At 43.9% G+C, this 72,089-nt stretch overlaps 1 protein-coding gene across 2 annotated transcripts; it reads right to left on the bottom strand.

Annotated features, from left to right (window-relative positions):
* Positions 1 to 16,757: 16,757 nt before the first annotated feature.
* Positions 16,758 to 52,013, bottom strand: FTCDNL1 (formiminotransferase cyclodeaminase N-terminal like). 2 transcript variants are annotated; one of them, XM_054723097.1, is made up of 6 exons: positions 51,965 to 52,013; positions 49,890 to 50,015; positions 47,213 to 47,308; positions 45,333 to 45,485; positions 29,890 to 30,075; positions 16,758 to 18,022 (listed from the first exon to the last, which is right to left on the bottom strand). In XM_054723097.1, the coding sequence occupies exons 2-6, from the start codon at positions 50,002 to 50,004 to the stop codon at positions 17,586 to 17,588; spliced, it is 987 nt and encodes a 328-aa protein (XP_054579072.1). In that variant the 5' UTR covers positions 50,005 to 50,015; positions 51,965 to 52,013; the 3' UTR covers positions 16,758 to 17,585. The 2 variants fall into 2 exon arrangements, with proteins under 2 accessions (XP_054579072.1, XP_054579073.1); XM_054723098.1 differs by lacking the exon at positions 16,758 to 18,022 and adding an exon at positions 26,166 to 26,328.
* Positions 52,014 to 72,089: the final 20,076 nt, after the last annotated feature.

Here is a 72,089-nt window from a genome sequence, read left to right as displayed (position 1 = left end):
AAGGTGTCCCTTTCAAACAAATACGTACACATATGTATATACATATACTTATTTTATATACTATGTTATACTATATCTATATATACTATCAGCTTTTATCACTTATGTCAGCTAATTTCAATAGTAGTACTAAAAGAATGAGCTATGACGATAATAATATGTAGATAAAATTGTGGAGTGTTTTCCATTATGAATTTTGCCTTTTTTCTTGATATAATTTTATGTGTAAAAAAAAAATACTTCACTATGAATTTTGTTGAAAAAGAAAAATCTAAAATGGTGGGAGATGGAATTTGGGAAGAGTTATAATTGTCAGACTTGATGATTATTACCAATACTCACAAATATTTGAAACATGCAGTCCCAAAGCAATTGTGCAACAAGGTCTCACAAAGTGGCACATCTTTCAGTAAATTTAGGAATAATTGGTCCTAGGTTTTAAAGTACATTGAAGATGACTTCCCACCAGAGACTTCCTTCTATCCCACTAAACCTGGTGTCCCCTCCGTCTCCAAGTCCCTGCCTTCCTCTTCAACTTTGACCTCCTCCGCCAGGAAGCTTTCCCTGACTTCCTCCAGCAAGGAAGGTTTTGCTCTCGGGTCCTTTACCACCAGTGCTGTAACGGGGTGTGGGGTGGGGGGGGTATATTCTTTTCCCTACTTGGTTATGAGCTCCTGGGGGGCCAAGACCAAGGCCTGGCCCTTTCTGTACCTCAGTGTTGCCCACATACTTGCTTCTCAACAGGCCGCCTAGGTGTTGCTCACCTCCCGCTTCTGCGCTCTGGCTCGTCTGATCTCGTTCTTGACTACCTCACCCTCCTCGGCGCTCTGCTTCTGGCACAGCTCACTGTGCTCCCCTCTGGTAGCTCCCCCCTCTGCAGCCCATCATGCCCGGCATGCACATGGATCTCCCTCTTGTGTCCACGCATTGCTTCCAGTTGCTCTCCAATTGCTCCATATGTGCACACTTCGGATCCAAAGCAAGATCCCCAACACAAACCAGGGGGACTATTTTCTGAATTTTCAAATCTCCTAGCACCAAGTGTGAGTAATGTAATCATCCACTCTGGTTAAATTAAGGAACACGTCTTCTCTCTCTCTCTCCCTGGATTCTCACTGTACTCTCCAATGCTATTACATTGATGATTTTCTGATTTGTATTTAATGGATTGGGCGAGGGAGCACACACACGAAGACAATGAGACAGCCCCGGGTCCTGACGGCCACCCCCGCACACAGGCACTCAACCCCCGCGGCTGCCTGCCCGTGTGCCAATGTCCAAAGCCCCTCAGGAGCCCAACGAGGCTGGGGGGAATGGAGATAACACGTGACGGTGAAAAATAACCACTTAGGTGGGAAATGAATAACGGACAAATAACTCAAGGCATCGCTCTTGACTAGGCTTCCAGAGAAACCCTCAGAGTTAGTGCACGTTGTCTGGGAATAGACGGAGAAGGGGGAGATGTTCTTGAAAAGCAACTGACAGAAACATATATGAATGTTCATCACCAATACAAACACACACACACACACACACACACACACACACACAAAAAAACACAATAAAATTACCACAAACCAGAGAACAGAGGGGATGCAGGGCTCTGAAGTTAGGTCCAGTGCGTTTATCCAGCCATTTGCCCTGGTGAGTCTTCCCCACAAAACTGTACCGGTTCCTCAGAGCTAATCGCGGTTTGATTCAAAAGACGATTAAAACTCTAAGCTAACTTTTCTATAGAGACATTTTCATTTTAAAAATGTAGAGTCCGCTGTTAAAATACATGTGTAGCACCCACGAATGCAGGGAGGGCCTAAGTGACGAACGGGCTGATGTCCCGGCCTGAACATATGGCATTGACATCAGAGCTCACGCGCCCTCGGGCCCAGACCTGCAGCCAGCTGCACTGTGCGTCCGCGAAAGAAGCAGGGGAAGCTCCCGTGTCGCGCTCGACTTCGGTTCCTGCCCAGAGCTAGTGCTTTACCAGATTCTCGTTACACGTGCTCTGCGCTTTGTCATCACTTCTACCTCTGCAAGCCCGGTGCAGGGTGTAGGCCCAAAGCCCTGCGGAGAGGAGCGAGGTAAAGAGCAGCATCTGTTCCTCCAGTTACCCGGCTGGAGATCACTTCTCCATGCGCTGCTCTCCCAACCAAGCAGGGCCCTGGCCCACCCGCCTCCGAGGGACAGCAATCGCTAAGCCTCATCATGGGAAATACAGACGCCCTAAAAAACGTGGAATTCCAGATGAAGGGGAACGGATATTGATCTACTTAGTATTATCTACTTGAGTTCGGACTGATAGGAGAGTTGGGAGCTGGAAAATTATTAATATGTTCCCAAGTCTGTTCACAGGAACTGGGTGAATTTTACTCATAATAGCGGGCCACTGTATTTGCACGACAGAACCAACATTCCTAATAAGGTACATTGAAGTTTGAAAAAAATAAAAATAAAAAAGGAAGCATGTGGCCAAAGCAAATGTTTCTCATTTCAGAGGAGAAAGGAGTGGCAGATTCCACGGATCAGTGGCCCAAAGAGTCCAGCCACACATGACAATAGCCACATGGCTACTTCGCTGCGGCGGAAAACCTTGCTGTCTCTTATGATGCCAGCCACAGGTTGGTACTCACTTGCTGCTATTCTGATTTTTCCCGGTAGACGAGTCAGCCTTTCTCGCTAAATAAGTTAAAAAGCATTAAGATGTGTCACATTCATGTGACCATTTTCCCAGGCATTTTACTCTCTTGAAGGCAACCTGAGGTCACAGGCTACTCCGTCGTTCAAAGCTAGCTGGGCCCGAGACAGGCCTGACCGCTGAATATGAAGTGGCCAGGGAGGAGGGCTTGCCTGGTTTATTGCAGCTGTCCTACGGCCTTGGTTTCTTCCCATCCAGCACGCTCTTGTTCTTTCCGCCCTCTCTCTGCTCAAGATTTACCTTCTTAGGAAACACGTGCCTGCTTTCAAGGCCTCTGAAACCTTCCCCTCACTTCCCTTGACCATTTTACAAAAATGCAAACACGCCCCACGCCCACACCCTCCTTTACCCTACTTTCTAATTCTATGCAGCAGCATCTGACAATTTTTCTACTTGTTTGTGGACTACCACGCTCCCCGAGGGCAGTAGGCCTCAGAAGTAGTGAGTGAATAAATGCTTTCCTGAGGAGAAGAAGCTGCCCCCTGCAGGTAATTGCCTGGAAGCAGCGGGAGACAGCACCCGGTCCCTGCTGGCTCTCCTTCAAGGGGGAGACCTCTGTGCTCACAGTCAGGCTGAAACGACAACACGGAGTCTGAGAAGTGTTTGTCCTCTGATCTGTCAACGGACTGTCTACATCACCTTATCACTCATCCTTCTTTCGCTTGTTTGGGTGTCATCTCTCTTAATTTCACATTTTTAGGAAAAAGCACCATGTCCACACGGTTTTCTACCACTGCTAACCTTCATGTAATGGCTCGTGCTTTGTGGAAAACATCAGCCCTCTTCATTTTGGATTAAAAATAATATTTCACTTTTTTTGTCACTGCCATTTAAAAAAATACTGGGGACACTTGTCATGGTGACAATAAAAACTAGGAATATAACAGGATAACCCTGAAAAAGCAGAATTTTACCTAAATTATTTAGAACAGTTGCTCCAAATTACTACCTTCCTAGGTATCTAGCTATAATAATAAGAATGTAATATGCTAATTAGACCAAACATCCTTCCAGACATCCTTCTAGACGACCTTCCGGAAGAAGCTGGGGCTTCGAGGGAAGCCCAGGTCCTGGGTGCCTGCCGGCGGCCAGAGGGAAGCCTGGGTCCCAGGTGCCAGAGGGAAGCCGGTGCCGGCAGCCAGAGGAAGGAAGGCCTACTCTTGCAGGAATTTCGTGCATCGGGCCTCTAGTTAAACAAAAAACTTTAAAATGTCAAGAGGAATCAAAATACACTCATTCAATGGACTTATCCTCCACAGACGGTCTGTACAGCAAATAGTACCATCACTGGATTTAAAGTAAGTAAACTGAAGTTATAACACTTGCGAACTGTATACTCCTTACCACGGACTTCATTGAACTACAATTAAGAGACTATTGACCTTCTGGATGTTGAGTGCACTTGGTTTTAACTTTAAACAATCCACTCTAGGTCTGTCATTTTCTCCATGTCGATGTCCAGGTTTTAATGGCTAACTGAAGATTTCAGATCACATACTCCTAAGCTGATTAATTATGATCGACACAATCCCTGCTGCTAAAGTCTGAATCAATGGCAAATTTACTCGCATTGCAGAATTTGTTCACACAGCAGTTTCCTTTTGTTAAGTATTGTCCTTTAAAAAAAAAAAAATCAGCTTACACCAACATGCCTTTTCTGGCTCAGAAAACAAGCAGTAAATATTTAATAGCCTTTTAAATGGCTAATCCTTTACAAAGTAAATTGTGTTAAATCGCAAGAGTATGTGCTTTAAGCTCTCACTGACCAGCACCAACGGGCGGGATCTGAATGTTGGCAGGAACACTCTCTCCTTTGCAGCTTCTCATAAAACTGGCCACTAAAAGTTCCAGAAAAAAGTAAACAGGTGAATCCTACATTCCATTTTGTGAAATATCAGAATCATAACCACAACTGTAGCAACAGAGTATTATTGATATGTAGGATGTATCCTCATGGACTACAGCAATCATTTCTAATGAGAAGTATCATACTGAATAGTTATAAAAGACATACTTTTAATTCCATTTTCAATCTATGTTCATTAGCAACAGCAAAGACCAAATCTTATTTAAGCAGCAATGAGTTGCAGTATGCAAAATGAAGGAATCAATAAGACTGCAGGGGAAATTCCACGAGATAGGCACATATTTGCCCGAAATAAGTATGAAGCTACATATTTCACCATCTGAGTAAGAATACCTGAAATTCACATGCCTTTGAGTGCTTTAATCTTTTTTTATTTACAAAAAAAGTCACACACCCAAAATGCTATTTTAAAATCAAAGAAATCTGTTCTGAATCTCATTTCACTACTTAATAGAGCAGCTGAAAAATGACTTAAAGATGTGGCCATATGGCGTGAAACTCCAGAGTCAAGGAAAGAATGAGACACTGTAAACATGTAAGAAGCACTGAAAGGAGGCAGCTCTGAGCTCCGTTACTGAAAGCTGATGATGGAGACTGTCTCTTACTGATGACATTTGAGGACACGAACTCACTGGTGTTTTCCAAAACAGGAATTCTGCATTTCAAGTGTCTGAGAGACTCAGCGAAGTCTCCTTCCCTCAGCCTGGGATCATCTGTACAGAAAGACTCCATAGAATACATTACTGAACTTCCCAGCACAGCTCAATTAACTGAACAAAACGACGAGAGGAAAGCTCCAATCTGGTAGCCACAGAGAGAACCTGGCATCATTTTTCTTGAAGAGTTTACAAGTGGATCTCGGAGCATTTAACAGACAGCCTGAATTTGAGAGTAAAGTCAGTAGGGGAGTTGGTTTGGCTCAGAGGATAGAGCGTCAGCCTGCAGACTGAAGGGTCCTGAGTTCAATTCCAGCCAAGGGCACATGCCTGGGTTGCAGGCTCAAGCCCCAGTAGGGGGCGTGCAGGAGGCAGCCGATCAATCATTTTCTCTCATCACTGATGTTTCTATTTCTCTCTCCCTCTCCCTTCCTCTCTGAAATCAATAAATATATATTTAAAAAAAAAAAAAGACAGTAGGGAGAGGGGTGAGGCTCTCAGACTTTGTCCCCTGCTGACATGACATTGCCATGGGAGTCAGGAGTCAGGTGCTCGCCTTCTGGAGCCATTCTCTCACTGATCTTGAGGAAGAATTGTGGGTCTCAATCCCATGTCCCCAGCCTCACCACAGGCCGAGCCGGAGCTTCTGTTCCCTCGGAGTTCCAAACAGTCCCTTCCTCTAAATCAGTGGTTCTCAACCTTCCTAAGGCCGCGGCCCTTTAACACAGTTCCTCATGTTGTGGTGACCCCCAACCATAAAATTATTTTCGTTGCTACTTCATAACTGTAATTTTGCTACTGTTAATGAATCGTAATGTAAATATCTGTGTTTTCCAATGGTCTTGGGTCGCGACCCACAGGTTGAGAACCGCTAGCAGGGTCGCCTAAGACCATCGGGAAACAGATATTTACATTACGATTCATTAACAATAGCAAAATTACAGTTATGAAGTAGCAACGAAAATAATTTTATGGTTGGGGGTCACCACAACAGGAGGAACTGTATTAAAGGGCCACAGCATTAGAAAGGTTGAGAACCACTGCTCTAAATGCACCTTCTCGATGGAACTCAAGGGCATCGGCACAGCCTCAGGTCCGTTGATAAATGACCATCTGCCTCGTGGTCCTGACCCAACCCCAGGGCTCCGACGTCAGTTATTTGGACATGAACGGATTCAGCAGAGAGTCCCTGACAACAGGCCTCGGGATGACCAAGGTGAGGAAAAGTCTCTGTTCTCCACGAGCTCGCAGTCCAGCGGCGAAAGCACCATTGCCAACGAAACCTACAAATGAGCCAGGTGCCCCGGGCCAGGGCCAGAGCTTCAGACGGGACTGGCGATTGGGCCAGGGCTACAGGTTCTGCTGAGCTACAGTCCACCCAGGGCCAGAGCTTCAGACGGGACTGGCCATTGGGCCAGGGCTGCAGGTTCTGCTGAGCTACAGTCCACCCAGGGCCGCAGAGCAGTTTCCGATGGAGCGTCGCAGGAAACACGTGCCTGCTTTAAAGGCCTCTGAGGCCTTCCCCTCACGCCCTGGAAGGTGAAGGGTGACCCTGGCCACCCGTCCCTTCCCCTGTGGCAGGCGGGGAGAGAGAGCGCGCAGAGGGGGCGGGCGGAGGGTGACTGGCAGAACAAGAACTGGGGCTCTGCTCCTCGGCCCTCCCAATCCGCTTGGTGACAAGGCAGCAGGAGAGGAGAACAATGCTAACAACCCCCGTTTGCTTACACATGGACGCCGGCTGCTGCCCTCAGCCACCCAGGGGCCCACAGTCAAACAAAGCCGGGCGCTGTGGACGTCGGGAAAACCACAACTCCAAGCCCCACACTGTACCCACGGCATCTTCCTCCAAACAGATAACGTCCTCGCCGGCAGCAAGTGCTGAAAACACGAGGAAAGACTGGAAGCTAGCAGGGCCGGGCACGCGAGAAAGGAAGGAGATCGTGGCAACGGCTGAGGAAATCCTGGCACCCCAACCTGACACCCGCCCACCCCCCGCGGGGTCGCCGGGCCCCCGGCCAGCCCAGGGCCCCCCTCCTGCCCAGGGAACCTGGCCTCGTGCCAATGGCACTGCCCTCGTGTGCGACAATGAAAATAAAACAAAGGGTACCATTCATCATATTTTTCAACAACTGGTTTCTTTTCTTCGTTTGGAAGAAAAACTTGGCCATCATAAAGCTAAGTTTTTAAAAAAATATATATATATATTTTCTTCTTAGTGTCAAAATAAACTGAAAAAGAAAAAAAAAATGCCCAATGGTTAAGAAAAGAAAAATACACAAAACCCTTCAAAGCGCGGTGGGCCACACACTGCTGTTCGGCGGACACGGCGCCGTGGAATGCGGGGCTCCCAGGCCTCCCCGCCCGGCCAGCGCCTGCCCTGCTCCCGGGACACGTGGCTCCGCAGGGAAACTCCAATCGGCTCCCAGCGTCAGCCACGCTGCGTGTTTACTTTAATCACGGTGACATTTGCCAGATGGTGTCGTCCAGAAAACCTCATCTGAGATGAGGGGGACGAGAGAGCTCGGTGGTACATTCCAGAGAAAATTGGTCACAGGTGCTCCCCCATTGTAAGATGACTCAGTTTACGAAAATACGCAACTACAAAACACACCTTGATGGCATGAATGGCCACCACCTTCATCCCCTGCGTGGGGGTACCTGGCCCCTACAATAGGTACCAAGCTTCCGTGTGAAGGTATGAATGGACGGTCACGTCGCTCCATCATCAGCTGCACAAACCTAACCCTCTCGGGGTGTTCATTCCGAGCCGGGTTTGCAGTTCCCAGGCCCTCCTCCTGCCTGGGAGGGAGAGAGTTGGTAAAGAGCGTGAGGCCAGCAGCTGCTCTAAGGAGCCTCTGAGAATTAGTAGACCTAAAAGAACGGGCTCAGGGACAATATGTACTGACCCCCCTGCTGTAAATGAAACAGCTTCCTCCCAGGCTGAAGCACAATTACAACACTCACTTCAGCAACTCGGTCGCTGTGCTATGGACTGTGAAAGGAAGGACAGACGTTAGGAAGTATCCAACCGAACCTGGTGGTCTTCGATGGCTTTTCCGAGGAATGGGTGTGCTGCTCCGGAAACCACAGAGCCATGGGTAAGAGCAGCGGTGGGCAAACTCATTAGTCAACAGAGCCAGATATCAACAGGACAACGACTGAAATTTCTTTTGAGAGCCGAAAACCGACTTCTGTGCATGGGCCACGAAGTTTCAATCGCACTGGACGTGCGCGCCCGCACGTGGTATTTTGTGGAAGAGCCACACTCAAGGGGCCAAAGAGCCGCATGTGGCTCGCGAGCCGCAGTTTGCCGACCACTGGGTAAGGGCATGGACTTCAGACAGCACAGACCCAGACGGAAACCTGCACCTGCAACCGACCCGCTGCATGACCTCGAGGAAGGGACTTAGCCTGAGCCCCGGCCTCTGCACCAGGAAAGCTGGAATCACAGCGATCTCAGGTGAGCGCTGGGAGGATTACATAAAATGATGTGCCCGTCGAGTGCTCCCCTGTGTTCGGCACATGCTTCTGTGAGGCCTGAAGCTTCTGAGGATTCCAGTGCCATCTTTAAGAAAAGCAATCATATGGTGACACATGTTAACTCGACTTACTATGGTGATTATTTTGCAACATACACAAACCTTGAATCGTTATGTTGTACACCAGAAACTAATATATTGTTAGGCCCTTTATGCCTCAATTAAAAATAAATAAACATATCTAGAACAATAATTTTCACAAATAAGCTCATAAATGAGTTCAGATTGAGAAAATAAATCACAACACATTTTTTTAAAAGTAGAGAAATACTACCGCTATTGCAAATTCCTGAAAAATAACAAGACATTTTTAATTAATTATCTCTGTAATACTTTTCTACGTGTTTTCCACATTTTTATGGCTGCACAACAATTTGCCATTTTTTTAATAAAGAGAATGCAAAGCTAAATCATTCTTCTTTCTAGAATGGTTGATATACGCTCCTTTGACCCTAAGTTTTGGTGATACTTCCTGGTATTGGGGGTATAAAATAAATGCGCTGCGTGGGCTCAGGGTCCTGTCCCTCCATCAGAGTGGCAGCGTCCCACCCGGCTCCCAGCTTGCTTCTATTTCTGCGTCTTTCTATTTTTCTTTCTTTTATTTTCTCAATCCCTGGCTGCCTCCACTTAGAACTGGTTCGTTCATCTCTCTTTCCGTGCTGGACGCGGAAAAGGGAGATCCCCGCCATATCTGGCCCCCGCCGTTTTCCACAGCCTCCACACCTCCTGCACCTTGATCCTCTCCCTCCCTTGAGTATTTCCGGTGCCGGGCACCAGGGACACATCCATCTGTGATACTCCTCTGGCCCGGCCCTGTGTGGCACACACAGTGGGTGAGAGGAGCATTCCCGGAAGCCCTCCGACCCTGGAGGAACAGGCAATAACCTAACTGCACATGGAAGTGACTAAGAACCACATAAACATGTCCCACTAAATCCTAATTATCCCCAGCTCAATGCCCCCTTCAACTGCGTCCAAAAACGCCCATAGTCGTTCCCAGAACCAGCTACATAATCATCTGTGGGGCCCGATGGAAATGAAAATGGGGATCTGCCTCTTTAAACGCATCCAGCGTTTCGGTGACAGCCGGGCACTGAACCAAGTACAGGCCCTGTGCTACTGCCCAGGTTGTGAGCCCAGGAGGCTGATCCTGGCCACTCCAGTCCCAACGATCATGAAGGGAAGTATAATGAGCAAGTATAAGTGGGAAGAGACAGTAGTTTCAACAAACTGTGGCTAAAATAGCTTACATTTGCAAGTTTTACAAATCCTAGGCCTCACCAGGGTTTCATGCAAGTGAGGGCACCTGCAGCTGAAGTTTCATTAGCATCGTCGCAATCTGTGCCACTGAAATCCAGTAGGTGCTCAATAAATCCTGGGAATAAAGCTCTATCCTGAGGGACTTTACAGTCTTGCCAGCAAGACAAAGGAGAGATGGATAAAACCTTGCCACAACTCAATGTGTGAAGTCCAAGAAGCATAATTGCATAAAATGTGGGGATGTGAACGCAAAATAAAAGAAATAACCCAAGTGACTCTACATGGTCCACCAGCCAGAAGTTCTGGATATTGGCTTGCACAACCCAAGTCTCTCCCTGTCCTGTCTGCAGTTTTGGCACCATCTGGTGGCAATTTCCCCTGCCGACTTCAATACCGATGGGGGCCATTTTGGGTCCTATGGCTGAGTTGGCTCTTTCAAGACAGTGGGAGTGATTCCAGGAATCTCCCAATTAGCTGCAGCAAGTTCTGTGGCTCACCTCAGGAAAATTCATCTGGGAGAAATCTGGGTATGCGGCGATTCACCCTCCACCTCCTCGCTTAATGATGCAGGGTTGTGTCTAACGGGACAGGATACACTGTCCCACAGAGGAGGCACCGATAGTCCAGGGCGGGAAGCTATGACACTGGAAGCTGATGGATATTCCAGGTACATGAACGAATAAATGGGCAAAAACTCAGTAGATGATAACCCGTGTAAAAGACAGACCTGGGAGACGTTTTAAGGGAAGACTGCAGAAGTACTGGAGGGGCCCAAGGTCTGGAAGGAGTTCCAGGATTCTTAGGAATAGAAGAATCCTCCATAGAAGGGGAGGGTCGACCAAGTGGCTGTACAATTTCTAACTGAATCACAAGAAACTGGAGACAAAGACCAATGGGCCTCCGAGGAGAGGCCCGGAGTCCTGAGGATGCGGGTCCAGGGTGCTATTTAGGATTGGGGCAGTGTAGAAACCTACAGGATATGGGATATGATGGTAGGAAGCTCCTGGTTGACCCAGTGACTAACAGAACTTGGGAAATTTTATTACTTTACAGTCATCTACTCCAGAGGGTTGTTGTGAAAATCATTAACTAGTACCTAACACTAGGTTGGAATTCAATAAGAAATAGCTAAAATAAATGATGCTAAAAGGATTCAAGGAAAACTTTTCTTCTCTCTTGCTATATTTTATCTTTCTTTTATCCTTGTAAAATATTGGAATAGGTATCAAGAAGGAAGATAAGACACTTGTGGGAACCCTAATCAGTCAGTGTACGCCGGGTGTTCAAGGCCACTCTGAGTGTGGGAATCCTAATCAGGATGTTCAAGGCCAAGTTGCCATTAGGCAGATACAAGGACACAGCAGTTTCACTGTATGCACTGCACAAGCGTGCCCTCCTATAACCCGTAAAGATTGAGGTCACTATTTGGCAAGAAGCCTCTTTTGTCTAAATGAGTATAAAGTACGTTACTCACCAGCCAGTGAGAAGGCCGCTGCTATGTGAGGCTGTTTTACTAGGGTGTTCTCCTGGGTTTGCTACTATATTAGCAAGAACTGCTTTGCTGGATTGCTTTGTCTAATGGCTCCTTAGTAGCAATGGCTACTTGGACTACAATAAAGATTCTCTTATATACCTACAACTTCTCATGTCTTCTCCGTCGAATACCTGGTGTCCAAGAAGGTCCAGTCCCTGGCAGAGGGGCTCGGACCCCAACAGTTGGCATAGTGGAGCAGGATGAAGGACCTGTGCACCCGACAAACGGTGCAGCGAGCAGGGTTCGAGGAGTAAGTCCTCCCCAACAGCACGGAACATGATTTTGGGGTAGACAGAGAATAATACTTACCGATTGCCAACCATTATTTACACGTACCAGAAACCACAGAGTTGTATTACAAGGAGTCCCTGCTAGACAAAGCAGTTTGGTCTCCACGGAGATACAGGTATCGAAGAAGTTAGGAGACAGTGGCCGGTTGCCGGTGGGGCTTCCTAAGATACAGTGAATAGGATGATACACAAGAGCTCTTGGAAGGAAGGCCGGCAGGCTGGCAGCTGGCCACCAGCTAAGAAGCATCATCTCACTGGCAGGTGGAGATGGTACAAAAGGAAAGACGTGGCACTATGACAAGCCTGAAAAGTCATTCTTTTACTTGTACCATGACACTGGTCTACGTGTTAAAAGGTGAAAGAAACTACCACCTAAAAGCCATTCGCTGGAGAACTCTACCCCATGATTTACTATACTTCGCAACCTTACCTCGAGTGAGCACTTAAGTTCCTTATTGGCTGGAAGAATAGCAAGCCTGTGAGAGGGAACACGGACTAGAACTTGACAGTAAGAAAACAGTGACATTCTGCCGAAACCGGTTTGGCTCAGTGGATAGAGCATTGGTCTGCAGACTGAAAGGTCCCAGGTTCAATTCGGGTCAAGGGCATGTACATTGGCTGCGGGCACATCCCTGGTAGGGGGTGTGCAGGAGGCAGCTGGTCGATGATTCTCTCTCATCGATGTTTCTAGCTCTCTATCCCTCTCCCTCTCCCTTCCTCTGTGTAAAAAAATCAATAAAATATAAAAAAATAAATAAATAAAAAAAAATAAAAAAGTTTTTTTTAAAAAAAAGTGACATTCAGAGAACAAAATGCGAATGCGAAGCAGCGACGCCGCCCACTGAGGAATAGGTTCTGCCTCGTTCCCGCGCCCTCCCCTCGGGTCCGCCGGGGGGGATCCAGGAGGGAGAACAGAAACCACAAAGGATTTCAAAGGAGAGAACATCGGAGAAAGAAACTGGCCCACAGCTGTTGGAGAACTAAAAGGGCGAGAGAGGCCGCCGTGCTGCCCAGAGACACACCCAGGAGGCCCAGCCCCAGGCGGAGGGCACAAGGGGAGGAGGCTGGGTTCTCGGAGCTTCGAGGGGAGCCTGGCAGAGTGGGGCCCAGACCTCAGAGGTGGTGAACCTGCCAAGGCGGGTGCTTCTGAGGGGCACGAGGAGGCTGGTGTCAAAGAAAAAAAAAAAAAAAAGCCCAGCCGGCATGGCTCAGTGGTTGAGCATTGACCTATGAACCAGGAGGTCACGGTTCGATTCCCGGTCAGGGCACAGGCCTGGGTTACAGGCTTGATCCCCAGCGCGGGGCCTGCAGGAGGCAGCCGATCAATGATTCTCTCTCATCACTGATGTTTCTCTCTCTCTCCCCCTCCCTTCCTCTCTGACATCAATAAAAATATCTTAAAAAGAAAAAGAAAAGCTGGAGCCTGGAACCAAGACCCCCCATCACGTTGAGAGCCACGGCTGAGGTGAGGCTGCCAGAAGCAGGCAGCCCACAGGAAGGAGCCAGCCCCCGCCCCCCCCCCCTGCCCTGCAGCCCCCGCCCGGCACCCCGCACGGCAGAGCCCGGTGGGAACCAGCTGGCCCAGAAGGAAGCGTTTGCAGAGTCCCAGGGGCATCAGCAGCGTGGAGCAGGGGGTGCGGGGCTGGGAGGCAGCAGCTGGGCAGCACGCACTGCACATTCACGAAGAGAAGCTCGCCCCGTTTAGGTCTCTGGCTCACGTCTTCATTCACAACTAACCAGACTGCCTCCAAATACTTCCTGTGGGGACAGAGGCAACGGCCGGTCGTCCAACCTCAGGCTGGGCCCCACCGGGGCCACACTCGGCTGGACCTCTCCTTCCAGCTCAGGGCAGCCTTCGAGGGGCTCTCACCCATGACAAATGGGCTCCTCGGGGCCGTGTGCAGGCCCGCTTAAAACAATAAGCCCTCCCGGCCCCCGAGCGTGACATGCTCGGGGAGCGTGGTCTGGATGCTTATCAAACGCGTTCCCGGGCCACGCTCTGAAGTCGCTGGGCAAGTACAAACAACAGAGGCAAGCCAGTGCCTCTTAAAAGCGAGGCTGCGGAGCACGTACCCTGTCAGGGAGATCCTCGGGCCGCCACAGAGTAAACAGTAACATGAGAATATTTACACGAAACAAAACTGTGTCCCAGCCTGCGCGGGCTCAGCCAGGGGGAATGATAAATGCCCCGCAGATCGCGCTCTCACAGAGCGGTCCTTTGTGGGCCGCGGACGCCACCTCTGAGACGGTGCAAACCAGTCACCGAGCAAGGCTTTCCATTGTGTCGAGGAAGGAAAATCCTGCCCCTCCCCCCGCCCCGTTTTGTTTCATTTTGCAGTTTTATCTTACGCAGCCCGCCCCACTCCCTCAGGTCGAAGTTGTTGTGATGGATGGTCGAGTCAAGCCCAGATTCTGGTTGGAAGTAAATGCTACCCCTCCCCGCCTCCCCAGGAAAAGCAAGAAAAGCTCCAGCATCCCCAGGTCCTAGCTTTTTGCTTTCCTTGTCCCTCTTCTAAGAGACCAAAGGCTGAAGTTTAAAGTGGGGGAGAGCAGAAACACTGAGAAGTTGATGATAAGATGTCAACTCTATTTGCCCACATCCAGTCTGCCCTCCTCACAACCCGCCCAAGTCCCGGGCAGCCATCTGGCAGGAGACGAGGGGCAACGAGCTATGAAGCCACGTTCCACACAGTGTCCGCTCTGTAGTCCCAAAGAACAAAATGCTGCGGAAACCTCTGCCCAGACCCGTGGCTGGCAAACTGCGGCTCGCGAGCCACATGCAGCTCTTTGGCCCCTTGAGTGTGGCTCTTCCACAAAATACCACGGCCTGGGCGAGTCTATTTTGAAGAAGTGGCGTTAGAAGAAGGTTAAGTTTAAAAAATTTGGCTCTCAAAAGAAATGTCAATCGTTGTGCTGTTGATGTTTGGCTCTGTTGACTCATGAGTTTGCCGACCACTGGCCCAGACAGTCAGCTTGCTTCTGAGAGGCCAGTATGAGAAACGGTTGATAGGAGTCAGGATATTTGTCAGCGCACTTTGCCAGATGTTCTCAACCCAATATGATAATCCTTCGATGTCACAGACCTATCCCAGCTACTTCTGCCAGCGAAGGCTTAGAAAACGCTGATGATACGGTAGCTGTCTGCTGGCTAAATCTATGGCAACTTACTGCTGGTTCGGATTTTCTAGAGAACCACGGTGGAGCAAGGGAGGAGGGGAGGAGAGAAAGACAATAGGAAAGAACAGGGAAATTAGAATATGAACAAGAAGTAAGATGTGATTGTACTGGATTTGAAAATTCTTTATAAAAAATCGCAAGACAGCTAAGATTTGGAAACAGCCTAAGTGCCCATCAGTAGATGAGTGGATTAAAAAGCTGTGGTACATCTACACAATGGAATACTACGCTGCGGTAAAAAAGAAGGAATTCTTACCGTTTGCAACAGCATGGATGGTCATGGAGAGCATTATGCTAAGCAAAATAAGCCAGTCAGATAAAGATAAATATCACATGATCTCACTCATTTGTGGAATATACTGAACAACATAAACTGATGAGCAAAAATAGAACCAGAGTCACAGAAGCATCAAACAGACTGTCCAACCTATGAGGGAAGGCAGGGGGTGAGGAGGTAAGAGATCAACCAAAGGACTTGTATGCATGCATATGAGCATAACCAATGGACACACAGTAGAGGGGGTGAGGGCATGTGCTGGGGGGTGGGGGCAGCCAGGAAGAGGTCAACGGGGGAAAAAGGAGACTTCCATAATACTTTAAACAATAAAGAATTTTTTAAAATCATAAATTGTTTTTTGATCAAAGGCTAAATTTAATCAACTTTATTTTAAACCATTAACTAACCCTCATATGTAGTGCCAAAGTCCATCATAACTTTATTTAGTAAGTATGGGCTTAGTGAAATTATCTTATTCAGATGTCTGGTGTTTTTTTTTAACTTTTGTGGAATCAATATATACTTTTTAATAATTAATTGTGGATATATATATATATATATATATATAATTTACCATTTTAACTGCTTTTAAGTATATAGGTCAATGGCATTAAGTATTCACATTGCTGTGCAACCATCATCACCATCCATCTCCAGAATATTTTTTATCTTCCAAAACGGATGTCTGGTTTGAGACAGGCCTTGCACAAAGCCAGCAGCCTGGGATGCAGCGGCAGGCACCGGAGAGGTTCACTCAGGGGCTGGCAAATGAAGCAAATCCTCCTACAGCCCCAGGTAACTCAGTGGCACCAGGTGCTCTTACCCTCTCCCCTGCTCACTACTGATGCCCATGACTGCAGCAAAGCTCTAGACCCGGTCTGGTAAGAGTATGAGAAGTCCGTGTCACTTTTGCATTTCAGCTTACAAAATTCCAGCTAGTTCCCCAGCACACAGCCCTTGGTCAAGATGAGAACTCTTCTCCCTCTTTTACAGGTGATGGAACTCCGGCTCCATGGGAGGTAAGACCACGCCCTCTAACCCGCTGCCCAGGGCTCGGTCACCAGGCTGCATGGCCTCTGCCAGGCAACAGGAGGACTAGGCGCTACTGCTCAGCTCTCACTGTCGGAGAAACAGACCCATCGGGTCTAACCGGACGGCATCGGCTCTCTTCACCACAGCAACCAAATGTCCTTTGTGCCTGAAAACCAAATCGAGCCCATCATTTTTCCATCTTTTGGGCATTTATATTGACAGCAAAACTACCCAAAGAAGCATAATTCTGGAACAAAATTAACACAACCAGATTCAAGAGTCAAATGTCAGAAGGAAAAAAAAAAAGGTTGAACTCAATCTCTTTTTTATTTTTAACTCCATAAAATAAATTCACAATATGTGCTCTTATTTGGAAAGGCCATAATCTTTCTTGTTAAACAAAATCAACAAAAAAATACATTTCTTTGTGCTTTATGGATAGAAAGGACCCTGTGCTAAAGCAATATAAATACTAAAGATTTACATAAAATTGCCAGAATCAACAAGTGGCTTCTTTGAGTTCACAAAATGACTACATATTTTGATTTCTTTCAAATAAATTCCTCCCACTGATACTCTTCTCTGTGCTCAAAAGCAATATATTCCCTAAATCTTCAGACTTCCCATTTAAATTCCAAAAAGGATAAACACAATTCCTTGAAGTCATGCCCAACACCACCATTCCATCTCCCTACATAAACATTAAAAAATTAGGCAAATCGGGTTTTTGGACTTATCTCTGGAATAAACAACAGGTTATCCTAAAAGTGGGAAGGCAAAAAAGAACAACCAGGCTTTGAAAGAGTAATTTTATTTTATCATTCTCCCCACTTTTTAGTCACTTGGTACTTGATTTTTTAATATACACATTTAAAAAAAATGATCATTTGAAAAATGAAAATTGAATACAGACCTTGGAAATAATGAGTTAGGGAAAATCAGGGAAATCAAATCCATCTTTGGTTTGGTTCTCAACAATTAAAGGTGGTTTGGCAGCCATGGCCATGCCACTCAGCTGACTCAGGGGGTCTTCGAACGCACAAGGTGCATAAACTTGGTGCAGAGAGGCTCTCGTGACGTTTCAATGAGGACTAGAACTATCACCGGGCAATTATGAACAATCCATAAAGACTGGCCGTTGAACAAAGAATCCTTCCAATTTTCCAAGCTCTTTGTATCTTCCCCTCACCTTCATTGGCCAAACAAAACTTTATAATGACTGATATTTTTCCTTAAAATTTCCACGAATTCTTACACTGGATCACATGAAAATGCCTCCCCGTTTCTTCCAGAATTCCCCGATATTTTCCTTTATAGCATATTCAGCACAGTTCTTGCACTCTTGGGGTGTAAATCCAATTAATGCTCTCCCTACGGTACCAATTCCCCGATCACCCGCCAACTTTTTAACTTGAGCTTCTATGTAATGAGGAGATACGTAAGAAAAATGGTCCCCAAGGACACTATAAGCCATGTATCGGGACTCTTCTGAGGTTTCTGTAGCTTCTTGGCCTCCAAAACTCTCGACGTTGCAAGCTATCTCAATTTTCCCTTCATGGGGAAAAGCCATCGCCTGGACGCCCTTCAGTCCATTTGCATTTGAGCCCCGAATGGCACCAGCAATCTCTTTTCCCAAGGCCAAGTCTTGAGAGTCTATGGTAACGTTGCAGTTCATCACATACGGGCTGGCGCCGATGCCTAAGTCATTGGAAAAGCATGTTAATCAAGAAAAGCAAAACCCTCCTTCTGAATGTTCTATTCTTTAGCCAGTTTTAATCTAAGGAGCTACCTTTACATGACTGTACTTTAAAATAATACAAATCTCTCTCATTATCAACTCCAGAATTTTGTAAAAAAAATAAAAATATATTATATATACACACACACAGAGAGAGAGAGAGAGAGAGAGAGAGAGAGAGAGAGAGAGGAGCTATTTAAGCTGAAAGCAGAAATTTTATCTACTCTGAAAGTATCTGAAGATTGTTTTTTCTAGAATAGCTAAGAGTCCAGAATTTCCCAAATATCAACAGAAAAAGGGCAGCACACTTTAGTATTAAATATCAACAGCAGCAAAAAGTCTTGGCTTTCCCTTCATTCATTTCCAAGGACATCTCCACAAGGGTTGGGCCTAAGGGTCTGGGAGACCAGAATAAGTCACGCTCTGTACCCATCCCTTCCTCCCCAAACACACCCCTGTTACCAACAAGTTAGGTTAACACCCAATTCAAGTGAACTTCAACAACAGTCCTGGTTCGGGAAGAGGTCACTAAAAAGTGACAAAAAGCCTTGGAACTGGGAAGAGAAAAAACACGTGTGTCCCATGAGAATGTGGGTTTGGCAGGGTTTGGAGCACTATGTATACCTACTGAGGTACAACCTGTTGGAGGCACCTGTCCCACCCGCAGCATCCCCGGGACCGGGGACAGCCAAGGGCTCTCTGAGCCCTGGTACTTTAGAGTCGGGGGCAAATGCCCCTTTTCTTCTTGCCTCTGGAATGGCGCAGCTCGTGTTACATAAATAACCCTGCTCTAATTACAGTTTACATTCTAAGATGGACAACTTGGTTGAATTAGCATTGGCATAAAAAGCTTAGGTTTGCAGTTTCTTCACTTTGGGGGAACCTTATGTTTCTGAAAGCAAGGTTGATTAGGGATTGACGGGGGATAAAAGGCTGACCTCATCTTCAGCAGATGACAATTCCTTAGCTACTATTTCAACATTATCTTACTGTCAGAGCTCTTTCTTGCTCCTTTCAAACGTATTGCTCGGGATCTCAGTATCCACCAGAGATAACCTCTGGGCTCACTGTCCTTGGACGGCCATGGATTGGGGGCTTTGCTGCCTTAGCCTGGGCACGCTCGTACTAATAGACGCTTCACAGAAAATCAGCACACGGAAACCACATTTCGTCTTTTTCCCACATGTGTACACATAATAAAACATTTCAACTCCTGAGGTTGGGCCTCTTCCTCCTGGGAATTCTGCAGCAATGAATCAGATTACAGTATTTCTCTATAATGCTGATTTCACAGAAATTAAATTTCCTAACAGTCAATACATCTTTCTCTCTCATAATCTCATACACCAATCACTTACTCTAAATATCTTGGAGAAGTATATCAGTTTCAATATTTCACAGAGCACATTGGAATTTTTTTTTTGGGGGGGGGTCAATGCTAATGCCATTCATTAATAGAAAACATCCAAGCATGGCTTTTCTCTCTCCTCCACCCAACAGGTAATGATTTCCTCCAATCTGATAGACATTCCCTATTCTGACTCAAGAACTGGTCTCATCTTCACCATCACTCCAACGACCTCACTCATTCTTTGCTGAAGAGTATATTTATATATACACTCTGCTACAGTAAGCACAACTATTTAAAATACATATTGGGCCTATTGTGCTTGGCTATTTCAAAACTTTGGTGTGTCCAATCAGCATTCAGATATCCACATGCAATTTGTCAGCTTGAGGGAGTCCTTGATATGGACCCAGGGCCCTGGTGCCCACACTGCGGTGGCATGGGCCAGTCCCTCCTACAGCCACAGGATCCAGAAGATTCCAACGCACCTTTTACCACCACATGCCCAAGAACTACATGCCCTTTCTAGTAGCATTTCCAAAGGTGATCATTCTTGTTAATAAATTAATTCATTGCCTAAGGTAAGTTATTGAAGATAGAAAACATTTAGATCTTAAGCCCAGAGCACAAGAATTTGATAAAGAATATACTTGTCCCAACATTGATTTACTTAATTTTTAAAAACCCACTATTTTAAAAATGCCTTTAAAAGCATACGTAAAAGGAAGGCATATGTAAAAGTTAATTATTTCTTAGAAAAATAAAACTAAACATCAGAAGTAACTTTTATATTCTCTTTTAAATAAAATAAGAGGTAACCACTTAGCACAGAATGGTCATTTTTCATGTATTCCATTGTTATGTGTTATTTTAAATTCTTCTATTAAACTTTAATTACACAATAGTTTAATTTGTTTTATCACTACAGCTTCAGCAGTGAATAAACAAAGACAATTCAATGAATCCTGAGAAGTTTCTGACCTCATCGGGTAGGGGTTCCCTTTCTGTGGGGTTAGGAGGCCATGACCCATTTCTCCCTTGGAACCGGGGGCGGGGGGGGGGGGGGGGGGAGGAGGAGGTGGGCAGTGCAGGGAGAGGAAGGGGGAGAGAGGAAGAGGAAAAGAAAACCACTTTCTGCCCAAATGCATGCTTTCCCAACTTCCTCCATTTAGTCCTTTCCAAGTCCAACCCTAACACGGTGCACTAATTCTAATGAATCCAGCAGTCCCCGTGGCTTTATTCAAATGCTGAATTTGACTCTTTATGCTCATTAAACTTAGCAAGAATTTTTAAATAAGGAAAATAATCCCAGCAACTTGTATTTCTAGTGACACGTCATATAATTAAAGTGATTCCACTTTTTGCTCTAAAATTAGAAAGCTGATGTGAGTTTGTTTGTTTGCGGTTCGCCCCGCCCCTGCCTCCACAGATTGGCAGGCTGCTCTGCGAATCTCCCCACTGGAAGCTCAAATCCCAGTTCTATTCCAACACAACTGTCACAACGCCCCCACGAAGGCTAACAACAAGGATAAATCGCTGCTATGATTTCACTTTCCATGTGTTCCGTTCTTTAATAAAAAATTTGTCATTCTAAATATTGGTGTTCACTCCTAGTTAAATACTTTTTTTTTTATCAAAAAGAAAAAGAAACTGAGATTCAGTTGCTATTATTTCCCAAGGAAATATAACAGGCCTGATGTTTTCCTGACAATCCTGCTATTTTCTTGTGTGGAAACACTGTATTTATCATATACTGCACGGCTGGTGATTTAGATATTGTAGGGACCTTATGGTGAACTGATAGAGATGTAAACTCTTTCTGCCAGATTGTTTAAGCAGAAGAAAAAAAACACCCCAAATGCACTTAATTAACATCTGATGTGTAGCTTTTGCAAACACAAATGCGATATTTGTGTTTGAGCACTGGCAGTAATGACTGTGAACTATGCTATTAATGTCTGGTTTAAAGATGCTTGTGGTAGGACCACGTCTGGAATAACACAAATAAAAACCTGCATTCAGACAAAACAATGGTGAAGAGCCCATTAGGACAATGAAAAGGCAGCGCTCAGAGGAAACACGCGTCCTGCTTTCCCCCTTAGATCAAAATTATCCTCAAAAATAGTTCTCAGTGGCATCGTCGTCAATCAATTTAAAGGTAAAAAGATTCTCTGCATTTTCCTCCCCAGGAAGAGTTTCATTTCAGCGGCTCAGAAGTTGCTTAGGGGTGTCTTAGACGTCCTACTCATCATACTGAGCTCCTCCTCGGCAGCTAGCATTCACACATGTGAGAGGAGAGAGCTGGGGGGTGTCCTGGGATACTTGGCATTTCCATATCTGAAGAGAGAACGTGACCTTTGTGGATTCCTGTACAATGTGAATAAACAGGGATTCTCATGGACCAACGTGCAACTCCCTCAGTATGTTTTACTGAAAACCTGCTGAGTGTCAGGAACCTGGAGTCGCTGGGTATAAAAACAAGAAGAAGGTGAAAATAAGATAAAACCCAGCCTAGAGGTGGTCTTTGCTTCACAGTAACAAAGAGAGCAGGCACCCGACCTGGAACTCGGGTTCCACAAGACGAACAGTCATCACACCGAGCGAATAGGCACCGTTACATGTGGGACTTGGACGTTTTTAGAACAGGTACTGAAGAGAAGCCACAGCTGAGACAAGACATTTGGTGACTAAAGCCATAAAACTCACACATAATTGCTCAGTCCCATGCTCCCATGGCAGGAAGCATGCAGGGCTCTGATGCGTGTGGCCAGATCTATAGAAAAGAAAGCTAAGTGAGAACCACGTGGACAGAGCTGGGAGTGGCACCCCAGCGATCTGGACTCAAGTGCCACCTCCTCAGGACACGGCCTTTGCTCTGCTGTTTTTCTGCAAAATGCTTACCATATTTCCCCGCTCTGCGAGGAATTGTGAACCTCAATTTCTCAGCTTTGAATCCTTCACAATAGCGAAAATTCAGAGAGGAAATTACAGCAGTAGTAATTAACGTCATCATGGAAGGAAGGCAGGCCAGGTGAGGCCAGCTCAGGTGACCTGCTTGTTCCCGCATTTTCCATAGTGGACTGGTGCCCTTCATCCACCCAACACCCAAGTCCTTCATGTGCCCATCGCAGGTTCCACATTCAATTACACACTGAGACTTTCACCTCCCATCATCCAAAGTGGATTTGTAGTCAAACAGAGAATCATGGAAATAGGTTCCTTAAAACTTACCAGGCTCCTTCTAAAACAGGAAAGCGATTTTTCAGAGACTAAGTAAAAGTTTTGATGTGGAGTAAATCGCATTATTCAATGTCAAGAAAAGTGGCTGATGATGCTACGCTTCTGATTTACAGGGAGAGAAGTAGCAGGGGCAGCTCTCAGCAACCCATTTAAATAGCTAAACAGAAGTCCCTGACTCCAAGATGTGCCGATTACCTCCATCCACGATTCCCAAAACAGCGAATGAAACTGGGTAGTTCAAAGAATCGTCCCTGTATTTTTAAACAATGATGCATATAGTATATGCAGGCCATTCATATAACATATCAGCCAGCAGTGTTTAAATGATCCCATAAATGTTTAGGGTTTTTAAACATATATGTATAAAGTATTTATTTATAGATCTGAAAGTATCAACTATTACTGCTTTGCCCTAACTTATGTTCCCCACGAGCTGGCCAACTACAAACTTTTAAAAGGAATTTGGTTAAAAGATTTTGTCTGTTTGGCACTGGCTAGGAGCGCTAGTCATTTCTGAGCTCACTTTTTTTCCTCTCCTGTTTATAATATTCTTAGGGAACTTCAAAACAGAAACCTGCTCCCTCATAGATCTGCTTCCTCTGGGGGACTGCGCAGATTAATTTGTCACTGGAAAGTTAACTGTAAGTGTTCAGTTGATAGCACCAATCATCCTATTTAATTCTTTTTTAGGAAAAGAAATAAACAGCAACAATGTGTTGAGGCTTTTCTGTTTTGATGGGAGAAGTGGAAAGATTTGTTGAGAAACACTGACATAACTAAAGAAAGTTAGAAAAATATATAAAGCCATTAAATTTTAACATAAGGGAAATCACCACCACTGTTGAGAACTACATGCACTGAAAAATTAGATGAGTAGGAAACCAAGATGGCGGCATAAGGTAAACACCTGTACGTGCTGCCTCTCACCACCACATCAAAACTACAACTAAAAGACAAAACGACTAGCACCCAGAACCACGGGAAAGCTGGCTGAGGAGAAGTTCTACAACTAGAAGGAAAGAAAAAAGCGCATTGAGACCGGGTAGGCGGTTCAGAGGCGTGGAAAAGCAGAGGTACGGAGGCGCGCGAATCAGGCTGGCGACTGGGTGCGCTGTTTTTTCCAATTGGAAGGGAGATACAAGCTCCCGACTGCTCTGAACTCCAGTTTCCGGTGAGACTCTGGGGACCCAGAGTCCTACAGGGAGAAACTGGTGGCTTTCTCGCAGAGGTGCTCGCAGGAATCATTGTTTACTGTGCTGGGGCATGGGACGCAGGGACACAGAGACGCGGAGACGCAAAGACGGCTGACTGGCAGCCATCGCTGTTTGCCACGCCCTGGTGATTCCCTGAGACCCCGCCCCACCCAATTTACAAACCCACCCAAACTGTGCACAGCGGCTTTTGCATATGAATGGCCTGCCCTTTCACAGCTTAACCTAACAAATTGCAGCTGGGTCAGACAGCTCCAAAACTTCCAAACCCCAAGCAAAGAGGAGAAATCTGCAGATGTCTCTGTAGCTCCTGCTGGGTGGCCTCAGACAGTAGCTGACTTGCACTCCACTGGAGATGCAGGAGCCAGTGTACCTAGTGGTCAGTGTGAGACGACACTAGATTTCAACTCCTCACATACATAAGTGACACACTCAAGGGGCAGACTCAGTGAGCACCAAAGCCCCACTGAAGCAAGTCTTGTCTCATAAGGGTGTCTCCAGCACAGAAGTTCTCCCAGCATAGACACAGCTGATCCTCACAGCCAATTGGCCTGGAGGTCAATTCCTCCCAGTGATACCAACAACAATGAAGGCTTAACTACAACAAGACTGTGCACCCAGCCCACAAAGGTGTGCACCAAGAGTGTCCACCTCAGGTGATTGGGGAGGCTGAGCCACTGGGCCCTATAGGTCACCTACCACACAAAGCCACTCCATCAACACAGGGAAGCAGCCAAAATGTGGAGACAAAGAAACATATCACGAATGAAAGAAATGGAGGAAAGAAAACTACTGGACATAGAGTTCAAAACCACATTTATAAGGTTATTCAAGAATCTTCTAGAAACCGCCGAGAAACTTAGTGAGACCTCCAAGGAACTTAGTGAGACCTTCAAGGATCTTAATGAGAATGCCAAAAAAAATGGAAAAGGACCAGTCAGAAATTAAGCATACACTGTCTGAAATAAAGAATAATATACAGAAATCCAACAGTAGACTAGAGGACCCCAAGAATCAAACCAAAGATTTGAAATATGAGGAAGCAAAAAATACCCAACCAGAAAAACAAAAAGAAAAAAAAATCCAAAAATATGAAGATAGTGTAAGGAGCCTCTGGGACAACTTCAAGTGTACCAACATCCGAATTATGGGGGTGCCAGAAGAAGAGAGAGAGCAAGACATTGAAAATCTATTTGAAGAAATAATGACAGAAAACTTCCCCTACCTGGTGAAAGAAATAGACTTACAAGTCCAGGAAGCACAGAGAACCCCAAACAAAAGGAATCCAAAGAGGACCACACCAAGACACATCATAATGAAAATGCCAAGGGCAAAAGACAAAGAGAGAATCTTGAAAGCAGCAAGAGAAAAACAGTTAGTTACCTAGAAGGGAGTATACATATGACTGTCAGCTGATTTCTCAACAGAAACTATGCAGGCCAGAAGTGAGTGGCAAGAAATATTCAAAGTGATGAATAGCAAGAACCTACAACCAAGATTACTCTGTCCAGCAAAGCTATCATTTAGAATTGAAGGTCAGATAAAGAGCTTCACAGACAAGAAAAAGCTAAAGGAGTTCATCACCACCAAACCAGGATTATATGAAATGTTGAAGGCTATTCTTTAAGAAGAGGAAGAAGAAGAAAAAGGTAAAGATAAAAATTATGAACAACAAAATGGCAACAAATACGTGTCTATCAATAATTGAATCTAAAAATCAAACAAATAAAAAATCTGATGAACAGAATAAACTGGTGAATATAATAGAATCAGGGGCATAGAAAGGGAGTGGACTGACAATTCTCGGGGGGAAGGGGGCGTGAGGGGTGCGGGAAGAGATTGGACAAAAAACTTACACCTATGGATGAGGACAGTGGCGGGGGGGAGTAAGAGGATGGGGTGGCGGGGGGGAATTCAGGTGGAGGGGAGCTATGGGGGAAAAAAAGAGGAACATCTGTAATAATCTGAACAATAAATATTTATTTTTTAAAAATTAGATGAGTAACATTTATACCCTAATGACCTAAGTATTATAAATTCTACTTCAATATACAGGATTTTTTAAAAAAAAAGAAAGCATTTTTATTCCTTCAGACATAAATGTGTTTTTTTTAAGGGAGAATTTGTGCAAGTAAGGTGCCCTGAGATTTGGGCTGACCATGTATCTTAATATTGAATTCCAATCTGGTCTGCAAATTACTAGAAATGAATTGTTTAGCCACACCCTTATTTACTCTTCCACCTTGAAACATACATGATGTTTTTCTGCCCACACCTGCTTTGAGCCTATTAAATGAAGGGCCTGTCGATGGACAAGGTTGCCTAAGCTTAGCTACTCTTGTAACTTTCATGTTTTTTGCACAAATTGAGGCTTCTGCCACTTGTCAGGAGATATCAGCAAAACAGACATTGGGGGAAAGGTTGTGTCCTCTTTCCTTCTTATCTTGAATCTTCCATCAAACCCCATCTAAATAAACACATTGAAACCCAGCTTTTATAAAAAACTGTCCATTGATAAACCTTAATAATTATCCTTCCTGAAAGATAATGGAAAACAATCACAAGATCCATTTAGAGAGATTATGAAAATAAGTTGGAGCATTATAAATTTTAAAATGTGTAAGATTTGAGATAAATAGCCAAAACCGGTTTGGCTCAGTGGATAGAGCGTCGGCCTGCGGACTGAAAGGTCCCAGGTTCGATTCCGGTCAAGGGCATGTACCTTGGTTGCGGGCACATCCCCAGTAGGGGGTGTGCAGGAGGCAGCTGGTCAATGATTCTCTCTCATCGATGTTTCTAACTCTCTATCCCTCTCTATTCCTCTCTGTAAAAAATCAATAAAATATATTTTTTTAAAAAATATTTGAGATAAATAAGATAGATGTACCTATCTTTCCCAATATTCAGGCCATACTATTTGTACTACTTTATATCCTCTGGCCTTGACCCTGGCCAGTCCCCCAACCTGAGACTCTTGTTCACATCTCCAGTGGCTAACGGCCTCCCCCTGGTCCTTGCTCCAAAGCTGCATCACAGGGAGACTTACTCTGGATTATCCCATTTAAAATCACAAGTCACCCCCATCCCAGAGCTCACGGTTTTTGTTGTTGTTTTTTGGGTGTGTTTTTGTTGTTTGTTTGTTTGTTTGTTTGTTTGTTTTGGCTATAGCACTTATCATTTTCCAATGTGCTATAGAATTCATTATTAATTAAGCTTGTTATTTATTGTCTGTCTTCTCATCCCTACCCCCTGGGACAGAAATTCTTTGAGGGCATATAAATTCTATTTTGCCCACTGATGACAGTGTCTGTTGCATACTAAGTACTTAACAAATTACTTGCTGCATTCATTAACTACAATTTCCCTCTACAATGTATTGCATTTTCTATGTCTCTAAAAATTCTTCCACAACCTCATGCTTAATTGCTTGCATAACAGTCCTTCACTTAGGCATGCCATAGTTTATTTAATTCTCAGATATTGAACATGTATAATGTGTCCAGCACTTGCTATTGTAAGTGATGCTCTGATAAGTATACTTGTACATAAGGACATGCACCTTTTATTTTTTCCTGGGGATTTATCACCAGGAATAGAACTCCTGCCAGGCAGCCATATACACCTTTGAAGCTCTTGATGCGTGTCCTGAACTCACCTCCAAAGCTTTAACCAACTAGTAGCACCTTTACCAATACGGGTGCCTGTGACGACATCTTTACCAGTATCAAAATTGCCTTCAAAATACCATCTTTAAACATTTTTGTGCCAATTTTGAACATTTGGTCTTTAACTCAGATATGCTTTTCAAATCAGGTTAGAGTTCTTCCCAAACACGAACCCATGCATTCTCACAGCACTGCAAAAATGAGAACGGGGTTTTTCATTCGTTAGGTTTGCCTAACCTAACGCTCAAGCCAGCTCTGCTGTATTCCGACACCAGGAGCCGTCTCCAGGGCCGGCCCACTAGCTGTCATCGCACTACCTGGCGCTGGGCGGACTGGTGTGTGGTGCAATCCCTTCAGTCTCCAGTGAGACTCGAATTAGAAACCAGGAACTAGACTTCCGAGAATTCAGTCCCAGAGCTTACACTTCTACACTTGCGAGACAAATCGTGGGAAAATATGTTAGGTTCAAATTGGCAGGGAGCGATCCGTTTCTTCCTTTTTCCATAACTACAGACTGAACCACACTTATAATCACTTTTTTATATACCTCCTCTGCAGGGAAGGGGAAAGAGGCCCTTTAGTATTGCACTTGGTACTTAGCAGACATTATTTCAACTTCACAGTCTTATGAGGGAGGTGCAGGCATTGTGTCCATTTCACAGATATGGGAACTGAGGCTTAAGGAACTCTCAGAGGTCACACGGCCAGTAAACAGCCAGGGCAGGATTCCAGCAGCCTCAAAGCCGTGATTTTTCCGCTGCGTCGACTATAGACACCCTTCGTTTGAGAGCAGAATTCTGCACCAGGGTCCGTAAGCAGAGGCCTCTGTGTGACTGGGCAGAGCTGTGTCATGAGGAAATGTGTTTCTTATGCCTGCCCACCTCTTGGGTAGCCAATATTTTTGTAATGGCTAAGGTATTAACTGACTACCAAAATGTTACCTAACATGATTGAATTTGTGACCCCTTCAGAAGATATCCTATCTAATAAAAGAGTGATATGCAAATTGACCATCACTCCAACACACAAGATGGCTGCCCCCATGTGGTCAAAGATAGCTGCCCCCAAGTGGACACAAGATGGCTACCACAAGATGGCTAGCAGGGGAGGGCAGTTAAGAGGGACCAGGCCTGCAAGGGGGGGCAGTTGGGAGCGATCAAGCCTGCAGGGGAGGGCAGTTAGGGGTTACCAGGCCAGCATAGGAGCGAAGTTGGGGTGACTGGGCCTGCAGGGAAGGACAGTTGGGGGGAACCAGGCCTGCAGGAGAGAGAAGTTGGGGGGACCAGGCCTGTAGGGGAGGGCAGTTGGGGTGGACCAGGCCTATAGGGGATGGCAGTTAGGGGTGACCAGGCCTGCAGGAGAGGGCAGTTGGGGTGACCAGGCCTGCAGGGGAGGGCAGTTAGGGGCAATCAGGCTGGCAGGGGAGCAGTTAGGCATAAATCAGGCTGGCAGGGGAGTGGTTAGGGGGTGATCAGGCTGGCAGGCAGAAGTGGTTAGGGACAATCAGGAAGGCAGGCAGGCGAGCAGTTGGGAACCAGCAGTCCTGGATTGTGAGCGGGATGTCCGACTGCCCATTTAGGCCCGATCCTACCTAAACAGGCAGTCGGACATCCCTCAAGGGGTCCCAGATTGGAGAGGGTGCAGGCTGGGCTGAGGGACACACACCCCCCATGCACAAATTTAGTGCACCGGGCCTCTAGTTTGAGAATAAAAGAATTAAGACTCAAGTAAATGGCAGCAGGATGGTGAAGTGCAGGGAACAGGGATGGAATTGGGGGGGGGGGGGGAGGGGCTTTCCTTTTTCTAGATAAGCCCTGCGCATGGGGCAGGGCTGGAGCAGCAGACAGGCGAGAACCGTGAGACCCTGGGGCAGGGAGAACGCCATGCCTGTCTCTGGTGCTGCTCACTCTGTTCCAGAGCCTGGTGTCTAGAGAAGGCTCCCCAGCTGCCCAGGACTGATTTCCAGCTGCACGCATCAGCTTGGCCACTACCAGCTGCAAGTAACCTGGACCAGGTCTCTTCCCCCCCCATGTCCCCATCACCCCCGGGCCAGCAGCAGGCCTCCAGGCCCCTACCCCAGAGTCGGGAGAGACACCATTCTCCTTAGCATGGCCAGGCTGCAGGGCTCATCATGTACCTCCGAATAGCCCTCTAAGGGACTTGGATCAAGTATCCGAGGAGGGCTGCTAGCCTCTCTGGTCGGCTTACGAAGAGACAGGTGAGAGCCAGAGCAGAGAGCCCCTGACCCAATCCACTAGGGGCCTCACTGGGACCGACACTACACGGGAGGAACCAAGTCGAGGGCATCTCAGGAGTCAATCGTCAAGTTTAAAAACAGCAGCAAACAAAACCAAACCTCGAACCTGTTAAGCCACATCTTCGGGCAGGTGCAGCTCCCAGGTCAGGTTCAAGGGCACCGAGATCCCTCCTCGCGAACCAGCCCAGCTGCTTCCTTCTCTGGACCAGAGGGCGCTTCTCGGGCAGATCGGCCTCGCCGAAGAGAAACACGCTGCTGCCCGGGACACGCAGGACGAGGGTCTCAGCCAGGCCTGTGGCGGCGGGAGGCGTTAACAAAAGTAAATTAAAATCGGGCCCAACGGAAGAAAATCAAGCATACAATTGTTTTATAGTGGTAACATGCACTTAACACAACATCTACCATTGCGACCATTTCTCAGGGTAAAAATCAGTGGCATTAAGTCCATTCCCATCACTGTGTAACTGTCACCATGAAAGCCTATAATTCATACTCATTTTTAAAATCAAAGCTTGAAGATAATTTATTTTTCCGTAAAGGAGGAGTCTAGTAATAAAAGTTCGTCTTTGTACAAGGAGGCTAGAATTTCTAAGCCATTACAGATATTCATCACTAAGATGAATGAAATTGGTGCCTTCAGTTCTTTAACAATTTTCTGACCGCCTCAAATTGTGTATATTGTGTGGAGAGATAAAAAGATCACCAGGGCCAGATCTGCACTGTCCAATATGGTAACCCCTACCTACGTGTGCTATTACGTTTTAATTTTAATCAATTGAAATAAAATACAATTAGCCTGGCCGGTGAGGCTCAGTGGTTGAGCGTCGACCTATGAACCAGGAGGTCACAGTTCGATTCCCGGTCAGGGCTCGATCCCCAGTGGGAGGCGTGTAGGAGGCAGCCGATCCATGATTCTCTCTCATCAATGATGTGCCTCTCTCTCCCTTCCTCTCTGAAGTCCATAAAAATACATTTTAAAAAATGAAATACAATTAAAAATTGTTTTCCAGCTGCACTAGCCACATGTCAAAGGCTCGATAACCACACACAGCAAGCCGTCTCCTTATTGAACCTCGCAGATATCAAACATTTCCGTCATCACAGGAAGTTCTGTTGGATAGAACCGGGCCAGATGTTCCGTAAAGAAGCCCAATATTTAAGCATAACTTTATGGAGGGGACTCTGAATGACAATATTTTTGCATTCTCTCTGTCTCTTCTTTATACCTAGATCCTGTCTCTGACCTTGCCTTCTCAAGGCAGATTACAGAACTATCCTGTCCATTCTAGAGAACTGCTGCCGAGAGCCTGTTTGCAGGCAACAGCACGTCCGCATGGGGCTAATGACAATCCCAAAGGATAACGAGGGCACGCATTCTTGTCTGGTGCATGAAATTCTTGTCTAGGTATGGAGGGAATTCTGGAGGTGGCCTGGGACAGCAGGAATGTGGGCCCTCTTTCCTGGAGGTGCATCATGGCACATCGGGGGCTAGGACAGGGCCTCCTGCCACATAAGCATAGGAAACCCCTCCAACTGCAATTTTAGGGTCTGTAACTTGTTTGTTTCTAATGCGGACGGCCATGTTGATGGGAGGGGTGAAATGTGGAGGTGACCAACCAAGATTTCATATTTCTGGGTTGTATGAAGTCTTAAGAAATGTTCTTTCTCCGAGTCAGGTCGGGACTCCAGCATCAGGAGCCCGCCATGGTATAGACCAAGAAGCCAAGACAATCTCCCGAGTTCACTAAGGGGTCTCTGCTTCTTTAGACCGCTCTCAGATGCGAAAGGACCTCAGCGCCTGCGCGAGGGAGGGCACAGGTGCCAGGACACATACAGTCAACAGAGGGTTCGGGATTGTAAAAGACGTCTAAGCAGTTAGGTAACTTCTCAAGTCTGGACTGGGGGCGGGGGGGGGAAAGGGGCGCGGGGAGGGGGGCAGAAGAAAGGGGAGAACATTTTGGAAAGTTGTCAGAGGTTAAGATGCCTTCACACCCCAAATCTCCTAGTTGTTCAGATCACTGATATCTGCTCCAACCCTAACTTTGACTCACACTTTGGCTGCTACAGCTTAAAACACAAACTGTGATGCCCAAATGATATGATCTTTGGAACTTGCTTTAGACTACTTCAGTAAAACCAAAGGAAAATAGAGGAAGATAAAAAGAGGGAAAAATAAAGGAAGAAAAAGAAAAAAAGGAAAAGAAACTGCCCCACAGAATAGATGGAGAGCCTGAGATTAGATAAGCCAAGGAGAGCACCCGGCAGGCCTGTGCACATGCTCAGTAAACGCCGGCCTCTCCCCCTGGCAAGCCTGCTCCGCTGGTCTGCATTCTGACAGGTGGGAGCCACCTGCCTGGGCCGGCACGTCCCTGCGACCAGAAATCCCTGTCTTCTCCACAAACTCACAGTGGAAGGAATCAACCTTCATTTCCGTTCTCGAATGAAGAAAATAGAGTATTTCATTCCTCTCATGCAACGAAAAGACAACCAAAACCAAATTGGTATTTAGTAACAGAGACAGTACACTCTCCTCTTCAGGTTCGAGGAGAGAACATTTACGTTTCCAATGACTGCAACCCGGGGGCCTGGCAGGGAGGTGTTTGCAATTTTGCTGAAAGGAAAATGCAGATTGCCTGCATTTCAAAGAAATGTCTCAAATTGAGTCAGAATACTTACTAACAAGCTATTTTATTTGTGATAGGTTCCATATTCGGAAGAGCTTGTTCCAATTTTATCACTTTATTTTCACAATTAATCTATGCAATAATCATTCCATGTAATTGCAAACGCTCACATCAAGCAAACAAATAGGCCTCCTAGAGGAGATGAACATTCTGAACACTCCAAGCTCAAGCCTGTGGGCAACTGAGTCCCGTCAGCCTTCAGGTCAGCGGCGCTGCTGCTGAAAGCCCAGTGCTGCGTGCATCTACTGTGAAGCCATCTCTCCCTCCTCCGGGGAGCCCAGCATCTCCAGAGCAGGGACTTGAAGCGTTTACAAGGATCAGCAAGAAACCAGAACGACTGAACTAATCCCTGCTTCCTGGTCCTGCTCCCCCTCCCTGAAACTCATTTCTCCCCCTGTTGTGCTCCTGCAGTATTCTACAGCTTCTGTTGGCTAGAACATCAGGTCCCATCTACTGGCAGGGCATAGTGAATTGTGGACTTTTGCTTCTACGTCTAGGTTTCGAGCTCCCTGAACAATTAAGGTTTGTTAAGTTGAATAAATGAAATTTGGGTCCTGAGCTCTTTGCAGATGTTGGACACTGCAAACCTGAAATAGCCGTGTCGTTCCCCCACCCCCCATCCCTCTCCGCCCCAACCTACAAATGAGAGGAAGGGGTCAGCTAACAAAATGTGAACCGGGTTTAACACCAGGGCGAGTACAATGAAACCCTGGGATCAATCTTCCATGTCTTAGGAGCTGTCCTCAGAACAGAAGTCCCCTCCGCAGCCGGCAAAGCCACTGTATGGGGGCTCCCTGAACCTGTCAGTACCATCAGACACGACAAGCATCCGAATGAAGAGCCGGATGCCATCAAGCACTCTTCAAGCAGACAAAGCAGAACCCTTCAGCTTCCTAAATGGCTCTTTATTAAGAGAACAATAGTTTTTAGTTTTTCTTCCATTTTTTGACAAGTTTTCCCCACCACCGTTATTAATAGTTCTGATCTTCCCATTTTCACTAGACATATTCCAAAAAGGCTGGTTTGATGACAGTACTTTTTAAAAATATTTTTATTGATTTGAAAGAAGAAGAGAGAAGGAGAAAGAGACAGAAAATCAATGATGGGAGAGAGTCATTGATTGGCTGTCTCCTGCACGCCCCCTAGTGGGCATCAAGCCTGCAACCCGGGCATGTGCCCTGACCAGGAATCGAACCGTGACCTCCTGGTTCACGGTCGACTGAGCCACTCGGCCGGACTGATGATAGTATTTTAAAAATATATTTTAACCTTCATGATTGGCTGACCTTATTTACTCAAAAATGATTTTTAGCCATTTCTAGACAGATATATTTATCATTTTCTGTCTTATCTTTAGAGACTTCTATGAGCTTGGTTATCCCTCTTTGCAACAGGAGGATCAATGCACCGAGACGTTTCTCTATGTGATAAGAAGTTTAAGCTTCATTTCAATTAACAAATGTTTTCTCTGAGTCTATAACAGACATAAGTGTGACCAAGATGTAGGATTTTATTGAGAAGATACAATAGTTAAAGCAGTTTGTGAAGAAGTATTGAAGAACCTGCTAAGTTAAATGCATGTGCCACATACCTCATGTCTACAGTGGTATTTAATACCCTTTTCCCTTCTGCTTTTGTTCTCTCAGGAGCAACGTAGGATCACTGGTATAAATGGAGTTGAAATTTAACTGTTAAACAGAACTGCATTTCAGCAGCTCCAGGAACATAACGGAGAAGCTAACTTTTGTTACATTTTTCCACGGCAGCCAAAATGCACAACTAGGAAAAAACCATCAAATCTGTCATTCCCTTTCCTCTGGAACAGAAAAAATTCCCTTTCCTCATGCCCACACATGATATAGATGTGTGGCTTATTTATTTTAAAGCAGAACTCTAATAATACTCAAAAGAGTATCAAATCCTTTCCTAAGTGCATAGCAATGAAAGGAGTCTTTTCCAACCCGTCACCTCAGACTCAATAACAAGTAGAGGTAAAAAAGCACAGAATCTAAAAATTAACCTGGTGCTAGACTTGGAATCTTTCAAGCATCCTCTAATTTTAGTAGAGCTCTCTTAAATATAGCCAAGTTTTTTTGTTTAGCTGATTTTTTATTTAGTATTTTTTAATGAGAAGGGGGAGAAAAAGATTCTCTCCCAGAAGCCACACAAATCTCTCAGATGGTAAAACAGATAGCCCTAAAAGTTTTTGCCTAAATTCACATGCGCCCCTAAAATAAAACTGGCTTCTTAATCTCGCTACAGCACTGAAAATACAACTCAGCGCTGTGAGGCGGCCCTGCCTCTAATGAAGTGCAGACTGGGGAACATTAGTCTTAGTTCAGTCTATGGAAGGGGGCGGTGGAAATGCCTCCCTTTGCAATTCAAAATTATTTCAGAGGCAGAGCCCTCCTTCCCCAATGTCTTCATTAAACAGAGCCGCTGAGAACTGTCTCCCTACCGTCCCAGGGAGCAAAAACGCTCCCCAGTATTCACCCCATACGCTCGGCTTTGAAGTGTGAAGCTGTGACCATCCCACTAGTCTCCTAAGCCACCATCAAAGCCATCTCAGTACGCCCAGCGCTGCGAGTTAAAGCGCGGGGCCCTAACCGCTCCAACACAAACACTGCATTAGCAAAGCAACCGCAGTATTCCTCCCCCACGTGGCTGCAGCTTGAAGAAATCTTTACCATATGGACACATGCACGAGATACGAAAATGTATTGTGCTAGAACATGGAGAAGGACGTTCAACATGCTGACTAGAACTGGATGTTATTCTAAGGGACTGGGCGGGGGTGGGGGGGGGAGGGATAAATGCAGCTGATCTTTATGATGAAAGAACAGAAACACTGGGCTGAAAAACGAGAACCAGTGCAATTCCTAAATTGCATTTCCACCGACACATTCTGGGGCCTGTTCCTTCTTGAGAGAGCAGAAAACAATTTAAGGGGGTAAACCAAACTCCACCGCCCATCACTGGATGCTACTGTTTACTCGGCCACGTTTCATTTCTAAGGGACAAATAAGCTTACAAATGATGATATGCTGACAACAGCATCTATGATTCAAAATAACAGGACTTGCTAAAGAAAGTAATTTCACTTGTGTCGCTGAATTGTCAATTTATTATCGCCAAAGTGGTGAAAAACAAAACGCCAAGAAAAACAACCTGTTACGTATTATGAAAGCAAGGTCATGAGTAAATGAAGATAAGCACTAGATTAATTTTCATGTAAAATTTAATCTGTAAAAAATAGTTTCAAATACTGGTACCTAATGATCCCATTCCTTTCTTTGGACTCTAGAGAAATTCTTGCAGATGTGCACAAAAAAAGGATATTTTTGTTAATCCTCACCCGAGGTTATTTTTACATTGATTTTTAGGGAGAGTGGAAGAGAGAGAGGGAAAGACAGAGAGAAACATCCATGTGAGAGAAACACATCTATTGGTTGCCTCCTGCACAGGACCCAACCAGGGCCCAGGCCAGGGAGGAGCCTGCAACCGAGGTACGTGCCCTAGACTGGAATCAAACCCGGGACCCTTTGGTCCACAGGCCGACGCTCTATCCACTGAGCCAAACGGGCTAGTAAGGCTTAAGTTCTTAATGTAATGTACTATGTACATTCATGGAAATATAGGAATGCACGAAAATATATGGTAAATCGTAATTTGGGGCACATTATGTGCATTTACTTATTTTGACACTTAACTTACATATGTGTGTATATTTAAAATCTTTTCTAATTTTTCACACACACTCTGGGTCTCCTGAGAAGCTCACCCTGACCATGGAGACCAGGTCGATGGGCTGGTGGGGGATGAGGGTGTGGAGAGACTTGGGTTGATGCACTAAGTCTTACGGACACATCTAGCGTCGCTATGTCCTCTCTTCAGAATTTTCTAACCCTAGTGGCCTTGACACTGGAAGTCACAGCAAGTCCTAGGAAGCAGGGATGAAAAGAAAAGGAATTCATGAAGAGCATGGCCAAGGTCAGGGGCCTGGGCTGGAGAAGTGAACATGGGACCAATCACCTGTCACAAATCCCTTACCAGATCCACGTTCTCTAAAACACCATCAGCAATCACACAAGATCAATTTCTTGGGGCTGCAGATAATGACTCCAAATCAGAAAACCTACAGCCCCTGAGTGCTCGCAGGGCTCCCTTTGCTAGTACGGGGTGAATGTCAATAAATGTCTCCCCCAGTAACCCATGGCTTAATCCCCAAGGATTCTAGAGGCCCTTCCCCCAGGTGAAGTGGCAGTGGGCAGATGGGCCTCCCAGTTTCTAACTCTAAATCTTGTGACTTCTAAACTAGGAAAGAATTACAAGGAGGAGGAAACAGGCAGCAAGACCCATGCACTTCTTATTCATTCCAATTAGAAGATTCTTATAGTGCATTTACTCTTGTCAATATTTTCAATAAACCCTATTCAACATACATCAAGAGTGAAAAGGGGATGGAGGGGAAGCTAACACAAGGGTGTGTTATCAACCTAGTCGTTGCTGTGAGCAACTGGGGCTTGATCTTGCTGGAATGGGCCTTAGAATCACCCACCTCGGGGACAAAAGACGGGAGCGTTTACCTACCAGCTCTGCTTGGACTTCAGGCTGCTGCAGAGCCGACATATAAGAGAAGAGTGTAGCTCCCCAAGGACGGTGGGGTTCAACTGGAACTGCCAGGAGAACAGCAGGTGTGTTCCAGTTCTCCCATTGAGCCTTTCCTTCCTCCAGTAGCTCTGTTTTACTGTGGTTGATGTAACCTGTTCATTTATTAAGCTCCTCTAGCAATATGCACTTATGAACATCCTGGTAACTCTCCTTCGTAGATAAAATGGACTATAAAGTCTCTAGAAATCTATCTTAATATTTTTAAAATATACTTTTATTGATTTCAGAGAGGAAGGGAAAGGAAGAGAGAGATGGAAACATCAATGATGAGAGAGAATCATCGAATGGCTGCCTCCTGCATGACCCACACTGGAGATCGAGCCCGCAACCGGGCATGTGCCCTGACTGGGAATTGACTCATGACCTCCTGGTTCAGAGGTCAGCGCTCAACCACTAAGCCACGCTGGCTGGGCTATCTTAATATTTTAAGTACTCTCCCAGTGCACCATCCCTCGTTTTTTCAGCTTTGTATATGGTGGCAGCATTATAACATTCTCAAACTAAACGCTACATCCTAAAGCTATGTTAACATGTGCTTGCAAAACCAACCATTGCGTTTATGCTCTGGCAGTGAGGGCAGCGCTGAGGGTCAAGACAACTATCTCAGAACCCAGCATCTAAACTGACTAATCTCAACCACACCCAGGCTGTTTTATGAGAAAATCTCCATAGCAACTGGAGAATCAGAGTAGAAAATTCTTCAAGTGAAAAGTTGCTCCTGATTTGCCAAATCAGCCCATATTTTGACAATCTGTAATAAAGTAATCAAAGGGTCTCATGACTACCACACAAGTGTTGACGTTGTGTGAATTTGTCATGGCACATGTCCTCCAAGTCATAAAAATACTCGAGAAAACATCAAACAAGGCTGATAATTCTAATCAAATTCATTAATGCTCTTATATATTTTAAGATAATTTTAAAAAAAAAATCAATCATGCAGGAGCTATTTCTTCATACATGTAACTAACTTAGCTAACACTTTATCTTTCTAAATATTGTCAATTTAAATAGTATTGTAGCCCTAGTCGGTTTGGCTCAGTGGATAGAGTGTTGGCCTGTGGACCAAAAGGTCCTGGGTTCGATTCTGGTCAAGGGCATGTACCTTGGTTGCAGGCTCCTCCCTGGTGTAGGCCCTGGTCAGGGCCTGTACAGGAGGCAACCAATAGATGTGTCTCTCTCACATTGATGTTTCTCTCTGTCTTTCCCTCTCTCTTCCACTCTCCCTAAAAATCAACGGAAAAATATCCTCGGGTGAGGATTAACAAAAATAAGTAAATAAATAGTACTGTACAAACATTATTTCATTTGATGAATGATGTAAAACAAAAAGCAAGTTTCCATATTAGTGACAAAATTCATAGCTATCGTCCAGACTTTTAAAGCTGCATACTATGAACTTCCATGTTAGTTAAGCCCATTTTCACGGGTAAATCACTGGGAGAATTTGTAGGCACCTTCTTCCCTGACCCCCCACTCCATTTTCACTCTATCCTTCTCCTGAAGGTTTGCATGTAAATGGGAAACAGGGTCATGTTCAGAGACACTGGCTCCTGCCCGGGAAAACACTGGTAAGGAAGAAGTGAAGAACATACAGGAAGCACTAGGACCACAGGAATCCTTCAGAAAAGTTGTCGGTAAAAAACTTGTACAAGTCCAGGAAATGAGGCTTAAATACCTTCAATATTGGGTTGGATGTCAGACAAAAGGATAATGTTCCTGTAAATTTACTACTGATACCAAATTAGGTGAATTCGTTGTTCTTGAAGCAGCCAAGATAATTAAAAATCATAAAGAACTAGAGAAGAGGGGACTTCCAAGCAGATGGGAATGTGGATCCCCACATTTACTTTCCTCCTCCCAAGAACCCCAGGAAAAGGATGGTAAAGAGATATTTTTTAAAGCATTGACTCATTCAAATAAACGGAAAAGGAAGAGAAGGTAATAGTATTGGAACGTGAAGAGCAGATAGAGGTGTGGTGGTTACTCAATAGCCTCAAGGCAGCAAGAGAAACAGCAGCAACCTCACTTATGCCACAGGCACCTGAAACTGGCAACCTAGCTTTGGGGGATAAAGGCAAATATCAAAACAGGGACACTAGTGGAAAGTCTGCTTAAATAGCAGTGTAATGACCTTCCCCTGTCTTCTAATTGGAACAGGTCAGAGAGTTCTAGAAGATATTTCTTCAAGAAGATGAAATTAATAGAACACTCAACACATGGGATGCTGTATCTGAATACATGGAGAAATGTTATTAACAGAGTTTGGGGTCATACCAGTCATAAATAAACTTAAAAACTAACTAATCAATCCAAAAGATAATGATCAACTTCAGAAAAAGAGAAAAAAAAAGTTTTGCAGAAAGGCTAAAATAAGAATCTATATATATAAAGCCAAGCGACTGGAATGACCAGTCGCTATGACGCGCACTGCAGCCAGCCAACTGGCCCAATCAGGGGTGGGGCTGGCTGGCCAACCTCCCGCTGCCCCTCCCCGCAACTGGCCCAGATCCCGATCAGCCCCAATTGGGGCGGGCTGGCCGGACCCCACCCATGCACGAATTCGTGCACTGGGCCTCTAGTATTTTAAATAATTCATTGTGAATAATGTTTATATACTCATAATAATGTAACCACTAAGTATTTATCCAAATTTTGATATAACTATATTGAGACAAGGAAAAATTGGAAAGCAAGAGTGTAAGACAGTATGTGTGTGTGTGTGTGTGGGGGGGGGTGGACAGTGAGAGGAAGCTAAATTCTCATCTTCTTCAATAAGAAGTCAATAGACAATGCCTAAAATTGAAAAACTAAGAAGTACCATTGATATTTAGGTATCTGGAGTTGATCTTAATAAAATAAAAGAGTTGAAAGCACTTGGTTCAGGGGAGAAGGAAGCTGAAGTTTGTGTATGGTGAGTGGGGAAGGTGGGTTGTGTAGGTGCTTACAGTTTGGGGGACAAACCCTGTGGAACAGCTAACTTTTAGCTGCATGCATGTATCATTTTGATAACAACAAAAAGAAGGGAAGGAAGGATGAAAGAAGGGAGAGAGGGAGGAAGCTGAAAAAGGAGAGGAAAAATCTAGAGACATAACAGAGATACAAATGAGATGTAGCCTAACTGATCAAATGTGGTTTTTATAGAAAATAAAAATCAGAGAGAAAGGAAGATGTCTGCATAGGTAAATACCAATACTTACTGCTTCACACAACTACATCAAAATTACAACCAAAATACAGAACAACCATCATCCAGAACCCCTGGAAAGCTGGCTGAATGGAAGTACTACAACTAGAGAAGTAAAGAAGGAAGCACATTGAGACTGGTAGGAGGTGCAGAGGTGGAGAATGGGCTGGTCTGGCACTCATATGGGCGGGTTTGTTTTTTTAATCGGGAGGGAGATCCTCTCTGCAGTGGCTGCGGGGAGAAGCAAGGGGTCCCAGCCCCACACTAGACCCCTAGCCCAGGGTCCCAGAGCTGGGAAAAGAAGTCCTTACGGGCAGTAAGAACTACAGGCTGTAAAAACCAGTGTGGATTGGGGCTCAGTGACACAGAGGCTGCTGGAGACCCAGCTGTTTCTCTTAAAAGGCCAGCACCACGAACTGAACTTACAAGGTCCTGCTTCCTCTGAGCTCCATCACCAGGGCGAGGCTCTGGAGAACACGGACAAATGTGAGGAGGAACTGGATTGTCTGTCATCAGGGCAGGAACTCGGGGACAGCTTTCTCCAAGATAGAGGTGCTCGAAGGGATCATTGTTCCTACACTGGGACCTCCCTGGTTGCAGGGCTAAGTGGCAGCCATTTCTGTTTGCTCTGCCCAGGTGATTCTGAGACCTCACCCCATCCAATTTGCAGCCCCATGCAACCTGTGTGCAGAGGCTTTTGCATATTAATGGCCTGTCCTTGCTCAGGCTGAAATCCTCAAACAAGCTGCAGCTGTGTCAGGGAGCCCCAAACCTATCAATAAAAGGTCCAAAACCTGGCAGCAGCACCAGCCTGCCTTGCTTCACATCTGGGCCTCATCTGGGCAATTCCAAACCTGATACAAAGAGGAGGAATCTGCAGATATCTCCGTAGCTCCTGCTGGGTGGCTAACTTTGCACCTCTCCAGAGACCCAAGAGCCAGAGTACCCAGTGGTCAGTGTCAGACCATACCAGATTACAGCTCTACACATCCATAAGCAACACACTCAAGGGGCAGATTCAGTGAGCACCAAAACCCCACTGAAGCAAGCCCTGCTCCATAAGGGTGTCTCCTGCACAGCAGCTCTCCCACTGTAGTCACAGCTGGTCCTCACAGCCAATTGGCCTGGAGGTCAATTCCTCCCAGTGACACCAATAGCAATCAAGTCTCAACTACAACAAGACTGTGCACACAGCCCACAAAGGGATACACCTAGAACTCCCAGCTAAGGTGACTGGGGAGCCTGAGCCATTGGGCCCTATAGAAAACCTACTACACAAGGCCACTCTACCAACCCAAGGAGACATAGCAGCTCTACCCAATACATAGAAACAAACACAGGGAAACAGCCAAAATGCTGAGACAAAGAAACATGTCACAAATGAAAGAAGTGGAAGAAAGCAAACTACTGGACATAGAATTCAAAACCACAGTTATAAGGTTACTCAATAATCTTTAGAAACTTCCAAAAAAAATGGAAAAGGACCAGTCAGAAATTAAGTATACACTGACTGAAATAAAAAATAAAATACAGGGATTCAACAGAGTAGAGATTCTGAGAATCAAATCAACAAGTTGAAATATGAGAAAGCAAAAAACACCCAATCAGATGAGCAAAAAGAAAATAGAATCCAAAAATATGAAGACAGTGTAAGGAGCCTCTGGGACAACTTCAAGCATATCAACATTCGCATTATGCGGGTGCCAGAAGAAGAGAGAGAACAAGATACTGAAAACCTATTTGAAGGAATAATGACAGAAAACTTCTCCTCACCTGGTCAAAGTAATAGACTTACAAGTCCAGGAAGCACAGAGAGTCCCAAACAAGAGGAACCCAAAGAGTACCACACCAAGACACATCATAATTAAAATGCCAAGGGCTAAAGACAAAGAGAGAATCTTAAAAGCAGCAAGAAAAAAGCAATTAGTTACCTACAAGGGAATGCCCATATGACTGTCAGCTGATTTCTCAACAGAAACTATGCAGGCCAGAAGGGAGTGGCAATAAATATTCAAAGTGATGACTAGCAAGGACCTACAACCAAGATTACTCTCCCCAGCAAAGCTATCATTTAGAATTGAAGGTGAGACTTCGCAGACATGAAAAAGCTAAAGGAGTTCATTGCTACCAAACCAGAATTATATGAAATGCTGAAAGGTATTCTTTAAGAAGAGGAAGAAGAAAAAGAAAAAGATCAGAAATATGAACAACAAAATGGCAACAAATACATACTTATCAACAACTGAATCTAAAAATCAAAATAAATGAATAAGAAATCTAATGAACAGAATAAACTGGTGAGTAAAATAGAATCAGAGGCATGGAAATGAAACAGACTGATGATTCTCAGAGGGAAGAGGGGTGGGGGGGGTGGGAAGAGATTAAACAAAGATCTTATATGCATGTATGCATTACCTATGGACACAGACACTAGGATGGTGAAGGCCAGGGTTGAGGGGGGAACTGGGTAGAGGGGGGCTATGGGGGGAAAGAGAGGGACATTTGTAATAATTTCAACAATAAAGATTAAAAATAATAATAATAAGATAAAAATCAAAGTCCAAAACATTTAGAAAAACATGGTAAGCCTTAAATAAATACAGAGTAGGCCTACGTGTCTCCTAGCTGTCAACTCTAGTATATTCAACTGCCACTAGCAGCATGTAAACAACACACTCACGCCCGCTCCCCCAAAACCTCCTTCCTTCCATCATTTGTAAGTGATGGCACTTCCATGCCACCGTTTTGTTCCCCACCCCAACATCCTACGGAGTCTCTCCATCACCTATTCCCTTTGGCCACCGTCTGCTTTCCAAACTGATCCGCCTGCATCCTGCTATTTTCTGCCATGCAGGCAGCGTGATCCTTCCAGAGCTCAAAGCCAATCAGACCACGTTCTTGCTTAAAACTCTTCAGTGGTTCCCACCGCTTTACAATAAAGTTTGAGCTCCTTCACCTGGCACATAATCCTCCATGATCTGACCGCTAAGCATGCCTTGGGTTTCATACCTGAACATTCCCAGGAATGCCTTTCCCATCTCACTCCACCTTTAAGTGCTGGCCACACACCGAAGTCCCTCGCAGTCCCCGGAGCCCAGGCTGCCCGCACCCCTGAGCCTCCGCACTGCTGTGCCCTTCATTCTAAAAGTTCTTAAACTAAAATGATTTGTGAAGTTATGTGTGAGAGTATGTGTCTCTGTATGTATACAAGAAAGCACAGGCATAAAAACCTGCATGTGATTCTGACAGTATTTATAAGTCGCCTCAACACCAATTTCATGCCCCACTTTAAGCCCTTCCCTAAGGTATAAGCCAGCTTATAGCTGATATCAAAAAGTTCTGAAATATATTATTCAATGGGTATTTGCACACAAAGCATATATGAATGATCAATATCAATAACCAATGTCAACTATCTTTTATGAAACTGGACTGTTCTCCATTGCCCTTCTTCCCAAAGAAAGTTAGTTCCATTATTAACTTCACGTTGGTTTCCCTGAGAAGGGTTACCCTAGTGGAAAACATCCCTTCACCGTTTGGAGAACAGCCAGTCCTTAGAATTTGAATACTTTTGCCTTGTAAGAATGTCTGAGCATGTTGTTAAAAAAAAAAAAATTGGATGATATTAGATGAACAGCTGTGCAGAAAGGGGAATGTAAAAATAAAAACTGCATGTTGGAGCATCAAAATAGTAACCATGTACAGTATATGACTGTTTTTAATCAGATGAAGATTGAAGCTATTACATTTCAAATCAAATGTTATAAATTAGTTCAAGAATGCAGCTGAGCTCTCATTTAATTAGAAATGTCCATGTTTAAACCATGAGGTACAGTAGCTGCCAACGAAGCACCAGGGCAGGGGAAGGGAGCGATCGTGTGTCCAGACCCTCCGATTGTTGACTGTCTTCTTTGCGGGACGCACATCTGGGCAGACTCGCCCTGATGTAATGAAGAACTTCGTGTACTAGCTAATTTGAGATTTAATGTAATTGAACGTAATTGTTTTGAAGACAATTAAAATCATTATTCTGCCCTGGACAACCAAGAACTCTTCTTTTTTGTGTGAAACATATTTTCCGCCCCGTGTTAAATTTTTTAACTCTTTCTCGGATAAAAAAGTAAAGCACATTTTGGGCCAAGATTTCCCTGCGAAGCAAACCTTTGACTGTCAGGTCATATTAAAGTGCAGCCCAACAGTGAGTTCTCCTTTACAAACGAGTCTCATTTCCTATGCCTGGTGCCTGATGCAGCTCAGCCAGGGTCCAGATCTACATCCCAAATGTGAGACGATTCACTATTAAAGAAAAAGGAGGGGCTTCTGAGGTCATACAGAGAAGAATGCAATTATCCGAAGGCGGACTTTTCCCCACAGGTTATGAGCCTCTGCGTGCCGTAATTAACCGTGGCGCAGCTAGACAGTCCAGGCAAAGGGTCTTTCTTTTCTCCCAATTTGCCTAATTCCGAAACACCTCAAGTGACATAGCTCAAATTTTCCAAATTAAACTCACCCCTGGGGCTGAAATCAAGCATGTGACAGTTCAGTTCTAAAGAAAATCTTAAGGAGAGTCGTGCACAGGGAGAGAAAAAAGCCAAGAGTGAAAGGGGGTAGGAGTTAACATTTAAGTGGTTTTTCAACCTCATCGTTACCCCCGCTCAAGAAAATAAGACACAGATGGGCAAGCAGAGCACCGTCCTGCCCCAAGGAGTCTAAGGAGCTCGTTAGAAACGACTGTTGTTTCCTCGTGATCCACCCTGAATTCGGGAAGGACAAACGATGGATGTGCTGCAGCCCACGGCAGTCAGTGCTCCCGCGCCCCGGCGTGGACACGGGGAGGATGCCGCGGAGACACAACGGGCCACTGCAACCATGAGAGCTGGCTGTTCACACACGCCCTCAGGCGGCCCTTTCCCGGGAGCTAGGAGCGATTCCATTGTCAGGAGCTGCTCTGACTTGTACAAATGGTTTCCGTGAAGAAATAACACATTGCCCCAAACTTTCTCTTACTTCTGGCCAGAGCTCCACACTCTTCCACGCCCACACCGGCGAGCGGGTAAATGGGGATCAGGTCCACGGCTCCCAAACACGGGTGGATCCCCTCTTGAGCCTCCATGTCGATGGACCGGAAGGCCTCCACACAGGCAGCCAGGACGGCATCGTCTTAAAAGGAAAAATTGTACAAAACCGTCGTTAAACTTTCAAACACGGGTAAAGAAGCAGCTGTATGTTATTTGTCCCGCTAGTTGTTTTTCTTTTGTAATGTGTATAGAAGATGTGTTTCACCCAAAATAAAGTAAAAGATCCAACATTTCCCCTTGCCCTACCTCCCAATCATCATAAAGGTTCACATTTTTTCACAATTATTCCCCAAAATAGAGGAGTTATGCAATGTTTATGATTCTTAAACACCTCTGTGTTTTTGTTTTTGTTTTGTTTTTTAATTGATTTCAGAGAGGGAGAGGGAGAGATAGAAACATCCATGATGAGAGAAAATCATTGATTGGCTGCCTCCTGTACGCCCCCTACTGGGGATAGAGCCCGCAACCCAGGTGTGTGCCCTTGACCACAATCAAACCCGGGAACGTTCAATCCGCAGGCAACGCTCTATCTACTGAGCCAAACCGGCTAGGGCAGTGGTCGGCAAACTCATTAGTCCACAGAGCCAAATATCAACAGTACAACGATTGACATTTCTTTTGAGAGCCAAATTTGTTAAACTTAAACTTCTTCAACGCCACTTCTTCAAAATAGACTCGCCCAGGCCGTGGTATTTTGTGGAAGAGCCACAGTCAAGGGCCCAAAGAGCCTCATGTGGCTCGCGAGCCGCAGTTTGCCGACCACGGGACTAGGGCACCTCTGTTTTTTTTTACAACTGGTTACTTTAAATGTTTTCAACTTTATCAAATTAATCTGATAAAACTTCTTATTTTCAGAATGCTTTATGAATTTATATTAAAATATATGCAAACATAAAGTTTTAAAAGCAGTATTTATTTTCGTTTTCCTCTTCTCCAGTAATTAGATTTTGCATTCAAAAGATTTTGCATTCAAAGATTTAATATCATCTAACTACATACGACAGACACCTAAGAGTTATGTTATTACTGTGAGTTTTCATTAGCAGTACAGTATGACCATTTCAACAAGAACGATAAACAACGAAGAAGCAAATTGTACATCTTATGATTAACATTCAAGATAATTTGTCCTGTTTGCTGGGAACTATCAGCCAAACACTAGTTCTTCAAACATACCTTTTGAAAAAAGACAATCTGAGTTGAAATAAAGTCTATTTAAAAATATTTTGAGCCTTTTTCTAAGCAATATTAAGATAATACAAGTTTTTGTTTAAACAGTTATGATCCTTCAAATTCAACTTGTCCCACTAAAACTTACAACATGAGACATTTCATTTCAATCCATGAACCAACTCAAGATTTCCGGCTCTCAACCCAAAACACAACTGCTTAGCATGTTTCATTCTATGCCAACTTATCACTAAAGTCAAGGCTGACTTCAACACTATGACTCCACAGGTTAAAACTTGAAGATTGCTTTGCTTAACCATAAAGGATATGTGACCATCTTCGGGGGGTGGGGGTTGGGAGGGAGAGAAGGTATTAATTCTTGGACCCAAGGTTCATTGTAATGAAGAGGAAATGGGAAATGTTTGAGATGTGTATGTTCAGAAAAATGATGAAATGCAGTTTTGAGGTAGACTCTCCAGGTAATGGCCTATTCCTATGGCACAGGAAATCAATGAGTAGAGAGCATGCAGGCCTACCTGAAGCTACCCTTCATCACAGACATATATATATACATATACATATACATATACATATACATATACATATACATATATATGAAGAAAGAAACTGCAATCTCACTTAATTCATCCACAGAAGCTGCTATGGTGATGACTGATCTGTTGTAGTCTTGATCAGAAAATATATTGAGCACTGATACTTCAGGACGTTTCTTCCCTGTAAAGGAAAAAATATAAAGGCGAGAATTAGTTTTCTCTGCTGAAGCCTTAATACTTTACTTCTTCTGATACAATTAAATTTGTCCAACAGAGAAATTCTGGGGTGTGACCTTTGAAGTGACACTGGCTAACCACGACATTCCTGGGTAGCGATGCCCCCTCCTTACGGCATCTTCCTACCCAGCCGGACGGCTCAGCTCAGACACTGCGCTTTGGTGTCTCTCCCCTCCAAGATGGCAGCCTCTTCTTTCAATTGCCACGTCGTGTCACTCCAAATCCGGGTCCTTCTCAGTCTCGTCTTTCAGGCCTTATCAATTTTTTCCTTCCTAAACCCAGAAATCAACCTGTCTGGATAAAAATCGGCCCTCTGGAAAAACTAGGATGGGCCAAGTAGTGCCTGAAGCAGAGGTTTCTGGGATGCATGCACCTGTCTGTCGGAGACCTCCGACTCCAACACCTCCTCGGAGGCCACCAACAGCCCTCAGACGTTAATGGCTTCCAGCCCTCCGTGGCCTGTGCCTCGCGTGAACGTGTAACCCGGAGGAGGAAGCTGCCCGGCCCTGCACGGCAGCCACACACAACCCCACAGTTATTTCTGAAGTTTACAAGCCTGGTCCAGGGCCCTTAAAAGTCCCCCTTAAGCCTGCAAAAGCAAATTCAAAGAGAAGGACAAAAGTTTTCAGGCGGTAATTAAATGGTTCGCCATGCCATTATACCTTTATCCCCCCAGTCCCCTGGCAGCTTAACAATTAATCTTTTCAGAAGAGAGGAAAAATAAGTTGCACGCAGGCACTACAGAGCTTACGGCCGCCCTATGCCATTAACTTTAATAACTTTAAAAGATAAACTTACAGTATGTCACTTGCTCTTAGCCAAATGAGCATCTACTCGTATACAGCCCTGCCCTGGTGTAGGTCTAACATTTATAGCTCAGGTTTCTTTACCTTAGACCTTTTAGGCCACTTAAATGTTTTAACATTACTTAATTAGGAAAATTGTAGGTGATACGGTTTATTCCCCTTGCTGAAAAATAAATGCCTTTAAAGTATTTGTAAAACAATAGGTCATTTTCTTAGCTAGTGCTACTTGCCTGCATTTTCATAACTATAAAAGATGAAGCAAGAACCAGACCCTACAATCTCCTTTTTAATGTGATTTTATTTTTCCATCCTAAATCTTCCTCTGAAAAGCTTTTATTCTCAGTTTCATATGACTCAATTGAATCAAATGCTGAAAGAATGACACACTCTCTCCTGCAATCTCTTAAGCATGCATATAGAAAGAAATTGCTGCTGGCGGGAGGAGCTGTCCGTCTGAATCGCAGCAGAAGTAGATTGTTTGGTATCTGTAATGGAGTATAATAGCTATAATTCCATTTGAGCTGCTGCCACTAATAAGCTGATAAAAACTGTGAGCTGAGACAAGGCATCCATCAGCGTGTGGCTTCCCCAAATGTCTCGGCACATTCATTTAATCACAGGGACAGGTAACCCGATCCCATTAGATGTACTTGTCTGACAATGAGGGGCCCGAGTGGGCTATTCCCACAAAGAGAATGCAAAAGCACAGCTGGCTGACTCCAGAGGGTTTTTTTTTCTTATCAGCAATTATCAGGAACTTTCGTAGACATTTCCAGCTCCTGTACAGTGGCAAGACGGTAATTTAAATGTGCTCATCGTTAGAAATGGGCGGAAGGAAACACTTGTTTCTCATGAAAAGCAGTAACTAAACGAAAAATGACAACCAGAAATTAAAATACACTGTCTGAAATGCTTTAGGTCTATGGTCCTAATGCTCACCTGGGGCCGAAAAAACTTCATTTAATAACGAAGTTTTCTATTTGAACAACTGTAAGTCTGTAAACTCACTGTGGTGTGTGTGTGTGTGTGTGTGTGTGTGTGTGTGTGTGTGTGTGTGTGTGTAAAAACAAATGATGCCTAGAACTATGTCTTCACATGAACATTTCAACAAGGGTAAAAAATAAAAAATAAAATTTAAAAACGGAGAGGAGTATCTCTCACAGTGAACACTGGCCCGGGGAGCCAGGAGGCTTGGGCTCCAGTCTCCTGGATCGCTAAGTGATCTTCGTGCATCACTTAAATGCAATTGCCTGAAAGCCTTTCTTTACAGGGAGAATGTGCAATAGAAATAATAGTGCTGTAATGATAGCAAGGGCTTTGCTGGCAGGAGTGCTTTGAAAAGTGGCTGGTACTTGGCAAGTTTATTTTTTATGTAACCTGCTGAATAAAAGGCATAATGCCCAATTATGCTCATTCTATTAATGACCAAATAAACGGCCTGGGAGGGGAACATTTAACCTTTATGTAACTATATCCTCCTCGGGAGCGTGTCAGTATCCTGAACATTTCAGACACTCACTCTCCACTGTCCATAACTGCACATCTGCCTAACTGCTCTACCTCAGTATCCTGGAGACCCCTGGGGGGGTTTGGTGGGGGGGCGGGGTAGGAACCCACAAAGAACGAAAGAGTGTTCTATATAGATACTGTCTGCAGAGCACAGAAATTACCGTATCATCAAAACACTACATGGCCACTTGCGTTGTCTGTTGTTCCTACCATTTTCCCCAAGAAGAGCTGCTTTGGCGATGTTCTCAACAACGTGTTTCCTCCTGGCTTCTGAGATGTTGAGTAAACAGGCAGCCAATCGGAGCCCCAGTCTGGGGGGAGCCATGCTGGGTTTTCCTAGAAGGGGAGCAAAGGGAGCCCTCATTTCCGCCTCTACCGTTCATTCGTATGTTCATGGTTATTAACCATTAAAAGAAAATCACAGCTCTCTGAAAACCAGACAGTCATCACATTAGCACGTCCCTCTTCCCCTCCTCGGGGAACACCTGAATGATAACCCCTCAAGGTGGCTCCTCAGGGGGCTGTGTGCGCGGCCACGCACAGATGAACAGGTGAACGCAGTAGCAACACTAGACTATATCCTTCAAGTTATTCAGCCTGAATGCGGTCCTGCAAGTGAAACTTCCATGAAAGTATATTATTCCCTCTTAAGCATAGTCTTCCTCAGCTTTTCCCTGTTTTCCGGGTCTTCTCTGTGTAACAAGCAAGCATGATCCTGGTGTTAAATGAGACTCAGCAAAAAAAGAGGAATGAAGGGGATTATTTGATATGCTGATTCCTACAAAAACGATTCCTCTCGCAAAAAGAAATAAAGGGGCTCCCTTACACGACAACCATGTGTCTATGTTCCTCTGGCACTAGGACCTCCCAAGTTTCCAGATCACTTGCCAACCTGTTCACGGGACTCTGGACCTTGAACTGAGAAAGCTGACATGTCCTCTGGCGTGTTACTCAATAATGCCGAGAAAGGGACTGATTCTTTCGTTGGAAATGGATTAATTTCACACATTTTTAGAAGTTGCTCTGATTCTCTTTAGTACCCCAGAAAGGCATTTTTCAACCCATTGTCTTTCCACACCTCAGAGGGTCCGACGTGAGGACATTGCAGTAACTCAACATAGTGAGGACCCCCCGAAAGTGAAGGCAGCCCTGGCGATCTCACCCCACAACTATCTGACAAGGTCATCTGGTGTCAGGCAGAGTGGGGGACACTTCAGGAAGCGGGGGTCGCCTCTCAGACAAACACTGAGGGTGTGTCAGCTAACAGTGCTGGGTGCCAGCTCCCTGCCCCCACCCACACACCCACCGGCTCCCCGGACACCACGACCGGTGGCCTGAGCGTCCAAGTCCACAGGAAGCACAGGGCTCACGGACAGTTCAGGATTTTATGGTGACCATCATCGCACCGAAAATGCATTAAAAAAACACACACAATACGGCCATTAGGTGCTTCTAGACATTAATAACCTCGCTGCATTACAGCAGCCCAGACCTCTGGTTTTCATGTAAACAAAAAATTGCTTTACACAAGGGGCGTGGGCGTCTTCTGGCTTTCATTTGTTTTCGGTGTGTTTATGTAGCTTAATTGTCTCATCAGGCACTTTCCCAACATAATTATGCTTCTTAACAAATGGTGTTTATGGCAGCCCCTAACAGTGCAAGGGAAGGGATTAGTTTCATCTTCTCAGCCCACGTCCGATTCCCTGCGGACAGCTAAATCACACCAAGATGGTGCCGGGAGAGCCGCCCTCCCCGCCCGAGCGGGAACCCGCGCCGTCCGGGCTTTGGGGGGGCTCATGGCTGGTTAGAGGAGGGAAGGGCGTCTCCCTCCCCCTCCAGCCCTGCAACACGCGGGGGGCGGGGGCCTCGACCGCCCACCTCCCCACCACCGTCCGGGACTCCGGCCACAGACCGGACCCTGGCCCGCCCGCCGGGAGGGAGGTGCTGGCAGGGCCCGGGCGGACCGGCGCAGCTCGCGAAGGTTCCACCGAACCCCCTGCCTCCCGCCCCCCGCCCCCCCGCCCGCACCGCCGGGAGCACTTTCAGGGCCGCAGAGGGAGCCGCGGGCGCTGGGCTGGAACCGGCGGCTGGGACCCCCGCCCCGGGTCCTACGTGGAGCGTCCCCGGGCCACGTGGGCCCGAGAGGAACCCAGCGGCGCGGCCAGATTCCGGGCCGCCCCGCCAGGTCCGCCGGGAGCCCGGACCGTGGTCTGCGGGCGGCCCAGCCAGGGCCCGGCTCGAACCCGTGGCCGCGCAGCCGCCCCGCGGTTTGGGAGGGAACCGACCTGCGCGCGGAGGGGAAGGCGACGGGTGGGGCGGCCCAGAGCCCGGATCGCCGCCGCCGCCGCCGCGCGTGGCCTCTGCTTCCGCCGCCAGCCCCGCCTCCCGCCCCCGGGCGCGCTCCTGCCCGCGTTCCCTCCGAGACCGTGACCGTGACCGTGACCGTGACCCTGGCCCGGCCTCGCCCCGCGCGCCCGCGGCCGGGGAAGCGGAGCGTCCTCATTAGCACGGCCCGCCGGCCGCTCCCGCTCCATTGGGGTCTGCAGGTTCCCTCTGGGAAAGGACTGACTTGCTAACGGGGCATCAGGATCCAAGGCGGGGCCGCTACCGCTGACCGGACACCTGCAGGGGCTCCTCTCCGGGTCGCAGGCGCACAGGCACCCCTCGGTCCAAAGCCTCAGTGCCCCTGACAAACACTGCACCCCTCGGTCCAAAGCCTCAGTGTCCCTGAGAAACACGGCACCCCTGGGTCCAATGCCTCCTGAGAAACACTGCACCCCTCGGTCCAAAGCCTCAGTGCCCCTAAGAAACACTGCACCCCTCGGTCCAATGCCTCCTGAGAAACACTGCACCCCTCGGTCCAATGCCTCCTGAGAAACACTGCACCCCTCGGTCCAATGCCTCCTGAGAAACACTGCACCCCTCGGTCCAAAGCCTCAGTGCCCCTGACAAACACTGCACCCCTCGGTCCAAAGCCTCAGTGTCCCTGAGAAACACTGCACCCCTGGGTCCAATGCCTCCTGAGAAACACTGCACCCCTCGGTCCAAAGCCTCAGTGCCCCTAAGAAACACTGCACCCCTCGGTCCAATGCCTCCTGAGAAACACTGCACCCCTCGGTCCAATGCCTCCTGAGAAACACTGCACCCCTCGGTCCAATGCCTCCTGAGAAACACTGCACCCCTGGGTCCAATGCCTCCTGAGAAACACTGCACCCCTCGGTCCAATGCCTCCTGAGAAACACTGCACCCCTCGGTCCAATGCCTCCTGAGAAACACTGCACCCCTCGGTCCAATGCCTCCTGAGAAACACTGCACCCCTGGGTCCAATGCCTCCTGAGAAACACTGCACCCCTCGGTCCAAAGCCTCAGTGCCCCTAAGAAACACTGCACCCCTCGGTCCAATGCCTCCTGAGAAACACTGCACCCCTCGGTCCAATGCCTCCTGAGAAACACTGCACCCCTCGGTCCAATGCCTCCTGAGAAACACTGCACCCCTCGGTCCAAAGCCTCAGTGCCCCTGAGAAACACTGCACCCCTCGGTCCCACCGCGCCTGCCCGCGCACTTGGAAAAGGGAACGGGCCGCCGGGAAAAAGCAGTCCTTGCACAGGACCGTTTAGTCCGAGTTTCAACCACTGCGAACCAAGCACCAGGCATTTCCCTTTTTCTAGGCCGGTGCGCTTGGGAGAACACATTTCTCTTCCAAAAATTCAGGACCTGTGTGTGTGTGTGTGTGTGTGTGTGTGTGTGTGTGTGTGTGTGTGTGGCTTTTTTTTTTAATGCAGCAACGATTAAATGTCACCGTTTTGATCCAATTTCGTTTCTAAACTGCAATAATCACTAAATAACTACTTTGACAGAATAAATTAATTTTTAAATCTATTTTTTATTTTCTAATTATACTTTTTAAACACAGACTTGAGGAAATTAACATTTATGTGGACATTTGGTTTCTAGCCTAATGTGGCATAAAAATAAGTAACATAATGAGTGCTAAAAAAAACCAGGTTCATGATGCTTCTCACATCATCATCATTGTACTTAGATGTCACAACAGTATTATGTGCGATTGTGTCAGATCCTGCCTTCCCCATCTCCGAGTGTTGGCAGGTAGGAGGGTTGTTGGCAAGAGGCGGGGTGTTAACCTCAGGATCCTGGATCCATTCCAAGGCTGGTAATTACATTCTGCCAGCCAAAATTCATCCCATAATTTTAATTGGATAAATCCTTTCTGGCCTAAGCTACTGCTATGCCTGTCAAACTGTTGCCACATTTCACCCCAGAGGTGTCTGTGTTTTAGTAGCAAGAATCAGTCCCTTTGAGGTTGGCTTATCAGTTTAAATCCTCAAGTGCTTTGGGATCCTATGGAATTAAGTATATATTTAAGCATTTTTCCTACTGAATCTGCATAGAAATGTATAAAATAGACATATAGTCGTGTTAATACCTAAAAACCAATACCCATCTAATGTCCGCAGATAATTTTGAGAGCTTCTTAATCAGATCCATGTCCCTAACTTTTTCTTTCCTTTTCAGAGCTTTTATTACCTAGAGCTTTAGCTTCCAGTTTCCAAAAAGTGTCCAAAGTTGACTTCCATGGAGGATGAGGAGCGGCAGCCTGTGTACTTGGGGTTTCCAGACAATCCTATGATGAGACTCCTTGCTAAAATGAAAGACAGAGCAGTCACATTACATTTGGTCTTCGCGTATCCCTCTAGAGGAAAGGAGACCACCAGGGCCTCGTGGTTCTAGCTGTAGCAAATGCCGGAATCAGGCTTCTTCCCACTCCCCCTAATCCTGTGAGAGGCTCTCCCTCACCACCCCCCCCCCCACCCTCCCGGGCAGGAGTAAGCGTGAACACGGGAGGTAGTCAGCCCCAGGCCCTTTCTCCGCTCCACTCTCATCCCACACCAGCAGAGAGAAGGCAGGCCTCCAGGTGCCTACACTGTCAGCGTGCCCTTTGGGACGAGACAGGAGACAGATACCAGCAAGTCTGACGAGTTCAGCAATAAGATCCAAAGTGCCCTTTTGTTCTCCTCAAGAACAGAAAGGTGCCCTGGCTGTTAGTTGAGCTCTACCACACGTAACCCTGCCCATTCCGTGATTTAAAGGAGCTGTGTCAGATTTCCAGTATCTGTACACCAAGCCTCTCCTTTTTTATATGACTTCGCATGCTTTGCAGGGGTTCTTCATGCTTTTGGGGTGAGTGTGTAACTCTCCTCGTTTCTCCCGCTAAATCCACGCTGAGGGCATGAATGCCTGTCATTATGGTTCCTGTCCACACACTGGAGGCCCGGAGGAGAGCACAGCTCCGCGGCCAGTGTCCCCAGCTGAGAGCTGCTCCCTGACACTCCCAGGGGTTCCCCGGGAGACCAGGAGGATGCTGGTCTGCGCCCTTCACTCCATCTGTGCCGGCAGGAGCCGTGGTTCCTGGGGGAGCCCTCCCTGGCCCATCAGAGCTGAGGCGGTGGGGGGGAAGGTTGTGTTCCAGGGGGCCCCCAGGCTCCGCTGGGACCCGGAGCCCCAGTGCCGGAGCAGAGCTGGGACTAGGGTGAGGGAGTGAGGGAGATAAATTTTGGGAGCCAAATTTCAGTGGGGGCCAAAAAACTCAGTAATGCAATGCCTTAAGAACCAACATTAATGCAAAGTTAGAAATCCATGGTGAACACAATAGCAGGATTTTAAATAAAGACTGGCTCATACCCTGCAGTTGCCAACTTCGTCTCCTCGCCTCACCCTGATCCCTGCCCAGTGGTTGCGGTTCCCTTTGTGCTAGCCCGGTTCTGATTGCAGGGTTGAGAGGACACCGAGCCACTCGGCTCTGCCTGCATCCTATCTTCGGGCCCCCAAATGGGCAACAGCCCAGAAATGTCAGGGGTGGAAATTTCCAGGCCAGTGGATACCTATAATTTATAGTCTGTTCAAGAGTTTCCTAGACTTACATATATATTCGAATTGGTCAACTTATCTTACAAGAAGGCAATCCCTTATTAAAATGAGCAAAATAACTCTACTCACCTAATACATTTCATACCTATTCACCTGAAACATTTCAGAATGTGGGTAAGTAGGAAGTTTCCTATCGAGCTCTGCAATTTGGAAACAATGTTTTAAAGAACATTTTAATTAACATTATGGCTATTTTCTATTTTCATATTCTAGCATCTACATGTGTTTCCGGGTAACACGACTAGAGAATTCCCCTTAGAGAGACAGAGTCTAATTCCTAATGCAGTTGTTTTCACTGAAGATTTCTTTCACCTTGCACTTGTCAATGCTAGTTCCTTCCCTCCTCATGGAACATTAAAATATTTTATTTTTTTCATGTAAATGTGGCCTGGTAAATGAAAGATTTTTAAAAGCAACTCTGACTGCCATTTTAGAATAACCACAGAAGTGGTTTTAATCACTTGTATTAAGTTATTTGAATCACATGATAATATGAAATATGTGTTATATTAGCCATTTTCTAAAATAGCAAATGGGTTTCACTGCTGCCATTTTTAGTTTGGAGTGGGGGAAGCTATAGGATTCATTTACTTTGAAGAAAAGAAGCTTGATGGCCCGAACAAAAAGTTACAGCAACTAATAGAAATACCTCCATTGCCCATTCATCTCAGCCTGAATTATGGCAAATGATCTCAAGCAATCTTTGTCTTAATGAAGGAGGGGAAAAAAACCACAAAATTTCCAGAATTAACTTTTTTTTTCCTCCTTAACATTTGGGAAATGTCTTTCCCTTTACACAACATAAATTGGATTCTTCCTCTGGGGTCAGCTGATCTTTTTATCATGAAAAACCAGTTGTCTGGAATGTGAGCATAGATAGTAGCTTAAATTGAAATCACTTACTATGCACCTATTCATCCGCACTGGAATTATCTCACGTAGCTAGCCAAAAGTTAAAGGTCTGTGATCTACCCACCCCTTCATCCATTCCTTGACTTTTCCCGCCTTCCACGCGTCATACAGTGTGAGTGCCTTTATTCTTGGACGTAGGCACTCAGTGAGGGAGGGGTCTCCGAGAGCCCCTCTCCAAAGCTGGTTTTTTTTATAGCTATTAATCATATTGCAGATGAAAAGCAATTCCTAAAACTAACTTAGAATCTTGGCTGAAAATTTAACTTATAGGACTACACTAAGATAATTTCTAAAACTATTGCAATTCACAAAATGTATCTTATGTCCAGAAGAAAATGCTGGGAATGTTTAGAAACATTTTCCCCTTAGGAACATAAATTTTCGTTGGGTCATGAGGTTTTTATCAATCAATATTTACTTGAAAATTGTAACCAGTGGGTAAGAACTGACAATTGCAGTAAGAACAATGGCAGGTTTTGTGACTGTGCACTTGTGGGCACTTCTGTACTGTGGCTACTTAACGTCCTGTGTATATGCAAGTGACTGTCCGCTCCTAATGGACAGGGAGAGGGTAGCCTCTTTGTGAACAGGAGTCAGAGACCCTGAAGACAAGCGCCCTGTGATGGATGGCTGCATGGCCTCCTTCTCTGTGCTCCTAGCCGTGCCTGGCCTTGAACAGCCCCCTTTTAAGAACTACTTCTACTCTTGGGCGGGTCTCCAAGCTCGGTCTCTACAGGACATTCAAATGGAAGGTTTGAGTGAAGGTTTTCCTGTTGGTTTGTCTTTTACTGAATATCTCAGTGTTTGAAGGGATTTAACTTTTTAAATGCATTTTAATTATATTTAAATAGAAAATGTCTAATTTCTTAGGAAGAGGTGGGCAAGTTTAATCTTTGGGTGCTGTTGTTTTTAGCTTTTTCTTTACCCTACCTTGTGCCTCAGTTATTATGCAATCTTCTTAGCTTGAAATCCTGTGTTTTTGGAAAGAATCTGAAAGTAAAAATGTATAGAAGCTCAGCTCAGAAGGGACCTCAGAGATCAGCTGGTGCCTCCTCAGGACCTTCGCTAATGCGTGGCCTGGAACAGACGGGCTAGAGGTGGAGGCAGAGCTTGGGAGAAAGCAGGGGAGAGGCGGGTGGTGGTGGTGGCTGAGTCCTGCACCCTACACTCAACCCCCCGCCCCCCGCCCGCTACTGCTTCTTCTGTGGCCCCTCTGGGAACCCTCAGGTGCCTTTGCAAACCACTGCCTAGTTCAACCCTTCTTCTGGTGCCTGTTACCCTTTTGATAACACCGTGCAAGGTTATCATCTTTTAAAGATGAACTCTCTATCTTGACACGAGTCCATGATGCTGTTTCAAAATGCAAGCACTGTGGGAAATCCACACTACTTTTTAAATTATTGGGTGGGATTTGACAATAATTTTTGTGAAGGAAAATAAGTATGAATGGGTATTCATATCTGAAAGAATCCATCCGAGGCTTTAATTAATACCCGAGGAAATGTGGTACAGAAACAGAAGGATAATGATTTGGGAGAAGGAGAAACGAGGATTCAAACAGATGCAATCACATAGAGCAGACAAATGTCAGACAACAGCAAGGATGGAAGGGGTCAGTTCGTGCCACTGACCAGTTCGGGAGACTGGAATACGGCCTGCCCTTCCCAGTGCCTCTGTCACTTGTAACATCAGTATTTTCATTTCTCTATTTGGGGCAAGAGGATGGCCGTTTTCCTCAAATGAGATTTCTGTGTTTTCATTTAGATATGGAGCCCATTTTTCTTTTCTGCAACCCCCACCTAATTTTTTTTTTAAATCTTAGGCCATTTTATCTCTGGGCTCAAATTCTGAATGACAACTGAACTGGTATGTAGCAGTGTTTTCAGCTACCTATATTTTAAAGTTGAATTTAAATTATAAGTATAAACATACTAAATGAAAAATATGTATAAAATATATTTTATAAATCACAATCAAATTATACTAGTATCAAATATTCACTTGATAGTTACTAATTTTACTCAAGTAAAATCCTAACAGTTGTTAATCTTTGGGTTTTCTTCATTTATTAATGTAAAATATAAACTACTTCATTCTTTTATTTCCCTTAAATCTAATATTTTTGAAGTAGTTATTCAAATTATAAAACATGTTAAACCACTAAGATTATCTGAAACATATTGATAAAAGTACATATAGTGGAGAAGGTTGAGAAAAAAATTTTCAAAAATGTATCCTGGGTTTAAACTAAAGTACTTGTTGACAGGGGAATAAACCAATAGGAAGACTGTATATTCTGCAGAGTAACTTGATCTTTTTAAGTATTTCCAGCCTTAAAAGGGACACGAAATATATTAATAGGGATACATTTGATTCATTATAATGAAAGTAAATACCTGTGACAACACAATTTTTGTGTATAAAAAGATGTTTTATTGATATTATGATCTTTATTAATAGTTGTAATATAAATTTAAGAATATACAGTATTTAATATTTCTAATAGGTTGATGTTAAGCTTTAAAGGTTTTAAAAGGAAATCTGAAATGTATCTCACCAAATACTTCAATGGTGTGAAACTCAGGCCTCAAGAGGTTAAATGAATGCCACAAGGCTAACATCTTTCTTCTATGTTTAATTTTAAATGCCTGGAGACTAAAGTCCAAGGCTCTAACCATGGGTGGCCCCATTCTACTTTTTTTAAGATTTTCTCTTTTTCTTTTCCCACCCTTCCTCCTCACTCTAATCTCATACCACAACAGTACACTGCTCACCAAACACACTTCGGACTACTCTGTCTCTGTTTGTGCTTTGCTCAAGATTTCATTCTATGACTACCCTTTACGCACCCACCCAATAAATACCCCCACCTCGATGAAGCCTTCCTGAATTCTGTCACATTCTCCAGAATTTATCACTCCTTGTGCGTTTTCATCACATCTCACACTTACCACTGAAACACTGAGCACATGTTATGGCAATACTATTTCATAAGTGTCTCACTCCCCAGTTAGATGGAACAAGAATAGGGTACTAGTAAGTCTTGTCTTTGCAATCCCTAGAGTTTAGTCCAGTCTTGAGTCATAGTAGAAAGTTTATAAAAATCTGTTGAAGGAATGAATTAATTGGCTGATGGATGGATAGTACATAAATAAAAGAATGTGTGGGCTAATGAATAAATAAACAGACAAACCAAAAAAGGAGTGAATAAATAGGCCAAGTTTCTCAACCTCAGCACCACTGATATCTTGGGTAGGAGAATTCTTTGATGTGGAGATCGTCCTGTGCATTAGCAGCATCCCTGAGCTCTACCCACCAGATGCCAATAACGATCGCCCCCACCACATTGCCAGTTGTGACCATCAAAAATGTCTTCAGACACTGCTAAATGGCCCCCCGGGCAAAATCGTCCTTGAGAACAGCTGGATATAGCAATTCAGGTGGAGCTTAGAGATCAGAACTCGGGTCTCTGTTTTAGTCCAGCACTTTTTACATTATGACTTAGCCCTGCTGAGATCCAAGTTCAATTCCCAGTCTTCTCAGAAAATATCCTTAAAACCTGATATCAATAACAGAGTTAACGGAAGTGTCATTTATGGGGTAAAGTATTTTTTAAAAGCAACACTAGGAATAAAGGTAGGCCTTCCTTAAATCAACTGATCTGGCTTACATTATTGTTGTTTTTTAAATAGCATTTATCTGTAGTCAATGTTATTAAATGGTAATTATTTGGCCCTGCCTAAAAATAGCTCCTAGAAGGCATATGGTTTTTAAGAAATTTTTAAACACCACTTCATAGCACCATCTTGTGGATTTTAGAGGAATTCATTGATTTCAGTTTAAAATGTCTATTTCTCCAGAAAAGGAGGAAATGAGAATATAGAAACCATAAAAAATTAGGATATTCTTTACTTATTTAAATGTTCTATGATTCTCTGAATTGGGCCTTAGTGAAGTTTGACTTTGACTTTGACTTTGAAGTATGTGGTCAAGATTTCTATTTGGCTCCAACTACAGCCGCCCTTTTGCCTTTGGAAAATCAAATAGCCACACACCTACGTTATCACTGTGATGTCTGCATCACGTACAGTCAGCAAAGCAGGAACCTAATGCCAACAAGGAAGGCCAATGAGCCAGTTAATATTTGAATGTTCAATGTGAACACACAGATAGAACTTGGAATTAACATTTCCTATGTGCTGTAAGTATGGGAAGAGCAAAGTGTTGCAAAATTAGGGAAGCTTGTGAAAGTTGATAATCTTATATAGAAAACATGAATCTTTAAGTGGCTAAATTGAGAAATAGGGGGATTAACCACAGTCTGAGTATTTGTTCCTGTACCACGATACCAAACTTTAAAATGTTTAATTACCGAGATTTTCTAATTGTAAAAGTGGACAATGAAGTATACATTTCATATTTCTTACATCCAAGAAGTTTATCCTATGACTAGAAGCCCGATGCACGGAGATTCGTGCCAGAATGGGCCTTCCTTTCCCTGGCTGCTGGCACCGCTTTCGCTCTGGTCCGGAGCCGCCTTTCTACCTCCCTACGCTGCTCAGAGGCCCAGAGCGGCCAGTGATGGGACAGGACGCCTCCGGCCGCTTGTCAGGCATGTATGCAAATTAACTGCCATCTTTGTTGGTTACTCACTTCTGAGTGGCTGTGGGCTTCTCGAAGGTATGGTCAATTAGCATGTTTATCTATTATTAGGTAAGATAATATCTAGCTTCAGCCTCTAAAAGTTGTTGATATACTATTACACCGTTTGGCATTCAGCTGAAAGGTGTATTTATATACCTCTAAATCTAAAAGGAGAGTACAATGGAAAGAAGATGATAGAAAACATAATAGATTTGAAGTTTCTCTTTTTCAACCATATGAGTTATGTTTGTGACTTGAAAGATATTCAGCACAAACTACCAGGAGCATCAAATGCTAAGGGCAGTTTGGGAGCCTACACGGGATTACAGATATGGAGAAAGCCTTTCTAACTAACAGAGGCAATTAAAATCTAATTTTATAGACAAAGTGCTTACTTGGCTATAACATTTTTTTGTTTTTACCATCCCAATACACAATCACCATTTCTTCTTCATGATATAAACTTAGCATAGCCATATATTAAAAGATTTTGTCCTTTGATCATCTCTTTGGTTCTTCTTTTCAAATAGAAACACCAAGAATTGCCAACCAGGTTCAGCCTAGGCCCTAGGGCAACTGGGAATCCAAGTGAAATTCTTCTCTAAGATAAGGTGCCATTACTTTGGAAAATGGAAGAAGGCAAAGTTGTTATAAAGAGAACTTTTATGCAGGAATTACCACATTACTTGTTTTGACCCCAAGTAACTATTTTATGTTACAAGACAGTGGACTCCTTTTCCAACCTGTGTAGCTTACCGTAGAGCCCCAGCAGGTGGATCAGAGCAGTGAAACCTGGCAGCCATGACAACAATAATTGTAAAGGCAATTAACTCTCTTTAATCCACATTATCTCTGTAAGAAGGCAATCAATACCATGAATAACTCATTTTTGGCTTTGAGTGGATAGAGAGACATCCTGATTACTCAGTATAGCATCATATGGGCTAAAGATCAAGAAGCCACACTTTCATTCCGGCCTGTCACCAAGTGGGAAACATTGGACAAATGACTCAGGTTCTCTGTACCTCAGTCCCCATGTCTGTAACTCAGGGAGCTGGACAATGCCTTCCATAATGTCCTTTCCAGCTCCAGAGGTTAAGGTTCTATGGATGTCCTTTCAGGTGGGAACACAGCCCAACCATCACATTCTCTTTTCATAGTTCAAGGGATGATTTGACGAGTGTTGCCTTGCACAGTTTAGGAATCTAACAAGATCATCTCTAACTTCTCCTCCTAGTGACCAAAGGTAGAAGTACTATCTGTTAAGTTTTTCAACTTTTCTTAATACCATCTTCTTTCCACATATAACACCTCTGCAGACAGGTTTTTTTACATGTAAATGTTTCAGAGGACAGCTTTTAATTCTACTATTCAAAAATGTAGGTTGCAAGTCCCTGAACTTTTCATACTTTACAGACCACAGTCATACATCCTTTAAAGAACCTTTTTCTGAAGAGGGCCTGTGGGACAGTTACTCCTTGGGGTGCTAAGTTTTCCACAATCAAAATACATCTGGGTCTCACCGCTTGGTATACTGTCTTCTTGGATATTCACAATGGCCATTATAACTTTAATGATTATAAAATCCATTTTTAGCTTATTTCCTGATTGTTTTGTTTTAATTTAGTTGATTTTGGTTTGGTTAATCTGGCGGGATTTTTGGGGTGGGGGTGGGGTGGGGTGATATCACTTCGGGAAATGGCTTTATCTTTCTAAATGTATCATTTTAACTGACCGGACACAGAAGCCATTTTGGGAAGGTGTGATGCTTCTCTGGAGCTTTTCCAGCTCCTTTGTTATTGTATTTAATTTCTTCCTAGAAACAATAACCTCTGACCTTTCTCTTTAACATGAGGATGGCCACTTAATGGATAAGTGAACTACCTTAGTTCAATAGTTGGGTCTTCTCAGTGATTCAGGTATCTCCTTTTTTCATTACTGTACCTATCATTTCAGTATTAGATAGGTTTAACTCAAAGGTAAACTAAAAACATTTATGACTACTTTAGTGGGTTCCTTTGTGAGACCTTGGTCAAATATGGTACTGAAAGTCCATGTTCAATATTCACTGGAATCAGAAGCACCTGAGTGTGAGAATTTACACACACACACACACACATACACACACACACACACACAATTATCTATTTATAAGAACTGAGAAGATCAGTATAAGAACCTGGAACCTGCAGCAATAAGAAATAAGAGGGGATAACATTTCTACTTAATGAGAACTTCTTACCCCACACCAACCTCTCATCCACTGAAATAAGACACTAACTTCGTAAAACCAGAATCATGACGTGTCTTTTGTTGGACACTAGGCAATCGTTGTGGCAAAGGTGACGAGTCAGTTCATCTCAAAGTTAAACATGGTTTTAAATTTAAGCTATAGACACACCATAAAAAATAGTGTTTAGGATAACCAACATAATTTACTTATTGGCATTAAACAAAGATACATTATCAAATATTCTGCTAAAATAATCATTCAAAATATTTTTGTTAAATATTTTTCATTAATTTTTATATTTTAATATCATAATATGGACCCATATATCGTAGTATTTTATGGCATTTTCTGATGACAACTTTGTTTCTATTTACTATTTAAAGATATTCATATTGTATTTTTCTCTTAAAGTTATACACATTCATGTTATTTTTATCTTATTTACAAATTAAGCACATTTAAACTATGAGTATACTTTTAAATTTTAAATGAGAAATACTTTTTTTAAAAAGCAACAGGAATTAGACATTGAGTGTCCAAAATATTGAAAACATAACCCCTTTAAAAATATCTACCATCTCTTTCCTCCCTCTCCTTCTAATTGAAACTAGTTTCTTTTGAACATGTCTTTTGCCAATGTTCCTGCAAACTATTTTTGTTTGAAAATTTCAGGGTGGAGTAGTTTGTTAGATGAAGGAAACTGTATTTGCAATTATAGCTTATAAAGTAAAGAAAACCATAAACTCTATTTAGCATCAATTTGACTCAAGGTCAAAATTAGATTTTCTCTTCCTATAATATTTGAATTATAAACTTCTCTTCTTGTAAGTAGATTTGAGGGGTTGGCTGGAAACTGCAATATAATGTATGAACACCAGATTTAAGGTACAATTTGAAGCGACCAGCTCACTTAATTTTGACCTTGTTCTGTTACTGTAATGATTTTCCTGTCTTGGTACTGATGCCATTGTATACTTTCTTAATTCAGTAACACGACTGGTTTTAAACATTTCAGATTAACACTATTAAAGATTGGAGTCATTTATTTTCATGCCAGGCTGTGAGGTGACAGATGGTAATAGTTGCAAAGAAAGGTATTGGGGTCTACTGTGCAACATAATTATACAGACTTAGGTGCTATGAGAAAATGAAAATGGTACTGTGGAGAGGTAATTCCTGACCTGTAGAGCCCTATACTATATAGATTTTTAAAATTAAGCTTCCATGCCAAACATTCACAAATCAATGTTAGAGAAAATATCCTCGGAGTAGAAAAGCATGGGGATTGGGCTGGAACAATCACCTCCCATCAACTCTTATCTGAATGCATCACATCACTTATGATGGTTCCTAAAGATAAATTGAAACATCAAACTTATTGTGCTTTAATTACTTTATATTAGACTGTTTATGAAATCACAAATCACTGAGCTGAAAAGACCTGAAAAAATCCTCTGAAGAGGCAGGGATTGGATACATGTATCCCTTGTTAAGGAATCAGACTTTAAAAGAAATGGAAAATCATTAAAGGTTTGCTATGGTCGAATGTTTGTGTCACCCCAAAATTTATATGTTGAAAACTTAATGCCCAAGGTGATTAGGAGGCGGTGATAAGAGAGATCCCAAGGTCCGTATAAAGGGATACAGAAATAAGTCTGCAATCTGTAACCGAGAGGAGGGCCTTCACCAGAACCCATCCACACTGGCATTCTGATCGTGGACTTGCAGCCTCCAGGACTGTAAAAATAACTTTCTGTTGTTGATAAGCTACCCAGTCTATGGCATTTTTTTAAAGCAGCCGAATGGACTAAGATGGCTGTTAGGCCAGAATCTGAGATTTGGTAAATAAATCTGGCTCATGACCAAGCGATGAGAATCACAGAGAAGCACGGCAAAGCACTTGATGAGAGGGCTACCCTAGGTTTTTCCTGCAGATGACCAGACGTAGGTGGGTTACCAAGGTCACCTTGGCTATTCGGTAACCTTTTCAATAACCTCCCCAACTTCCTTGGTCATCCTTCAGTGAGTATGAAGATGCACTGAGGACAACTTGGCATTGGGTAAAGCTAAGTCCAGGCTTGCCTCCTCAGCTTTTCTCCAAGATTACAAAAGCCTGATATCAGTGATGTGGTACTGATTTTTATCATAATTTGTTGCATCTAGAGCCAAAAGTAATTTTTTTGTGTTGAAGACAAATTTTTTTAAATTTCTTTATCTATATGTTCTAAGAAGGGCTCTCTAAGATTAGACTGATATCTACATATCAGGCAGTATATATGTTTAGTATGCCAAGCTCTTAAGAGGAGGGGTATGTGTTTGCTGAATTTTATATAAAATTTCAAACACCAGCATTCAGAAGAGTATAATGGCTCTCATGTACCTAGCTTATCAATTATCAATGTGTAGCCAATTTTTTTCATCTATACCCCATCTATTTTTCCTGTTTCCTCCAACCTACCCCTCAAAGTGTATTTTAAAAGGAAAGCCCAGTTATAATATGTCATCCATAAATTTAAGAGGAGGTTTTTTAAGTCAATACATCACTGTTTTTCCCACGACTTACCTTTGGAAAAGTTCGGGTTACCCAAGTGCTGTTTGCCCTCAAGAATCCCTGATCCCAACCATGGTTCTGTTCTCTCAAATAACTTCCATGTTTGTACTTCCTATACCACTCACTGATCAGTGGGATTACCTATGAAGATGAATGTCAGTTTGGCAACTTGATTTAAAAGGTGTCCAAAAGAATTACTAGTCATCCACTCACTCGTTTATTCATTCAACAGATATTTGCTGTTCTAGGCACCAGAGAAACAGTATTGACAAATTAGACAGAGAACCTGCTCTCCATGCCTATTTTCTCGGATTTTGACAAAGAGCAACCACTACTTGGAAGACTACCTTTTTGTATGGCACTGATGTTCCTGATTCCACTCTATTTTCCCTCTGGGAGATTCGTTAGATCCTCACCAAAAGCCTATGTTCACAGATAAGGTTTAACACGTTTTACATGTGTCTACTGCCACCCTACTCCCTCAGCTCCCACCCCCTGCCCTGAAGACTGCTCCAGGAAAGTCTGGGGAAAATATGAATGACCATATTTTCATCTCAAAATGAGGTACTAATAGAAAAAAAAGTAACCTGTATCCAAAATTCATGGTTTTGAGAATAAAATTTCTAAATAATTATATGACAGCATTCAGAAAATATGTGTTTCTATACAAAATTGCTGTATAATTTAGTAACTATGCTGTATTATTCTAAAAAGAATAATTATGCAAAATTAGTTCCTTTCTATATCAATCTCTAATTTAAAAAACTGATGTTTAGAGCTATAGAGGTTATCATTGTTTTTGCAACATTAAATGCTAATTTGAATTCCTTTAGAAAACCATTTGTAGTACTTTGAACTTTTGCTGTTCCAAAATTGACCTTCTCTCTTGAAAGGTAGTTGGTGGGGGAAAAATCAATATTTAAGCACACAAAATATACCTTTCATGAAAAAAAAGTATAACAATAGCAGTCACATAAAAGTTTCCTCCCTTTTAAAATTTAAACTGGTTTTAGCTGTTTATTTTTATTTCCTCAATCAAAAATTTAATTGTAATAAGCTATAATATAAGGCATTTTCTGCCATTGCTTCTTTGGAGATTGAGAATAGAAATGGTTTCTAATTTTAAAGATTGAAAAGATTTAATAACTGGATGAATTATATTTTTAAATTCCCATTAATTTATTTTCAAATGAGGAAAACCCACAACTTTGAGAAACTGATTATTATGGGGGAAAAGGCCTTGATTCGTAATTGTACCCAAATATGAAAGCCTACATTTTGTAAGCATAAAGATTACATTCTCTTCAAAAGATTTGCAAATTCTCATAGGCACATAACTTAGAGAATGAAAAGATTGTAATTTGAAAAATTACAGATTTCATTGTTTTTTTGATGTGTGAAACCTATAAACAAATATCAAGAGATTGTATTGCAAGACTAAAAATCCCTTGTTTAGTTTGTGAGGGACAGTGCCCTATGTGGCTTGCAACCCTGACTTAAGAGAAAAATGCAGAGTAATGCAAAAGACACTCTAATCACTGCATCTAATTACAAAGAAGAATAACGCAGTAAAAAATTTAAGTATCCTTGGGCAGGCGTGTGGTCTGGTGGTCAGAGCATGGGGTTTCAAGTCAGTAGTCTAAATTTCTATTTTAAACACCACTTCTAAAATTTTCCATGACTTTGGGCATGACATTAACTTTATTTTTAAATATGAATTTGAGATTCATGCTTGATAATTACAAAGTAGCCTTTTAATCCTCTATTAGAAGTATAAATCGAATACCATAAAAGTTAACAGAAGGGCAGGTGTTTTCTTGACTTCTTGATGGTAAACAACAACAACAACAAACACACTTGATAAAGAAGGTCAGGTAAATGTAAATGAATTTAGAATTTTCTCTCTACCATTTGCTGGTAGCATAGCTATACCCAGGTGTTATTTCAGAGTCAGTTCAGGGCATTAGTTAACCATCAATTCCGATAGCTTTCCTCTAAATTGCTCATTCGCTTTTAGGAGATGGTAGTCCGCATGGAGCCAACGTTGCTCTTTATACTAATTGTTATTGTCACTCGAAGGAACTTGCACTCCACCGTGTGTGCCTGCTTTGTGTTTTGTTTATGTGCAGTGCTTTTTAAGTGTTCCTCCAAGTGTAATAAGTACAGACAAAGTACCATGTAAGTTTTCTTTAAACCAAGGCTAGATTTCTAGGGATGAATGTAGGTAATTCAAATTCTAACATACCTCTAGAAATCAATTACCAAGGTAATTTTCACAGGGAATAATTAACATTTGAATTCAAGGAATGTGACCTGACTTATAGGACTGTTCTATTTCTTTCTTTCTCTCTTTTTAAAGTTTCAGTACTCAACGGATCTTTCTAAGTGTGGTGATATTTTTGTATGCTTTTTAGTCCTCAGTTTAGCTAAAGAGTGGGCTTTATTTTGGGGAGAATCCAGCCAGTCTAATTTGCTAAAACAGCCAGTATACAGCTCTACTGGTTTGGCTCGGTGGATAGAGGGTAGGCCTTCGGACTGAAGGGTCCCAGGTTTGATCCTGGTGTGTGTGTGTGTGTGAGCGGGGGGAGGGGGCAAGCACATGCCTGGATTGCAGGCTCGATCCCAATAGGGGCGTGCAGGAGGCAGCCAATCAATGATTCTAATTGTTGATGTTTCTATCTCTCTCCTTCTCCTTCCTTTTCTGAAATCAATAAAAATATATTTTAAAAAATAAAACAGCCAGTATACAAATTAGAAACAAAGAGAAAATCAGGAATATTGTGGGTATTAATACAGCATGCAGGAGGTTATACACCATGTGGCCAAAACCCCAACCCCAGAAAGAGCCTTCAGTGCCTGATCTATTGCACACTTTTCAGGCAAGAAGTGATCTTTAAAAACAGCAATTTATCAAGATAATGCCTCATGAAAGGAAATGGAGATCATTATAAGGTAAAGTAAAACAGCTTAAGGACAGGTCTTGTTTTATGTTTCCCTGATTAGAAATGCAGTGTAAGAGAAAGTACTTAAAGCACTATTAAACCGTCCGGCTATCAGGTTAGAAATCACGGAGTTGAAGGAGCAAATGCCCGCGGGATCAGTCTGGTCTTCAGGCATTAGATAGGAGGAAACCCGGAATTGTCCTCTGGGGGAGATCTTAAAATGGAACCCTTGTGAGATGGTATGCAGTAGCTCTAACAGCTTAAGAAAGTGCCTCCAGATTCCCAAGTGAATGTATGTTAAATAAAAAAGGGGTAAAATCCAACTTATTAAGTTTATAAAGTTAAAGTTATATTTATTTTTTCAAAACCTTGAACATTTAGGAAAATGGTAGTAATACCAATTATAAATGCAGAAATCCAGTCCTGCCTTAAGTTCACCTCTCATTTTCCTGCTTGGGCCTGTTCAATGTATCATGCATTCAAAAATAATAACAAGAAAGAGAGGAACTTCTTAAAATTTATTACCTTAGTTATGAAACATTACATCTCCCTTTAAAAATCAAACTCTGATTCTTCATGCCCTCTATAGGTTCCCAAATCCAACCCTACTTTACCGCCCTCGCCCCTAAACACACAGTGGAAATAAAGGAAAAACAATACTTCCTTCACCTGATGCTATCCATCTGAGAAGGGCAAGGTGAAAACGCAAACAAACATGGGACTAAATTCTGCCATAACAGAATAATTACAGTGGATCAACTTCTAGAATAGGGAATGCAGGCTTTTCACCTTTATTCATCAGAAGACATTTTTCTAAGTACTAACTGTGATGACAAATTGTAATTCCTTGACTAATTTAGTAGATACTTGAACTATCTCCAAAAGTTCACATTCCCTACCATTAGCCCCGGTTTTATACATATTACAGCATAGAGTTTGCACTGAAATCCTAAATCTGCTAGAGTACTTTATGCGGACATGGGACATTTGGCCTGGTGCAACAGAGCTAGAAACCTGGCTGGAAACTTTGGGAAAAGAGTCCCTTTGTTGTCTCAATGTATTACTCATCCTATGAAATGCAAATTTTATTATTGACATAGCAAAGCTGTCTCTAAAAGGTTACTGTGGAATCAGAAATAATTATTTTAACAATAGATTTCCATAATTTTATTTCAAATCTTGAATTTATTTCAAATTTAAAGTGTGCTACAAGCAATTTTTATGTTGGATTGCCAACAAAAAAATTTTTTTTTCAATAACTGTAACTTAGAAGCTATAAAAATGACAATGTGTATTAATTGTATTAAAGTACGGCATTCTTATTATTGACTAAGGTTTTGAAATGGCTTACTACCTCTCATAACGATTAATATTTATCATGATAGAACTTTATATAACAGAAGTAATTACTGTTAGGATTAGGTTCAACTGTGAGAAACAGAAAACACCAAGTAACAGTGTTTAAATAAGAGAGAAGTTTTTTCTCATGTAAAATCCAGAAAGAGTCAGGACTGGTACACATTCAGAATCAGGCTTTTCTGACCATCCTCAATGTTCAGTTTCCAATTTGTGATTTAAGATGGCTACCCTACCTCCAACCACTGAATTTATAGTTCAGGTAGCAGAAAGAAAAAATGGAGCATGTCCCACCCAGAATACTTCATTGTAACTTTTATGACTAACATGTGATCATGATTCTATGACATAGAATCTTCATAATTTTCAATTCTTTTGTCATTATATTATCTTTTTTAAGATATATTTTTACTGATTTCAGAGAAGAAGGGAGAGGGGGAGAGAGATAGAAACATCAATGATGAGAGAGAATCATTGATTGGCTGCCCTCCTGCATGCCCCACACAGGGGATCAAGCCTGCAACTCGGGCATGTGCCCTGACTGGGAATTGAACAGTCACTTCCTGATTCACAGGTCGACACTCAACCACTGAGCCATGCCAGCTAGGCTCTATTGTCTTTTAACACAAGGTTTGTTTATACGTTATCTATGTTAAAAGATAATATCAGGAAAAGATAAAATCATGGTTCTCATGCCAAAGCAATTTTGAGAAAGAAGGCATCACACTTCCTAATTTCAAACTATATTACAAAACTACAGTAATCAAAGCAGCATGGTACTACCATAAATGCAGACACATAGATCAATGGAACAGGATAAAGAGCTCAGAAATAAACCCATGAATATATAATTTAAGACAAAGGAACCAAGAAAGTACAATGGGGAAATAAACAGTCTCTTCAATAAATAGTGTTCAGAAAACTGGACAGCCACATAAAACTGGATCACTATCTTACACCAAACATAAAAAATTAACATAAAATGGATTAAAAACTTTAATGTAAGACTTGAACCATAAAACTCCTAGAAGAAAATATAGGTAATAAGCTCCTTGACATCGGTGTTGACAATGATTTTTCAGGCTTGACACCCAAAGCAAAGGTAACAACATCAAAAATAAACAAATGGTACGACATCAAACTACAAAGCTTCTGCACAGCCAAAAAACCCACAAAAAACAAAACAACAACAACAACAAAAAAAATCAACAAAATAAAAAGGCATCTTACTAAATGAGAGAAAATATTTGCAAGTCATATGTCTAATAAGGGCTAATATAAAAATATGTAAAGAACTCATACAACTCAAGAGCAAAACAACAACGAACCAACAACAACCCCCAAACAATCCAATTTTAAAACAGGCAGAGGATCTTCAGAGACATTTAAGAAATTGTTATAGAAGGCCAAAGTATACATGAAAAGGTGCTCAACATCACTGATCACAAGGGAAATGTAAATCAAAACCATAATGAACTATCACCTTACATCTATTATCAAAAAGATAAGAAATAGCCTGGCCAGTGCGGCTCAGTGGTTGAGCGTTGACCTGTGAACCAGGAGGTCACAGTTCAATTCCCAGTCAGGGCACATGCCCGGGTTGCGGGCTCAACCCCTCAGTGTGGGGCATGCAGGAAGCAGCTGGTCAATGATTCTCTCTCGTCATTAATGTTTCCATCTCTCCCTCTCCCTTCCTCTCTGACATCAATAAAAATATATTATTAAAAGAAGAAATAACAAGTGTTGGTGAGGATGTGGTGAGAAGGGAACCCTGTGTGATGTTGGTGGGAATGTTTTTTAGTGCAGCCCCTATGGAAAACAATAT

This window comes from Eptesicus fuscus, chromosome 11 (assembly GCF_027574615.1).
Source record: "Eptesicus fuscus isolate TK198812 chromosome 11, DD_ASM_mEF_20220401, whole genome shotgun sequence".
Classification (NCBI taxonomy): domain Eukaryota; kingdom Metazoa; phylum Chordata; class Mammalia; order Chiroptera; family Vespertilionidae; genus Eptesicus; species Eptesicus fuscus.
The sequence above is the reverse complement of the archived record's forward strand: the minus strand, read 5'-3'. Positions and strand labels throughout refer to the sequence as shown.

What these genes read in the sequence shown, in the direction of transcription:
- FTCDNL1 (XM_054723097.1), bottom strand. Translation starts at nt 50,004, where the DNA reads ATGGCTCCCCCCAGACTGGGGCTCCGATTGGCTGCCTGTTTACTCAAC. An exon ending in AGCTTCTGTGGATGAATTAA is followed by an intron (nt 45,486 to 47,212) that starts GTGAGATTGCAG and finishes TTTCCTTTTAAG; the next exon opens with ACGATGCCGTCCTGGCTGCC. An exon ending in CCGAAGATGTGGCTTAACAG is followed by an intron (nt 18,023 to 29,889) that starts GTTCGAGGTTTG and finishes CCAATGACTTAG; the next exon opens with GCATCGGCGCCAGCCCGTAT.